The 72,089-nt window shown below is 41.5% G+C and overlaps 2 protein-coding genes across 2 annotated transcripts; both read right to left on the reverse strand.

Annotated features, from left to right (window-relative positions):
- Positions 1-2,536: 2,536 nt before the first annotated feature.
- LOC136373310 (ovostatin-like) lies at positions 2,537-31,424 on the reverse strand. Its single transcript, XM_066338207.1, is given in 37 exon segments — positions 2,537-2,694; positions 3,174-3,248; positions 4,007-4,109; positions 4,672-4,743; positions 7,083-7,173; positions 7,363-7,487; positions 7,616-7,831; positions 8,925-9,145; positions 9,698-9,863; positions 11,147-11,221; positions 11,682-11,838; positions 12,731-12,812; positions 13,300-13,476; positions 14,414-14,497; positions 14,820-14,871; positions 15,527-15,648; positions 16,255-16,381; positions 16,588-16,816; positions 17,473-17,566; positions 18,390-18,510; positions 19,087-19,257; positions 19,831-19,974; positions 20,359-20,504; positions 21,516-21,573; positions 21,786-22,010; positions 22,766-22,924; positions 23,729-23,838; positions 24,066-24,186; positions 24,792-24,812; positions 24,814-24,910; positions 25,586-25,670; positions 26,444-26,612; positions 27,371-27,391; positions 27,859-27,911; positions 28,834-28,990; positions 29,655-29,838; positions 31,360-31,424. Coding segments are annotated over 36 exon segments (4,353 nt in total). The 3' UTR covers positions 2,537-2,694; positions 3,174-3,195.
- Positions 31,425-63,007: 31,583 nt separating this feature from the next.
- Positions 63,008-70,249, reverse strand: LRRC32 (leucine rich repeat containing 32). The gene is made up of 2 exons (XM_066341218.1): positions 70,049-70,249; positions 63,008-65,444 (listed from the first exon to the last, which is right to left on the reverse strand). The coding sequence occupies exons 1-2, from the start codon at positions 70,133-70,135 to the stop codon at positions 63,504-63,506; spliced, it is 2,028 nt and encodes a 675-aa protein (XP_066197315.1). The 5' UTR covers positions 70,136-70,249; the 3' UTR covers positions 63,008-63,503.
- Positions 70,250-72,089: the final 1,840 nt, after the last annotated feature.

The raw sequence follows: 72,089 nt of genomic DNA on the forward strand, positions 1-72,089 counted from the left end.
GTTCTAAATCCATTTTTTTGTTGTTACAAAGAATTTTTCTTTCCCCTACGACATCCCAGAAATTGAACTTGTTCCAGGCACATTATGGAAGGCGTGCAAATGCTATTCAGAGCCTGCAGCTTTCTCTCCCTTTATCTGTTATTATTATCTACTTGGCAGCAAAACAATACTCTTGTGTTACCTGATATATTAATTGCACCACTTTAAGGAGGCCCCCCCAGGGAGAGCCTGTTTGATCCTTCAACCCCTGACCTTATGCCTGAAAAGTTTTTTGATTCATTCCCCTCACATAAAGGTTATTTTTGCTTTGTCTCCAGTGAAAATATATTCTGCAGCTATATATTGAACTGCCAAGCACTGTACAGAACAAGCTGGAGGATCTGTCCTTGGTGAAGACTTGTCAGTCCTTATTATCTTTTATTATCTTCCTAAAGAGCTGAGGTTTCCAAGTTGTCTTAGGGCAAAGAAGCTGGCCTCAGGCAAATAGAGAATAAGAGAAAGTCCTGATTGTCCTCTTTTGAAGAACTAGGTTTTTGTTGTTGTTGTTATTGACCCGTAAATGAACAGCACTAGGCAAAACTGTCTGCTAGAGAGCACTGTGTGGAAATGAGGGAGTGACTGGAGCATCACATCCATGTCTAGTGTCACTCATAGTTGCTCATAGCACAAGTGCATTGCTATTATACAAAACAGAGTCAGAGTCCTGGCAGCTGATACCTCTGGGAAAAACTTCCAGTGCCTGTCCTGGCACATTGCCATGGACTACAGCAAATGGGTCCCATAGGAACTGCACCTTTTTGCACACTGCAAGTGAAAGGGAAGATTGATTCATGGTAATTTTAGAGTTCCAGAGCATCTTTCTAACTACAGCAATCAAAGAAAACAGTGTGAATGCATTTGCCATTTTTGGAGATGGGATATCGTCCTTACCATTTTCTGATTGATTCACATGGTCCTACAGGCTCAGTATCTGAAGCTCCTTTCAATTGTTACATCTTTTTATCTGACTTCACATGATGCAAGCTCCATGAGAACAAAAATTGGGTCACTAGTTGCACTGCAGTTAAAAGAGATAAAGAGGTAAAAGAAGGCTGTAAAATGCAGATATTGCTAGGTACTGCTGGCATTGTTCCATCCACTCCCTCTCAGCCTAGTGTTTTGGAAATTTGTAGTAAAATTTAAATCCTGTGCTTTTGAAGGCATCTGCATTTCATATAAGTTTCCATCTGACCAGGCTTGCAGTTGGCCATTCACTGGAATGGCATTAAACAAAAGCTTTTGTTCAGCAGCAGGCTGAGTTTACACAGCTGAGGAAGGTGGATTGAAGTAGCCTGACTGACCCCTCTTGAAGCTCACACAATCTTTTTTGCTGACAGGGTTGGGAGAGCAAGGGGGAGTTTGGGGTCAGTTGGCCCCTTAACCTCTTCAGAGTCATAACTTACTTCTCAGCATGTGTCTGTCTGTAGCAAAAGCCACCACGGGTCTCATGCAAACATGAAAACATTGCTTTCAGTGTGACTTTTTGGGTCAAGGATTGTGCCCAGGGGTTGCTTCTGATGGGAAGAGAAATGCTGGAGGTAGAAACTCAATGTTTTGAGCAGAGTTGAAAGACTTGAAAGCCACTCACCTAACAATATCTTTTTTCTCAAAATATCATTATTTTTTTCACGAGGTAGAAATTTCCCCAGAACTGTCAGGGAAGAAACTATTCTTGTTTCTTGATAAACCAAGCTTATATGCAACTTAAAAAAACAGAAGAAGAAAAAAGAAAGAAGGAAAAAAGGTCAAGAGAACTCCATTCCCATATTTCTGTCCTTCCTAAGGAGAATAATCAGAAATATAGGTGGCAAATGTGCTCATAAATGTTGCTTTATGCATCAAAGTGCCGCTTCAGGCTCGCCTGCATGCACAGTGCTACGACATGAAAACCTGCTCTGTGCCTGATGCTTTCACATGCCAGGTGGTGTGTGTAGAGAAACAGGGCATGGGGGCCAGGTTCTCAAGGGTGTTGAGGCACTCAACTCACATCCGCCAGAATCTAAATTGACAAAGAGCCTTAGGTTCCTGTGTCAAATTCTTCATCTGCTTAGAGCAACTCTCTAGCTGCTTCCAAAGGTCTCCTAGGTCCTGGTGTTGCTGAACTGCTGAAATCTGCTTTTTTTTTTTGTACCTCAGTGCCACTCTCAAGCTGAACACCCTTCTGCTAGTTAGTTTCTGTTGGGTGGTTCTTAGAACAGGAGGCTGCAATTGGTATCTTCTCTAGGTCCTTCCAAAGGGACATTTATGTTCTCCCACAGCTTCCAGATTTCTTTTTCATCTTTCTGGGATCACAGTGAGCCTGATGGTCTCTGCCATAACTTCCCCCTGTCATAGAGGTTCCTGCACTGTGAGGTAGGATTGGTTTCACTTGAGCTATCTCTGGGCAAGCTTGACATCCTACTGAGCAGTGCTGCTCCTCTCCTACCATATCCTGGGCTGTTGTATTCACCATGCTCTTAGATAGGCCAAGGAATGGAGACTGGGACAAATACCATTGCCAATCAGAATATTTTATTACAAAGAGATGCTAAAATATGTAAAATATGAGATGCTAATCTGAAGAAAACATTTCTTTCTAGATGGAGGCAGAACTTGCACAAAAGTTGTCTTCTTGTGATCAGAATTCTGTCATCTGTTGATGATTCAGTTCAATTGCTGAAAAAGGTGAGGATCAAAGAAATTTATTCAGGATTTTCCTTCTGGATAGTGGAAAGACCAAAGCAAGTAAAATCTACAGAAAAAACAGCAGCACATTATTCTCTGAGATTAGGATTTCTTAAGGGGAATCTATGGCCCAGAACATATTTCAAGCATTTACCTTTACACAAATCTTCCACTGGAATATGCAATACATTTCAAAACAAGACGGATGATGAAAGTCAACAATTGCACAGTATCTCCTTTGTCAGGAAAAAGGCTTTATCTGCAGTTTCTAATCCACATTGAACCCAGTTCTTTTTGACGTGTGGGCCAGAATGGGTCATTCTGATCTACAGCAATATGGGATTTGCTTATTCCTCATTTTTCTACATGTTTTACATTGTGCTCCCAGAAAAAAACAAAACAAAACAAAACAACTCTCTTATCCTTTTCTTGTTCTACAAGTGTTTGCCTGATACTGTCTGAATCATTACCTCTTCTGGCACACATCTGATTTCAGTTGGAAGACGGGGAGCAGGGTGTGTTGTACTCTGAAAGGGCATATTCATCTGGAAAGAAGAAAGGAAGAAGATAGTTGTATGAGAGTGAGAAATCATTCTGACCCCAGTCTATCTGCACCTGTCATCAACATGCTACAAAACAGAAGACACTTGCTAAATTTTGTGGTAGACTCCCAATTGTCAAGGCACCAAGTTGTAGGGCCGCATAGTCAGAGACGAGTGCACTCTGACCACGTTTGTCAGGACACATCCTTGCTGTCACCACGCAAGATGTGGATCAGCTGGCAGAAAATGCACTCTGACTGCTGCTGCAGCTCCTTATCTGCTAGGATGCAGTTGAAGAAAGGTGGTCAGGTACTTATTTTTCTAGTTCTAGTTACCTAAACTCCTCTTTTGTTAAGTGGGACTGTCATTTCTACTTAAATATTCAAATTCCATTAAGGAAGATATGTTTGCTGCAGCCTACTATGACAATATTAAGTAAAAACATTAGCTAATGCAGTTCAGGGAAGTCAGGAACGCTGCTGTCTTTGAGTTACTGATTTTAACCATCATGTCCAAACTGTGGAAACAAAGTGGAAAGAGTCTTTTTATATTTGTTTGGTAAGACAGAAACTCTCATGTGTCACTTTCTTATCTGCTTTATGTTGAAATGAAGCAAGAAATGTAAACACAGGATGGCAGGAACAGTTTATGCTCTGCAAAACCTTTGCAGTCTAGTAATCAAAGCCAGCAGAATTGCTAAGTGGGTCTCCCCTTGTCTCTCCTTTGTCACAGGTGTTACCGAGGCCAGTTGGGTCACTTACGTGTTTCATAGTAATCATATATATGTACAGGCACTGGTTTGATGTCTGAGACAGGCAGGCTTTGCTCCACAGGGAAGGAGAAGCTGATTTCCTTCTGGGAGACCTGGAAATGGCAAAACAAGCAGATGCATCAGAACTTTTCATAACTATCCCTGAGGCTAAGGCTGAACAGATTCATTTCTGAATCAGACTGTGTGACAATGTGCCATTCTACAGTTCCCTCCAGTTTGTAGACTTGATGTCAAATCAGATAATTGTTTAAAAGCTATTGCTAAATATGTTTTGTTGCTAAAATTGAGTGCTCTTTTATTTCTTCCTGCCTATTTCCACTGCCAATTGCCCCAACCTTTTTCCCCCTTAGTGTGGTTTTCAGGATATCAGCATTCATCCTGCAAACAAAAATTCCTGTTAGTTTCTTTCCTTGCTTTCTCCTAATTAAAATTACCTTCAGTACTCCTAAGAATCTTCTCCCTAATTTTCTCCCTTTATTACTTTGATTGCAATATCTCCATTACCCCCTGTGATGTAGGATTGAGTGAAGTACCTTTACATCTTTAAGGCATGGATATCGTTAATATGCTGTTAATAAGATTTTTTTCTTTTATCTGGGAGCCTGTTTGAAACTTCCAGTTTAACAAAACTGAAAGGAAACCTCCCAAACTTACCTTCTGAAGGTAGAAGAGTATGTGGTTGTTCTTGATGTCTACACGGTCCACAACAGAATTCTCATACCGAAGCTTTAAATAAGGCAAAATACAGCAATGTCAGCACGGGAGACTTGCCGAGGAGACTTACATGTTCCACAGCAAAATGCATTTAAAGTGGCTGCCATGCTCCTTTAATCCCACCCCGCCATCTAGTCGCCAAAAAAAAGAAATGCAAGCTGAGTGTTTTTATAACCTGATGCGTGCGGAGCAGAGTGGTAAACAGTTCAACCAGTCAGCTTTGATACTTGTGACTTTCACCATCTACCTAAAAATTCTCTCATTTCAAAGGGAATTTAGAATTAATTTCTGCAGCTCAATTTGACTCACTTTCTCATCTACTGTATGTTTTAAATAAAAGTTTAAAAACATTTAGAAAAGAATGTGGACAAAATTATTTTTCTATCAAACCATACAAACCTAAAATATTCCAAACTTTAAAGAACAGCTGTTTTTCCCAAATGTATATGAAGAGGAGTAGGATGCCAAACAGAATTGCATCTCAACGGAAAAAAATCTTCCAAAGAAAATTTATCTATCGTATACAGTTTTAGCCAAAAAAAATCAGTCCTGAATGCTGAATGATTATAAATACACAAAGGTACGAGCAGACTCTACAAAGAATTTCATTCTTCTTTTTTATCTACTTGAAAATTATAACTCATGGGTTGAAGGCAACTAATCTATTGTGAACCTAAATTGTATTAGGAACCTAAACGAGGTGCTTATTGGTGTTTTCTCCAGAATTGTCATCATCATAACCAAATTTCTGGATAGCAAAGGTGGAGGATCAATGACCTCCTTTTTTTGGTTGTTTGTTAAACTGTACTGTAGAGGAAGAAATAACCCTTGCCAAAGGGAAAATAATGCAAAATTCCAAGTAAAGCAATTTAACAATGGCAGAAGTATTTCTCACACAGATTCTGTTAGGCTGTGTGATTACAGACTCGTACACACAGACACTAAGGAGCACAGAGAAACCCCAGGAACATGAGCAGAGCCACTGGGCCACTCTGACCCCGTTCACCTTGGGGCTGCCACAAGGCAGTGACCAGCCCATTGTCAGTGTGAGACCCACCAGGTGGGTCAACAGCAGAATATCCCCAGATTACCTTGCAGACTGAAGGGGACCGCTGCCTACAGACCATGGGGTTGAGTATGGGATGCTGGGACTTAAGAAGTGGTTATTACAGGGTTTTTAGGTGAAGAACAAGAAGTAACAGAGAGAGGGATAAAATCCAGTTGGAAGGAAAAAGGTGGAAAATTACTATTTTCCAGGGAGAAAGGCTCTCTATTCTGTGTGAATATGTCTGTAGGGAGAGCAAGTCACTGAAGAGAGGATCAGAGACCACAGGGACAGTGTGCCTGGAGTGCCAGCATCCTGAGTCACCAGACTTCAGGACTGTAGTGGCAAGAGTATGTATGTCAGCATGTGGTCACTAGTGATGAACTGAAATAGCAGCCACCTACTGAGTCAGGCCTAAACCTAAACGTTGGAGGCACCAGAGGATCCAAGACAGCTACCAAAGGGACCAGGGTGTCTGAGCCTATTTCTGGAGAAACAATGAAGTCTTGGAGGTAGACATTGGTCTGGAGCACGTAGTGGAGACTTACTTGCATGTCTCTGTGTGTGTGTGTCTGTTTGACACCACTGTGAAACCAGGGGACCCCAGCTCATCTGCTGCATGTTTAGGAGTGCTTATAGAGGCCCTCACCATGCATACCTGTGGGTGATGGGAACCTCACTTTCCAGGCACTGAAGTGGAGCTCAGGCCTTGAAGGAGGTACATGTCCAGGTGCCAGCAACTCAACAGATCGAGGGTCCAGAGGCAGCTGCTGGGCAAACTGAGTGCCTGAGGCCAGCTACCATAAGGAGCCACATTGTGTATTTGCATATATATGTGTGCTTGTGTATAATTATGCATTTATTTATTTCTCTTTTCTGCAAATGAGATTTTCATCTGATCAGGCAGAAAAGGGAATGGGATAAGGCCAGTTGTGCTGTCTGTGTTTGTGGAAGTGCTGTCTTTCCTGCTGACTGATCTGTGTGGCACGTATATTATATACATATGGATATATATATATGTGTAGTGTTCATGTCTGCTTTTTGGGAATATACACTGAACTTTGCTGTTGGTTGGACCTGAGGATATGAAGTCTTAGTGCTCCTGGCCTACTGGATTTGGCAACTCTTAATAGATCTGTGTTCAATGCATAAACAGCTACAAATATGAAACACAGAGTATGTGAGAGAAGGCTGTGCCCAGGGACTTTGCAGCATTCCCATGGGCTCAAATTTCCTGGTTACAGACTATGTTTATCAACTTCCTATGTTTTTAGGCTTTATCATTCACCTTGGACGAATTTTTTACCTTTTTCAGGGAAGATTCTTCAGGAACAAATCCTGAGAGCATTTGCACATCAATAATAGCCATGTTGGAGACATTGCGGTTTCCTGTGTAACTAAAATGAGAAAAGTTCTGTTAGTCTGGTCTGAAAATGGAAAGGACACCAGTGAATGACTGGCTCCCAGTAATCCTGTTTTTCTTCCTACAGCTGCAGAGCAGCACTTAACTGCCTGTATTTAGATCCTTTCTTGGATGCTTTACCAAGCTGTGAATGCAAGGGGGTAGGTCAGTAAAAGGAAGTTACCTGGCAGAGAGGACAAGGTCAAACTTTGGTGGATAGTTGCCTGTGCAAGACACGTTTGCTGTCCTTACAGACAGAGAGAATCCTGCAGCTTTTTTTGGCAAATGGATGTTGTATCTCAGGGTGGTCTGAAAGAGATAGAAAGTGTGAGATGGTCACAGTGTTAAAGGAGAACATGACATATGGAGAGGAATAAAGCATGGAAAGCCTCCTGCTTAGTTCCCAGAGGGTGGTGCTGAGTTCCCAGCTTGCTTACCTGCAGATAGACACAGCCACTGCCATTCACCTCCACACTGTAACTCCCTGGGATAGTGGGTAAGGACGCCTGCTGCAGTAAGAAGCGGTTCTTGTCATTCACCTGGAAAATCTTACTGGGGGTCTCCATGAAGTGGACTTCCACTGTATTAAGACTGTTTTTGGAGAAGGTGAGATATCCATACTGGGCTAAAGCTTGGAGAGCAACCACAGTGTCCTGAAAAGAATAACAGGATCCCAAATTAAATACCCAGGTGTAAGATGACATATGAGATTAGTGCAGCTCCTATTTCACTGATGCTTTGTCAGTACTCATAAATGCAGGGGAACTTTGAAAAGAGCCAAGGAGACAAGACACAACTTCTAGCAGAACTCATCCTGGTAGACAAAAAGCTGTCCCTGAGCCACCAGTGTGCTCTGGTGACCAGTAAGCCTATCTGTGGTGCATTAGGAAGGCTTTGTCAGCAGGTGGAGGGAGTTGATCCTGCCTCTCTACTCAGCCCTAGGGAGATCTATCTGGAGTGTTGTGACCAGTCTGGGCTCCTCAGTACAGCAGAGACACGGAGCTCCTGGAGCAGGTCCAGAGGAGCATCATGACAAGACTTATTAAGGGAGTGGATCATCTCTTACAAGGAAAGGCTGACACAACTGGATCTGTTCAGCCTTGAGAAGAGAGAGCTGAGAGGGGATCTCACAAATATCTGAAGGGAAGGTGTCCAGAGGATGGCTCCAGGCTCTTCTTGATGGTGCTAATCAATAGAAGAAGAGGGAATGGGCAGAAATGGATGCACAGGAAGTTCCACCTGAACATGAGGAAGAGATTCCTCACTGTGTGGGTGACCGTGCACCAGAACAGGCTGCCGAGAGAGGTTGTGGTGTCTCCCTCACTGGAGATGTTCAAGAACTGTCTGGACGCAACCTTGTGCCGTGTATTCTAGGATGATCCTGCTTGAGCAGGGAGATTGGACCAAATGACCCCCTGTGGTCCCTTGCAGCCTGATCCATTCTGAATTCTGTGATTCTGGAGCAATGGATTTTAATTATCACCGAAGACCTGGGATAATGTGTCAGCAGTGACTGCTGTCTATGGCTAATTTGGAACTCAGGTAAATTCTCATTGCTTAAAACCAAATTATGTGTAAAGCTGTGAAGATCATGGGGTGCCTTTGACAAGGCAACCCATGCAAGCAACAGTTATCCAGTATTATTCAAATCCTTATGCAATCAGAAGGATTTGTCAGTTTTTCAAGATTCAGCTTGCAGACTGTACTGCTGCAAGACACTTTCTTTTTACCACACTCAGTTGTTACCTGGGTGGAGGAAAAGCCACCATATGGGTTCTGTTGTTTAATAAGCCAGTACACAATGCGGGAAATATAAGATAAGTCTTCTGGAGTGTGTTTGGTTCTGTTGAGCAGAGCCAGGAGCACATAGCTGGTCGTTTCGATCTCAGCAGAAGGGGCACGGGAATAGAAGTCAGAGAAACGTTCTGCTGGTGGCTTGTTTTCTCTCTGCCAGTAAACAGATCCACCTGAAAACAGAGAAGTAGAGTGTAAAAAGCATGGGAAAAAAAAAAGTTTTTTCAGATCTTGGTGTCCTGAACTGGGTAAGTTTTACTTCTGACCTGGAAAAGAAAACAGGAAGGGATGGAAAGAGAATTAATAAAAGCAGGCTATATAAGACAAAGAGGGATTGAAATGAAGGCAATGTAGTAGAAGGATGCTAAGCCATTTGCAAACAGGAGCACATGACATTGCCAAGGAGAGTGGGTTTGTTCAGCATTACAAGAGGAAATTAATTGGAAAATTAGGTACAATCTTTCAATACCTTGGGCTGAGACATGCAGGGGACTCTCTCTCCCCCTAAATTATCTCAAAATTTCATAGATCAAGCCACAGCTCCAACTTTTGTGAAGCCAAAAGAGACAGACAGAAAAGCTCTTGGAGATAAATTCAGTAGCACAGCAGACATGAAATGGGAAGGAAGATCATTCATGGCAAAGCTGTGCATCAGGACAGCTCACATGACACAACAGGCCATTCCAGCAGCTGCACTGCCTCTACTGTGGCCATGCTGCACTTACCAGCCCTGACAGCTGCCCCATCCAGCTGCTCGAGGAAGAACTGGCGTCTGTCCTCTCTGCCAGCTAAGCCATAAACATAGGCAAGGAGGGCCTGGTTATACAGGTTGTGGACCCCACTGTTAAAAGCAGTCTCCAAACAGTTCATGCCACTCCGAACGACAGGATGCTGGTAATGCAAAACACAGTAGAGTATCAGGTACTTGGATTTGTGTCTTCACACAATACTTTTTAAATACTTCCATCATTGCTTAAGCTGCAATCTCTGACTCTTCATGCTAGAAATGTACATGATCCATGGCATATTCAAGGGCCTACAGAGTATATTCTGTAAAAAAATGCCCTTCCGGTCATGCTGCCTCCTTTCTGCATTTATTTGGAGGTAGTATGGCCAGAATAAGAGAGCACTGTTTCTTTTCCTGACTCATGAGATGACCCTACTCAAGTGAAACCTTTGTCCTTCAGTTGCTTTAACAACAAAATGTGGATCATTTTTACAGAACTATGTAAAGTATATTGAGACCTCATGACTAAGCAGGCTCTCTCAAGTGGAAATTGCTCATTTGTTAGCTATAACTACCAAGGTAACTCTTCAGACATTTTAGCCTTATCGACTATCTCTGTGAACTCTTCTTCATCTCAGACATCACCAGCACACTACTGATCATGTCATGTCTCTGCAGCTTCACTTAAACATGTGGCACCAGGTTTTGGAGCATCTCATGAAGACACTGGAAACTAAATTTATGTTGCTGTAGGACTATTTAATTCTGCACAATGTTTTCATCCTGTTGGTCTCATGTACCTTGATGATGGCCCATACCCCATGTCTGAGGGATGTTCAGAAAATCAGCATACTAGAACATGTTTGTCAGATTTGGAACAATTCTTCTCCTCCCCATTACATAAAGAACAAAGTCAGCATAAAAACAAGGTTACAAGGATATGCAGGAAATACATTACAGAGAACAGACCTTGGCTCTCATTTCCCAGTGTCTAGTACTACAAGCAGCAGCTCATTGTTTCCTTCCATTATTAAGATTTCCATAGGGAAATGGAAACACAACTTGGAACTAAATGCACAAAGTGAGTTTGTAGTCTGAGGATTTGGATAGGTTGAATTTTGGACTGGACAAATTCAGAGAAAATTCCAAAGTGGACTCTGGATGGAGTGGGCAAATTCAGTCTGGATTTTGCACCTACTTAGACTACTATTGCCTAAAACATCTGGATTCCTCAGGGGTGAATCTGTTGGCACTGGGTATGTAACTGATTTGTAACACTCATTAAATGCTTGCAGGGACTGCAGGGTTCTGAAAACGACTGTCTACAGTCAACTACTGTCCTACAATCAGTATTGGAGTTCCTCATTTTAAAGGAGCAGTGATATGAGGACTGTGACTTGTGCAGCTTGACAAACAGCTGACTGAGCTAACAGCACCAAACACCTACTGCACCAGAGTGTCCAGCCTCCAGCAACGATGCCACGACATAGGCTGTGAGGGAGTATTCAGCTTCTTCTCCACCCTGATGAAAAACAAGCAAAGAACAGGTTAGGACAAATGTCCTAGAAAGAAACAATGTATGAACTTATTCATGGTTATGTATCTGTTAGATTTGAGATCAGCAGTAATTTCTGTCTCCCTATGTGCACAGGAACACGAAAGATCAAGTTTGCACAGGATAAAACCAAAGTAATTGCACCTTCTTGACTTTCGTATGTGTGTAATAAAGCAGACAATAGCTTGTGGCTGAGCACACAATGCAGTGGTAGAAAACAAAACCCAAGACTTGTAACTCAGAAAGGTCTACTTGTTTTTACCTCATCATCAAGAGAACACATAAGAATTATGCCCTGCGTGATAGGGGAGACATGAGATAACAGTACCAGGAAGAGTAAGGGTGTGGTGTAGAGTAAGCTTGTGACTTATCCAAATAAATCCAGATGGCAGGACTGGAAGATTGCAGCTACACTTATCTCAGTTACCTTCAAAGCATTGTTGAAATGTGATCCAGCAGTTTCAAAGCAGCCGTCTGACTTCTGCTTGCTCGCCAGCCAGATCAGAGTTTGAGACTGGACGTTGTCATCGATGTAGATGTAGCGCTTGGCTTGCTCCAGTGACTTGTACACAAAGGCAGTGAGCCTGCAGGTGATCCAGAAACAGAAAGCAGGTATGGTATGAACCAGACCAAAGACATTTACCAGTGCATAGGATGTACATAGAAAATTACATAAAAATAACTTCATAATGTTTGAGGTAAAAGAAGAAAGTGTTTTCTAAATTTTAAATAAATAATCATTTACATGACACTAAAAATTGACCTGATATGTATGTCTCCATTACTGTGCTGAAACCATTATTTTAGAGCAGTGGTAAAGTACAGACACAGCTTGATGACTGATGTTAGCAATTCCTAGTCTTAGTTAATTGAATTATGAAACAAACCAGGTTAGAAGAGACCTTTGGAAGCCTGTTCAACCACCTGCTTAAACTACGGCCAAGTTCAGAGCTGTATCAGGCTGCTCAGTCTTTTGTCCAGTCTCTAGGGATAGAGATATCCACATACTCTCTGGGTATTTGTCTCAGTGCTACAACCTCCTCCTGGGAAGACTTTTATTCCTTCTACCCACCTGGAGTTGTCTCTGTAGCAACTTGAGTAAGGACAAACTCTTGTCCTTACTCTATGCAGCTCCAACAAGAGTATGACTCTGTATTTCCACAGTCGCCATCTAGGCTGCAGAAAAGTTTACCCAGGTCTCCCATTAGCTTCTTCTTCTACAGGCTAAACAAATCCAGATCCTTCAGTTTCCTGTTGAACATTATGTTCAACATCCTGTTGAACACCAGCTCCCAACGATCATAGCGTCCTTTCGTACCGTCCTCTTTGCAGTTATTAATTTCTCCTTTACTAGGAGATTCAAATTAGTTGAACTGTATTCATTTAGTCTATTAAAAATAAGAATCACTGAATACTTGGTCATTTTTCAAAGCCTAAAGATCCTACTCTAGGGAAATGGAAAGTGTCATCACTTACCATACACTCCCTTCTCTATCTCGTAACCCAAAGGAGCTGTAGGATCCATCCCGGTGTTTATATGATAGCTGTTTCTGGTAGCCTGAAAACAGAACAAATATGACACATTTTCTAAACACAGAAAAGGATTATTTCTGCTGTTTTTTCAACTGAAGCAGTAAGACTTTTGGATGTAGTATCAGTTAATATATCAGTATCTGGTGAATAATGCCAACCACTCTGAATTCCAGCTGCTTTTGCTCCTGGAAGAATGACATGCTGCTTTTGGAGTGCTCTCATTACCTGCTACTCTGCAGTTATTGTGGTACTGGAATTCCGAGATCAGTGCTCACCATGTAGAGCTGAAGAGTTCAAGGCAAACAATCACAATACTAAATCACAGAATCTCAGCTTATTCTGAGTTGGAAGAGACCAACAGTGGTCAATTCCACCGCCTAACCATGCAAAGAACCCCAAAAATCACACCATCTGCCTGACAGCATTGTCCAAAAGCTGCTTAAACTCTGTCAGGCTTGGTCCTGTGACCATTACCCTGGGGAAGAAGATGGAAGTATCTGAAAACCTCTTACCTGTGGATAAATAGCCAGTACCCCTGACTCTAATCTCTTCAGTCAGCTGCCCAGTCTTATTCAGATAATCCAGGGTGTAGATGTTGGGTGTGAACAAGGCCATGTTCTGTTCTCCACAGCCATAAGGCATATGGAGGAGGTTATCTAAGTTCCGCAGGGCTGTACCCAAAATGTCTCCTGAAGAGTGAAAAATGTGTGAAGTCAGCTCAAGTTCAGACAGGTTTTTATTACACAGCATTATACATTGGTCTATACTTTCTTATTATGAACCCAAGGGCAATGACTCATATAGAGTAATCATAGTAACCAAAGACACATCTTAGAAGAAAAGTGCTGAACTGTTCCCATTTTTCATTTCTTATCTGGAAACTGAGAATCTGAGAGAAAAAAATGAGCACCAATACTGGCTGGCATGGCTTCTGAGAAACAGCTATGAATCCTTGGAAGGGTTAGATTTCCCTGCCCTTTACAACCTGCTTCCTGTTTTTGCACGTACATGTGAAAATGTTGTGTGGGTTACGATGCTGACAGGCTGCAGAGGCTGTAATTGCACAGCACCCAAACCAACTGTGTTTAGAAAACAATCTGAGTTCAGAACCTCAAAAAATTTTCACTGAAGAGAACCCTCAAATCTTATAATAATGACTTTCAGATTAATAGAGTCAACTGGGACCTGAAACTTTTATTCTGTGGGAACTTACTGACTTACAAATTATTTTCATTATGCAAAATGGTAGATTTGAAATTATGCAATCAACAAAGTTCTGAAGATTTCTTTCCAAGAAATTAAGGTAATTTTTTTCAAAGAAGTCTGTCTTATGCTGCTTTTCATCTGAATTGGCTGTTTTACTGCACTGAATTGGATATGTTAAGGCAGTATAATCTGAAATGCAATATAAATGGAAATTATTGGACCGTTTTGTCCTCACTTGATAATTGTGAATTGTGAGCAAATTTTGCCTCTCACTGCCATTTTCCAAAGTAGAAATCTTACCTCCTAAAATCAGGAATAATTACTTCAACTTCACATAAGGTTTGTGTGTGTATACATGATGGCACTTGGTACAGCACAAGAGAAATACCATTTTGCATTTAGTCTAAGTATTAAACTTACCAATGACAGAAAAATAAGCTCTGGCTGATCCCTGCACTAGGTTTCTTGGCAAGCTGAGAGACACTTGTTCAGAAATCTTTTTGCCTGATGAGAAAATATGAAAAGAAGAATTGTTACAATTATGGTTTTTTTTTAATAAAAGTCTTGGCTGCTATAGTCTTCAGTCTGGGTAAGGAAAATACCACAGAGACTTGTCCAATGACCCAAAATTATCTGAAAATCCTGAATTTTAGCCTAGCACCCTGACCTGCATCCTAGTCACCCTAGGACACCCTGAATATCTCTTTCCTCCTCTGGAAGGGTCTCTGGTTTTGAAGGACAAGATCTACAAGACAGTGAATTATTTCCCCCTTACTCCCTGGAATGAATGAATGAATGAAGGAAGGAAGGAATGAATTTGCCTTACCTTTTGCACAGATGAGGGAGCTCTGAGTCAACTCCTTTTTAATACCTTCAGGCTGTTTGATTGCAGTGAAGTGAGAGAAAGAAAAATGCAGATCACCATGAGACCATGACATTTAGCAGTGTAAGACAGTATGAGAATATGGCTATCTAGACCATGCACTTCTCATACCCAGTCCTACCCTAGCTCCACTAGAACACCTCTTGATGCATGGCTTCCTCTATTACCAGTCCTTTCCAGAGCACCTTCCTACTCAAAGAGCAGTTTAAAAATAGGTATGTCTAGCCTCTGAGAGGGACTCTGTCCAATTAATCCTATTTAGCTGTTGCTTTATGATGCTCAAGATTAACCCTTTTCCTTTCATAGCTTCCCTCCTCCCTCCTCTCTAGTATTTGAGTCACATTCTAAAGGTGCTTAAAAGTAAGGTATGGAATCTTTTCCCTTCTGGCAACATTGGCTGTCAGGACACATGATCATGGTCCCAAGGAGGAGACAGTGGGAGAAGAACAGTGGATACTGTGACCACCACAACTCTCACTCTTATTCTGATATGGAGAAGCCTACTGTGCACAAGTAGTGTACTTCCTCCTCACTGTACCACAATCCCTCAATCTCTCCCTCCCTCCCTTCTTCCTAATTGTTTCTAACCCTCAGCCACAGGAATTCCAGTTTCCATGAGGCAGAGAGCATCTGCAGATTTCCTACTGTACCTCAACAAGTAGGGTTTGAAACAAAGTGTCGCTGTAAATGGTCTCCTCTTCTGGAAATGTGATGTTTCCAGTACCTCTGGTGTTCACTTTGGCCTCAGCAGTAATCATAAATTTCACTTCACCTGGAAAGCCACCCAACAGCCCAAGAAAATGAAGTTATCTTCAATGTCTACAGCTACCCCTAGTTTTGACTGCCTCTTCGAGGCTGATGAACTGCTGAGAAATGTGTTTCCTCTAAAGACAGCTCAGTAAAACCAAATTTCACCAAGATTCTATATCTGTTAATGGAAAGGAGTGGTTGCCTGGGGCCCTGGTATGAGGAATGAAAGAGGCATCATTCTGGCAAGAAAATGGACATTCAGTACCAATTTCCACCGCTTCTTAGCCTTGTACTGAATTTTCTCTGGCCTAGGGCAGTGTTGCAATAATTTAATTACAGGTCTTCTGCCTATATTTATACTTCAACTTTTGGAGCACTTACACATGCAAGTAATTACAGCTGCTTTTAAAAAAAGACAACGCGGACATGAAGGCAGTGCAGATTAACAGCTATAAAACTGGGAAGGAACAGTGTCTTTATTGCCCATTGAGAATCCAGTCCAAAATTATGAACAAAATTATTAGTAATTAATGGAGCTGTCCAGAAATGCCTACTTGGGATTTATTGATGCTGCCCTAAAAGGTGAGAGTAGAAAGATGAAATCAAAGTGGTAAAAAGACAAACTTACCCAGTTTTTGGGGGCTAACAGCCCAAATAAATGTTTTTCTTTCATTGGCACACACCGTCGCTGTGTTGCCCCCTGATGAAAGGATCTCTGCCTCATAGTCGCTTGACTGTGCCAGTGTGGCACTGATCTGAGACAAGGGAAGAAGGAGCAAGATTACAAATGAAAGAGAATGGCCTCAAAATCAGAGAAAAGGAGGCTGCTGAATTACTCAGTATTTATTGTATTTTGCACAGCACTGTACCCACACCCTCTCCTGAGGTTCCTCCTTCAAGAGCAAAAAGATCTCTGGGAAACAAGTAAATCACATAGGAAGTGAAAGGGAACTTGGTATACCTGCACACACTTGTTGAGGTAGTTGAAGACATTGGCTATTAAATTAAACTTTTCCCCTCGAGTGATAGAGTATGGCCGGGTGAGGTCCACAAAGAATGGTTGGAATGCTTTCAGGGAAGCAGGTGGGGAAATGCCAAAGCCAACATCATCATGCACACAGAAAGCGCTGGCTTTCCATTCTGTGATGGTGTCAGGAATGGTGTAAGAGACATCAACCTCTCCTCTGGAGCTGAAGGGAATAAAAAACACAGAATGAGAAATGATCTTTGGAATTTTTAAAGACAAGTTATTGAATAGGCTTTCTGCTTGAGTTAGAACTTCTGTTTTCATCTCACTTTCTACAAGATACTTTTCCATATATTAAGAAAGGTTATAATGTTGAAATAAAGAGAAAGGTGCTGGTTAAACTACAAGTTTAAGCACTCAAACATTCAACTTTTTAGATTTAGAAGTACCAGTTGCTGAAAAACCAGAATGCCCAACCGCACAGATTAGAATCAATAAACTTAGAGTAATGTTCTAGAACAACTTCTGAAGGCATGGTTAAGTTGGAAATATTCTCACTGTAGATACTATGACAGCCTGAAAGAAAATAAAATAAACTGAGTTTCTGCTGCTGAATTAAAAATTGGATGAAAAATAAAAAGCTCCTTCTCTCTCCTTAAAATACTTTTATTTCACTCTTAGCCCCTATTTATTTCTTCCCATCAGAAAGACAGGAAACAGGGCATGGAATATTTGTCTGCAATTGTCATTGATCAAGATGGGAAAAGTAGACCCACATCTACAAAGCAAATATATGTTCCATGGTTCCTTCCCAGAGTCCATTTTAGCTGAATGAATCAACTAAAAAAGGAAGAATGAAGTGAAAATAAACATACTTACTCAGTGTTAACCAGTTCCCAAATCCAGGTCTCGGGGAAGTATTTCCGAACACTGCTGAAACCACCAGCACTCCCACCAAGAATCCGTAACTCATCTAGAAGTGAGGGTACGATTAAAGGATAGTGTTAGAGACATCATGTGAGAAGAATCTGAACTTCTGCCAGATATGCTTCACCACCACAAATGAACACTAAGTATCACGTTTGAGCATTTTTTTTTATTTCCCATTCCCCCATATAACAGGGAAAATTCCAAGAGATAGGGGACTATGCGAAGAAACAATTTCTAATCTATTCTCTTTTCCCATGGGAAAATACTGGAGATATTAGCAATTTTACAAGACATTTCACTTCATTTCATACTCAAAGTTCTTGTCGTTGAGTTAGAAAATTCTGTTACCCATCCTCTACAGCCAGCTCTCTCTGATTTGCAAATGGGCACCAGCAGCCAGTATTGTCATCAAAGCTTGTAAATGCTTTACAATGACTTAGACTCACAGAATCGTTGAAAAAAAAATCTAGGTCGGGAGCAACCCCTGTAATTGTCTAGTCCAACTTCCTGAAGTAGGACTAACTTCAAAGTCAGTGGTCTTTTGTATTATTGCACTTATTTTATTTTACCTTTCTCCCCTTTTCTTCTCATTAAATTGTAATTCTGACTTGGAACCTCTCACTTGTTTTATTTTCAAATCACTACACTTGTCTTTTCTATATGCATCTGCACCTGAAACAAAATTGATTCTACTGCAGGGACTGCCAGAAGGAGATTATAGGATGTAAACTGGGACTCACAGGTATATTTCCCTAACCCCTGCCCCCCACCACACACACACAATATACTGGCTGTTATTTTATACAAGTATCAGTTTTAAAGGCCAGGTAGAATGCGACTGGAGATACAAAATGAACTTTTTTTACCTGAGGCGTTGAGATCGGCACCATAATAGTGAGGAGGGTGATTTTCCATATCTGATCTCTCTTCATTGCACAGAACTGGCTTCCGTAGCACAGAGTTGGTGAACACTTTCAGACCCATATCCTAAATGTGAAAAAATCCATCAAATCACACAGGGCATTCACTAGCTGCCAGTGCATATCACTAATTATTATTCCTCATCTCTCCCCTCTCTCATCCCACTTTTTCAGCCTCGAATGCCTCAGCTCCACCTCACCAAGCTGTGTGTATTTCTTATGGAGCAGTGACACCTTGTGTTCTGCAAATAGCAGTGATGGTGAGTGCGATGTTGGCCTCATGTCTTAGGGCACAGGGCCAGTGGGCAGTGGAGTGCAGTGTATTAGGGACCAAGTGGCCTGTATCACAGACACAGATCTTTACAAGAAATGCCTGGAGTCATGAGCCAAGGCCATGGTGCTGCTTTGGAAATGTCTACTGAACCATGGGCAGCAACCCAGTGACTTTCTAGCAGTGATTTTCAGACCTCCTAAATAAGTGATGAGGAAAAAAGGCAGAAATTGGGTGATCAGAGGCTTTAGGCAGCTTCAGGCATCAGCTGCTTTCTCTCAGCAGTAAGAACCTGAGAAAGCTGAATGCTAATGCAGATGAATTCTTCTGGAATCCCTACCACTTAAAGAGCCTCCCACACAGACCACATACCCTGAAAATCCTGTAGACATCTCCATCGCGACTGACATTCACAGGTTCAAAGTATAAGCCATCAGAAAATATGGTTTTGGATGGGATACACCGCTGGGGCGTGTTATCTTCCAGGTTGAGCCCATTGTAGTAATAGCCATATAAATCACCCTGCCCAAGCTGGTAGTATACCTGGAGGTGAGAATGATTAGTGTAAGCACAAGGAAGGTCTCAGGAAGATGCAAAATCACAGATATTCAAAGCTTATGGTCGTCCCTGAGCAATCTTGTAGACTTTGTTGGGCTTAACTAGTGATGCCAAACTAGAGATGAATAAGCAATTTGGACGGAACTGTACCCTCCTCTGTCTGAGCTGCAATGGTTTTGTGGTGAACTTGAACAGAAAGCATGGAGATACACTCCATGTATCACACAGCTGTCATCTACAGCTTTTGTTCTGTGCCCAAGGCCTATGTGAGCTGTAAAAATGCAATTTCGACATAATCACTCCACAGTGAGGAAATATGCTCTCAAGGGTTTACATAAGGCATATTGATGGGATATATGTTACACTGCCATGCTTCCCAAAAGCAATGTTGCACTATCAGTTTCTGTCTTCAAAGTGTACAACTGCTTAGACCTTCCTTTAACCACAGATGTCTGTTTCCAAAGGAAAAATAAAAATACCGTCAGCAGCAGAGACACCACGGGTGGGAACTGGGCTGTTCCTAGCTCAAAAGAACACAGGGCTGGGGATGTGGCTTACACTCTCGGCAGATAACTCTTGCCCAGACCGAAGGAGGACGCTCTGAATTGCTCGGAGGGCACAGTGGGAGTTGGCTGCAGCTTCCAGGTGGAGTCCAACTTTAGAGCCCGGGAAACCCTGCTCCTCAGAGAACTTCAGCTGGACCTGGAAATTAGCAGACGCAAGACAACCCCATTGAAATTAAGTGAATCGGACTGGCGCAGGGATCTGAATCTCCCCTTTCTTCGGCACTCGCTATTCTCTGTCGGACAAAGCTCCTACCGCTAGATGTCTCTTCTGGATACGTTTGTAAAAATTCACATAACCCCCCGCCCCAGCCTCCCTTCTCTCTCCACTGTGCCGGGACTTTTGTCTGAGCCTGACCATAATGTGCCAATTCCAGGGACGTCTTCTCATGACCCCACACATACCTGCACCTTTTCTATTCGTAAATGCCATTCCCAGTGCAGGGCTCTTGATTAGATAATATCCTGACCATTTTTCAGCAAACCTTGATATATCCCTTAATAAGAAAGCAAAGGTTTCCACCTTGTTTTTGAAGCATATGTCACTGTGTATCCTGGAGCTGTCAGCCACTAACTCTCCATGAGGATGCACTGTGTAGACCAGCAATCTGGCACTGGGGGCAAGCTTCTCGGTGACAGTCAGTGTGATGGAGAATGTACCTCTGGAAGCTGTGGAAGGAAGATGGATCAGGGAAGGACAAGCTAGCAAAAGAGCTTAGACAAACCTCAGCTTCGGTGGAAGGACCATGTATTTATTCATAACCTGCATGCACCTTTAAAACCCAGGGAATTGGATATTGGAGGATTCATCTCTCAGAGGCTGAGGAACAGCTCCCATCAGTAAGATAGCAGATACAAATTGGAGGATGCTCAGACCAGGGTGCTTTACAGAGAGAGGTCTATGCTGGGAAGAAGTTAAACATGGAAATCTGTACACAATTGCCATGAGAAGAGCATAACGTTGCCTTTGGGTCTCAAAACTAGAACCTCCTACACCAGAGGAGACAGAGCAGTATCCTGAGTTAAAGGAGAGTTCTCTTAACACTAAGGAATATGAAATTCTTCTCTACATGGATGTAAACTACAAGTGCATGGACAGGGAATTAAGCTTATGACCAAAGATGGTAAATATGAAACAAGTCCTATATATGGAGAGAGGCTTACTTAAGCCACCTCCTGAAGCCTGCAAATAGATCAGATTCTGCAAGGAAAGTTATTTTAACAATGAAAGAATGAAGGTCAGGATTACTGTCATTTGTGGCTATTTGGAGACTTCTGAAAGGGCAATGAATTTCAAGAGTTGACTGCTAAATATCCCTTTCAAATGGGACAACTATTATTCCAAACTTTAAAACGTTTTATTATTCTAGTTGGTGAAGACTAGGATGTCACACAATAACTGTGAGACCATAAATACTCCTTGGCATTATAAAATGATATAATAAAACAGATGAACGTTCCATTCCATGTGTTTGATCATGACAAAATGTCTTTGTATTAACAAGATAAAATTGATTATAATATGGCTAGATACTGCAGCAAAATAAAATGATCCTGTGAGCAGTAACGGGTCATGGGCTTTAGGAACTAGTGCCTGATTTAGCCACAGTTCTTTGCTTTCATCACTTGCAAAACTTACTATGCTCTGAAGTACGAGTAGTATTATGGTGTGGAACTTACCACCAGAAATGCTGACTTGCTTCTTGCCACTGAGAGTAATTTTTCCTTGTGTCATCACCTGGGCATAGAAAAATCTCATGAAAGGAGATCAAAAGCACCTTCTCCCTTCCACCATGAAATCATTGATTTTGAGTATTGTTCTGAGAAGCCTTGAAGGCCATCAGGTTGAACCATGATCCATAACCACTGTCAGATTGAGAGATTTCTGCCTTATGGAATACTTGAGAGAAGGTGAAAAAAAGGTGTTTTAGGAGTAACATCAGGACTTACTACATAGTAGAAGTTTGTGTGTGTGGCATTGCTGTAACCTTCTCTGTTCAGGACATAGTGAACATTGATGGTTCTCTGCTGGCCACAGCTGAGCTCCTCTGTCACTGGCTCAATTTTCAGAAAGCTGTTGGTCCGTGAGTAGAAACGCCGGATGAGGAATGAGTCTTTGGGCTCATTATCAACCCCCCAGATAAAGTCTTCACATTCATCTGGTGCCTGTTTGACCTATGGCACAGAAAACCATACATGTGGAATTAACAGTATGGAAAAAAAGAAAATGCAAGGCAGATGAGAGGCAAAGGCATCTTTTCTGTAAAATATTCTGTTGGGAAACTGATTTTGTGAGGCTGTTAAAGCCATGAGCAAGAACTGGTGTGAAAAGTTTGTTTCTCACCAATGCAGAGTGAGTGGCTTTCTGGACACAATTGGGCATCCAAATGCCTGTGGCACATTGCAATAGGGAGGTTATTTCAGTTTTTTTCCAGGCTTGGGACCAGTTGCATAAACTGCTGGGATTTACACTGAATTAGAATGGCATTGTTTGAAATTAGAATGGCATTTTTTCTCATCTCTTTCCATCACACCAGGACAAAGGCATGACAATTTTAGAAGACCATGTGATGATAACAGGCATGAGTTTGTGCCAGCACAAATGCAGGGAAGCAGTCAGCAGCAGTGAAAGTTGCTGGCATGCACCAAGGCTAGATGGGGAAGGCAGTGCTGTCTCTGAGGAAGTTCCTCTCACACACAGAATAGAGAGAAGGAAGATGAATGTAGAAAGAGTTTCAAAAGAGGAGGGAAAAGCAGGGAGGGACTGAAGATCACTACAACCCAAAACCACAGCTGGAGTGCAGTGTGCCTCTTCTCAGGCACTGGTGCTCGCTCATATGAGTTTCACAGAGTTTGCAGGTATTCCTTCCAAACCCTCTCTCCCATGAAGTATTCATTAATGAATTAGACTGCAGCCTGTGTTTACTTACTGTCAGCGTAAAACTGGGATCGAAGAAGTTGGATGTGTCAATGGAAAAAGTAGCAGTGCCATTTTTGTCGGTGGTATAGTTGGCCAGATAATCTCCATTGAGCTCCAGCAGGACAGGGCTGTTGGCAATGGGCTCACCATCCACACCTGTCACAGTGACCTGAACACAACGAATACCCAAGGGATTCACAAAAATACCCAAACAACAACAACAAAAGAAAATCTCTGTTCACTAGAGAATGCTCACTTAAGCACTGAGGGATGTTGCAGGGAGTAGAAATCAAGGGTGAAATGTACCGAAGAGGCAAATGCTCCTCAGTATTTTGAGGGAGAGGGAGTTCTATGACAGGAAAATTCCCATCAGTGGGAAATTCCCATCAGTGCAGAATAAATTATGTGTCACAAAGGGAGGAGAAATATTCATTGAAGAACATTGATTAACACACCCAAAACAACCAGATGCCTTTATGGCCACAGGCAATCTGTAAAGCTCAGTAGCACCTTTCAACTCCTACACATCTGTGCACACCCACAGTCTCCACTGCCTCTCAGGATGACACTGCACAGGTCATTGCCCTTTTTGTGCCTGGTTTATCCTGCATGTGTAGATTGCTAAGAAGTAGGAATGTGCTCCAACATCTATACTGATACAAGTAAACATCTCTGGGATTGCGTGATGCAACACAGGGTGAAGTCTACCTTTACTTTAGGCGTAACCATTCCTGAAGAATTTTCTTGAAGACTCCTCTTACCCACTCATATGACCTTCTACTTACTCACTTTTTAGGCATCCTCTGACTATGGCAGAAAAGAGACCCTGACTAGCCAGGTGTGATACAATATGCAGCATTATCATGGGAAACAGACAGCACATTCAGGCGACAGCCATAAATGGGACAACAAGGAGATCATCATGCTGGACCTGAGGGAATTTGGGTCTAAATGTATCCTCTCATGTACCTACCTCACCATGATAAGGAATTCCTCTCTTGTAATAGGAATCCATATTCCTGAACATCACTCGGTCGTTTTCTCGGTTGACTGAAACATAGTCATAGGCCTTCATCTGGATACCTGTGAGACACACCCAGTACAAAGGAGAGGAAACAGAAATCAAACACAGGCAGAAAGCTGTTCCTTTTGAAAAGCTGTATGGAGTGGTGATGCTCTGGAGGGAGAGCTACACAAAGAAACCATAATTGCTGCCTGTTTGCCACACAGACATTGATCCAGGGGATTCCTCTCAGGAAGATCCATGAATTAGCTTTAATCAGTAACTCCCAACATCCCCTTGGTGTTACCTGTCCCATTTTCAGTGACGGTGCTTTCTACTTTGAGGCTGGCATACATCATGGCATAGCTGCGGTACAGCTGGAATTTTTTGATGGGGATGACGGTGTTGAGGCAGCCATCCTTTCCCAGCTGAAATAGTAGCACAAAGGGGAAACCCCGTTTTTCTCAAGGTTTGCAAAATTGCTCCTCATTATGTATTAGTGAGTCTCTGAAGACATCCCTGCCTACCTTACCTTTCTTGCTCCCCTGCTCCCATCCCAGATGACTGTTTCAATATAATTTACTCTAGCACCTGGAAACTTCTCTCTTTATCCCCTCTAACCTTCTCTATGCTCATGCTCCTTCTTAAACCCATCATGCATGACCCTTGTGCCCTGTGACCACCTTGAGTCTGAGCTAGTGGACAAATGAATCATTCGTTAATATTAAGTGTTCTCAAAGACTCTCAGCAGAGATCTGCTGATTAGATTTGGTAAGAGCAGAGCCCCAGTGTTTCAGAAATTATTACAAATTTGCAGTTTCATAAGCTTCCCTCCTTCCTACTGATTCTTTCTGAGGGAAAAAACCAATCTTTCAGTGAGGTTTTTCACACTGTCTGTGAGATAGTGACAAAAACCATACCACTGAGATTGTCTCTCTGGTGCTCCCTTGGAAATTAATGAGGCCACTGAATACTATGCTACATGTTGGGTAGTAAAACTGACAGGGAAGAAAGGACTTGTTATGTATCATACCAGTCCAGTGACAGCTTCACAGGTTTTTTTTCCAGTTTTGTTTACACAGTGGACTATAAAATCTCTGTTGACACACATTAATTTGGGCATTCCCTTGCACTGGCTGGCCATAAGTATACCTAGAGGAAGAAACATGAGAATTCAATCATATGGATTTAACATGAGACCTGCAGAAGTTGTAGAGCAATGCAGACTCTAAATCCCTCCACAGGCTCTAAATCCCTCTGCAGTACCCAGAGCACAGACAGAAGAGCAGCTGGGAATCAGCCAGCCCTAGTAGAATTCCCTTCTACTATTTTTAGGCTGTTTCTGCCATTTTGTTGGAAAACCCCTGCTTCACCATGGTTTTGGTGCAGTCAGTCTTTAAGGTCTGAAGTTGGAAAGCGGTGCTGGACTCAGGATATCATTCCCTGCAGCTTTTTCTCATGAATACCTTACACAAGGCAGAACATATTTCAGAAGGACCCTATTCACCCTTTTAACTCCTGGCACGCTGCATTTGGGCAGCATCACAGCCAGCAATTTTAATGATAGACTCTCATTTTATGTAATAATAAAACACAGCAGCTAGCAAGTAGGAAGTGCTTGGTTTGGACACAAACTCTACCAGTATTAATTCTGCTATGTAGAAGGAGAATATAATGAAAATCACTGAAGGAATGAAAAGCTGAAGGAATTACCCTAAGCCACATTCTGAATCAACAGCAGGATCTCTGCTTCCCAGCACAGCACACCATCCAATGCCTGTACCATTTGATGTGCACAATTGTGTTGTCTTCAGCTCTGATACTTACGAAGCACAAACCTTCACCCTGACTTCTTCATCAAAGAAAGAAATCGTCTTTGGCCCAGTGGTTGTCACTTCAAATTTTGGCAGCACTGAGAATGTAATGTGAATATGACTGATCAGCAATTGCAATTGCACACCATACACAGGAGGGTGTGTGTGTGTGTAAGACAGCAAAAAAACCCCAAAAAAACCAAAAAACCCACAAAAAACAAACAAACAAACAAACAAAAGGGCAAAAAACCCAACAACAACAACAAAACAAACAAACAAACAAAAACAAAAAACAAAACAAAACAAAAAAAAGCCAGTTGGCAAAGATATTTTCACCAACAAGAGAGTGGAAATGGATAAAAGAAAAACCTAACTAAGAACTGGCTGTAATATATTACAAAAGAAAAAAAATAACCTTCAGTGGTAAGATGAGTAACTTCTTTAAAATTAAATAATAATCCTACTAATAACTATAACAGTCACAGCAAAACCCATGATAAATCACTTTAATCTCTTTCCTTAAAGAAAAATGAGTAATGCCAATGTCTCAAACTGGTTAAACCCTGGAGAACAAAAATTATTATGCAATCCAATTGCAGTGAAGGAGAAGGACAACAGATTGAGTGAAATAATAACATGAAATAGATTACTCTCTTCAACTTATCTTTTATTCCAGACCACCAGCAATAATGACAACATAGCTGGGAAAGGCCTGTTTCTCCTGCAACAGTCCACCCAGCTCTCTCCACGTCTTTCTTTTCCAGGCATGATGCAGAGAATTCAAAGGATTTAAACTCCGCACTAGTAGCTTTCATCTGACTTAGGCAGAGCCTCACTGCTAGCACAGGGTAGTTTGTGAGCCTTTGCTTACCATATTCCTCCACTCTGAAGGACTGGTACTCTTTTTCACCTGACTTGGTCTCCACAGTAATTTGGTAGGACCCCAGAATAGGCTCTAGGATTAGTGGAAAGGAGAGCTGGACAATTCCACGCTTTGATGTCACATCCAGCCACTGGAAGATCTTGTTTTGTTCTGGATCCTGGAAGAAAGAGTTGCAGCAAAACCTTTATCACCATTTCTTGCCTTCTTTCAAGGCTTCTCTCCTGACATATTGGTGAAATGTGTCACTGGCTCAGAGTGCTTTGGGGCTGATGACGTGTGCTTGCTTTCCATCTCCACTTGTGGATTTAACAAACCTTGGTTTATGTTTAACTAGGAATTAGCTACACTGACAGATGGGCTCAGATCATTCAGAAACAGTTCCTGATTGAGACACAGGTTGCGTCCGGGACACAGGTGCCTATCTATGACACTCAGCATAAATCTTTCTGACTCAACTGCCTTTGTAAAGCAGGAGTGTTATGCTGGCCTGTCTCAGAAAGTGCTTGGAGATGTAGTGATGTGAAATGTGGTAGAAGGTGATTCATTGTTGGCCTCTCCCCATGAGAAAGTGGCATTTCAGAAAGTCACTATTCTGATGCCTGTGTGTATGAGAATGGGGCTGTTTCACCAGCTATCTGCTGTAGTCCTCCCAAGGTAAGCCTGGACAGAACTCTTCTGTTTGAACTCCAGTGAAAGGCAGAGCAGCAACCCCACGCCATCTCTGACTAATGGCTCCAGTTCTGCTGATTTCTGCTGATGCTTGAGAGAGGATATTGCCATTGTTTAGCCTCAAATTCGTTGGCTTTAAAAGGTGTGCTCTGGATGAGTCTCCCTCAGCTGTTGACTCTATGGGAAATGATGAAGCATAGTCTTTCCAAAGGAGCCTTTGCTTTAATTTCATGGTGTATCTCTTACCTCAATGATGATTCTGGGATACTGCAGGAGGAAATAAAGGGAGAGAAAAAAAATTACCAGAACTGTAATCTAACAGTGGAGGTTGATAAACAACAGAACATAAGGAAAGCTGTGAACAGTTTTTTCTGGATAGAGAAGACTGGGCCAAGGAAACAATTTACAACTCCTGTCCGTAATTAAAGAGATAATTTTAAGAGGATAACCGGTTTGTGAATTTATCTTTTCTGCAAAAACATCTAGTGTTTTTCTACATATCTGGGACCACAAAATCTGTGTGCTGTAAGATATTTCCACAAGTGCTTTCAGAGCCTTGCCCTCTACAAAGGCAGGGAAATGATGGAGTGTGAAGGTAAGAAGGTACAGCAAATATACAAAATACAAAATATAAAAAATATCAGGAAGCTTATTCTGGGCCCTTCTTATTCAATATCTAAGTGAGAGAGTCTCGGTGAAGAGGTGCCTCTTGAAAAGTTCTGACTATAACTCACCGTCTCCTGAACAGGTCTGAACTGGCTGTCCAAAGTGACAACACGAAACATCACTGAAAAAGACACAGGATAAAAAAGAATTACAGAACTGTCAAGGTTGGAAGAAATCTCCAGGACTGTCTAGTCCACCCAGCAACCTGGTACCAAGTGTCAGATCTCCAAGTGTCACATGCAGATGCCTCGATCATTTATTTTATTAGCAATGATAAATCATTTTCAATACAAGCTTTGCCCAGGCTTCTTTGGAAAACTAAGGAGTGCTGAGAGAACATGAAAGGATTACCTTAGCCATTGAAAAAAGAAAACCAAAGTAAATGTCAGCTGAAATATCTTCAATTATTACCCACTTGGACTAAAGCAACCTCTGAAATAAATGCGATTTACTGCCTTCAATCCTTCTTGAAATCCTTCTATTCTTTGGAGCATTTCCTAAAAAAACACCTGTTTTTATAAACCAGTTCAGTGTAAAAATCATAGAGAAGGAAGGATTTGTCTTTCTTCTAAATGTAGAGTCTGTGCAGCATTGAAGTATAATTATGCTAAAGAGATAGCTAACTCCACCACAGCTAGTACTGTCATTTAAATGTTGTGATGGAATCAGTACTTTGGAATAGATCAACAGTTAAGGAGAAAGAGTTGTTGACTGGAAATGAGGTGCTCACTTCATTTTAATATTAACTTTATTAGCTCCAAACATAACCTATTATTTTCTGTATTTTTAAGGATACTTTTTAGGTGACTCTTCTCAAGTAAACCTGACAGAACCTGAAATTCTGTAAATGCAATTAACTAAGTACAAGCACATGAATTCTACTACTTTGTTGCACTGTTGTCAATTGGTTCTATTTTTTACTGACTTTGATGATCCCAAACTCAGATGAGATTTTTATTCCACAAGAGTAAGCTTCTGTCATCCCTGACACACCCTTGCCCTCAGTTTCTCACTTCTCTAGCTGACTCAAACCCTTCATCCACCTTTTTGTCCTGGCTTGTAGAGGGGTTTGTCTGTCTGGACGAAGACAGCACCGTCCACATTCTGAATCGCCACTGATCTTCTCTCAGCTAAGTCCATAGTGGCACCTCTGGCTGAGAAGGAAATGAATGCCACGGGATCAGAAGCAGCAGGAGGAACCTGGAGAGGAACAAAACCCCAGAGGAAAAGTGATAAATGAGACATGCTGAGGCTCCCTGATGCCTAGGGTTTTAGAGTGGGATACTGTCAGTTGAGCCATAAATAGCTTATGGAAAGTCATAAGAAGCCCCACCTTTGTCAGTGAGTTAATTTCTGGGAATTTATGCTGTGGAAGGCCCATAATCTGTCACCAGGTAATAAGACTTGAAGCTGTGCTCTGTCCTATACAGTTCCCTGCTTACATGCAGGTTGCCACAGCCGTATACCTTTAATTCTGACGTGTTTTCTTCTGCTGAATTCTGGAAGATCTAACCATTGGACTCTTTTTCTTGTATGTACAGATCTTGCAGAGTCATGGGAAAGGGAATAACTGCAACCCATCTGGGTTCTTTTGCTTGGTATTTTAACAGATCCATAAGGAGCATGCAACTTTCATGACAATCCAAAGCTTTTTTTCTGTTCACTATGTGAATGGAGATGGAAAGCCTTTCTTTAGCTCCCTTCTACAATCCATTGGGGTTTGTTTTTCCTATTTTGTCAGCCTTTCTAGCAGTTTATCTTATTTGAAACACTTTGTCTTCCTTTCCTCACTGACAAGGAGAGTTGCAATCAGAATTATTTCCAGCTATTACACCCGCTTCAGGAGTTTCAAAAGAGGAAATACCTTGAACTCGCTGCACTTGAAGAAGTCATTCTCTGTCATGGGCTCCTCAAAGAGAGTCTTTTGGATGCTGCCATACTCCAGGACAACGCTCAGGGACAGAGGCTCGCTGAGGTTGTGTAACTGCACACAGGCCGTCTGTGGAGCGTTGCTCCGCACAACCGATGGGACCAGCAGCACATACTGCCTGTGAGACCAGATCAGAAAGCTCAGCCACGCAGGAAAGTCAGAGCAAACAGGAGAGGAAAACACCACAGAAGTGCCATAGGTGTGAAGGAAGACATGATCCAAAGCTTGCTCACACCAATTTCAATTTCTTTCAATGGATTTTAAATAATACGCTAAGAAAGTACAAATGCCAACTTTTCAACCCCTCACAATTTTTTCTGAACTGAAGGATTGGCATCATTCCATGCAGTGTTGTTCCCAGCATGATATTGCACCTTTATTCCAGGTGTATACACAACTCCAATTACTGAAGTGGCTAAAGCACAGTTGTGTTTGTCCTCCCATGACCTAGGTGTGTACTTAAACCTCTGCAGCCTACCATAAGGAGGAGCATTACTTAGCTTCAATGACAAAAATACTAGTTTAGGGTTGCGACAATTGTTAAATTTCTCATTCTCTGGATATCTCTCAGATAAGAACTGACATAAGTCAATTCACTTAATGCACAAGAAGTGATCTTGCTTTTCCATTTTGCAGAAAATTCCAGGGAATGCTCAATCTAATCTGCAAGCTCAATTCTCTTTCCTTCTCTTTCCATGCTTTCTTGTGTTTCCTTTGTTTCTTTCTTCTACTGAACTTTTTTATTTATACTTTTTCTCTCTATAATTAGGGCAGCCTTCCTTCCCTGGAGTACTCCTCTAAAAAACATTCCTTCATATTTGCAATGTTTGTCTAAAATTCTGTTGCTGTCCACCCATTTGTTACCCAAACTACTCTTTCCAAATAATGTATTACAGAATTCACAAGTTGGTTTTGTAGCACAACATGAATCACATAATCTTTTCTTTCTAATCTGATCCTTTCCCTTTTTTTTCTCCCACAGCTTTGCCAGCTCTTGTTGCCTTTATTTTTATTTTCACTTGTCCGGTTCAGACTGCCTGAATTCAAAGATCAAAATTAAAAGTATTAAAATTAACAGTGTATTGTAGGAAGCTAAGCTGTCTTTCATAGTGTTTTCTTTTAGAATTTTTAAGAAGAGGGTTTAAGCTCTAATGTTTGTATATTTTTGAATACTGTGGCTGAAATCACCTGTATAAAGCCACGGACACTGACAGTGCTAATAGGAATACTAATTGTACTGGGTTTGCTATTCAGCATGGTCTTAGTCCCAGCCACTGTCTGGCCTCTAACACCTCCCCATACACCATGCTCTCTCTGTGCTGCTGATGCATATCAGTCCTAATTATTGGTATTACTTGTTAGTCTAGTCCTGAGTCTCCTTGCCACTTTACCCAAGCACATCACACTCAGCTGCTCAAATTCCAGGTTTCTGTCATTCACACTAGATTTCACAGCAGTTTTATAATGGAGACTACCATTCCAAACCCTCCTTCAATGTCATCTACTTCCAAGCCATCACATTTAAGGATCTATGTCTCAAATATCCTGTTATTATATAACAGTGTCCCAGAATAAACAAGCTGGTGGGAAATACAATAAAATATGTTATCATAAAGACAAAGAAGGTGTGACCACTTACGTTTCAGAAGACACTATGGGAAACCAGTACAAGGACAGAATACCGAGAAGAATGCTTGACCACATGTCTGTGCATGAAGAAGTAGAGAGACTGATCTCAAGCTGACAGCCTGTCCCTGGTTTTTAAATTGGCCTGAAAAGGTGCTCCTCCTCCACAGTGTCAATCACAGGCTAACAAAGTTATTTACATAAAATTTGCATACATTCAATTTCCTTAATACTGTGTTCTCACACTCCTTGAGCTCCCAAGCAACAGCTTTGGAAAGCTCTCATATTTCACATAGCTCTGTGATGTATTGCAAGCCAAACCGGTTCCTGTCTATATGATTGTTTCACTGAAGCTTACCTCTTTGATTACTGTGTCATTGGGTAAAGTTTCCTAAATGTTTCAACTTGTATTTGCCGCTGCTTAAGTATTTCCTTATTCTGCAAAGGTGTGCTGCAGACATATCATACAACAGAAATAATCATAACACGCTGCTTTTTCATGTCTGCATGGGAGCCAGGATGGGTGAAAATATACCAGTGCAGCTATAGCTGCATTCAGAGTGGCACTAAAGAAAACTCCTAATATGGAGTATTATGGTAATATGGATTTCTTACTGCAGACCCTAACATTTGGCAAGAAATGGTGTTGGCAAGTGGTCTACCATTTTTGCCAGCAGTCAGGACAAGTATATTTCTAGGGAAAGGAATCTGGTAACATTACTTCATTTGTTCACTCATCTGTCTGTCAGTCTACTTTTTCCCCCCTCATCCCTGCTCCCACCCATCAAATGACTTGCAAGTCTGTTAGTGAATTTTAGTAAATCTAAGAAGAAGTTTCAGAATAATTAATACATAGAATCACAAAATAATATAGATAGAAATGAACTTCCTGACATTATGCATCAAATCTCTCATTTTAAGCTGTGCTACCTTAAAAGAAGTCATGTTTTGAGTATCTGGAGGAACGGAGAGTCCACATCATCTCTGGACATCTGCTCCCATGCTCAACCATCCATGCTATGAATACTCCTTTTCCATAAATCAGAATTTCCCAAATTGTAGCTTGTGTCTGTTTTTTAGTGCCCTTTCACTGTGCACCTCCAGGAAAAATTCTGCCTCTTTCTTCTCTATAATCCCACTTTACATTGTGGAAAACTCAAATTATGTCCCCACATAGCCTCTGTTTCTCCAGGCTGAATTAAATTAGACTCTTTCCTTCTGTAGGTTTGTCCCAGACCCTGATCATCCCAGTGACCTTCCCTGGGCCTTTCTTCAGTCTGTCAATGCCCTTCTTGTACTGGATCTAGAACTTCATTGTGGTCTCCCAACCACTGAACAGAGGGGAAGAACCAGTTTCCTTGACATGTTGGCTATACTCTTAATAATACTACCAAGGAAACAAAATAATCCATAGCAGTTGGGGATTGGATTCACACCCTTACAGAGGAAATGGAAAAAAGAGCCAGCCTGAAGAAAAATAAGATAGGCCAAACAGCAACAGTAACTGCAGCCCCAGGGAGGTAACCGTCAATTTCCTTTCTACTTTGTCTTCTCAACCAAACAGATGATGAATAGGAAGATGAGTATACTCCAGCAGCAATTAGGAACATGAAAAGGAGCTGGGGGCACGGAAAAAGGTGTTGAGCAATGCAGAGAGGGCATGAAATTATTTCAGTGGTGAAGAATATGAGGAGGAAATGAAGACTACTACAGTAATGTGGTGTAGAAATTGATGTGTGCGTGTCAAAAGCCAGATTCTGCCAATTTCAGCTTTAGTGGTAAAATATGTTCTTTCGACCTTCTAGCTAATGATTCAGCCACACTTATTTATTATTAAATAATAAATTTAATAATAAATTAAATTATTCTTTCCATCAGCATAGCTGACATTTAGAACAACCTATGCCTAACCAGGTTACCCATTCATCTTTCCTAAAACCTTTACGATGACCAAGCTGGGACACAGAGGAAACTACCTCAGATGCTGCTGGAGCTATGGGAGCCCCTATTCCCACTATGTTATTAGTGAGAAATATGACACAAAACTTCCCAGAATGACATGGCCTTACAGTGACAATGCTGAGTGGCAAGTGTGTGTATGCAACAAGGACAGTCACACCGTGAAATAAGCTGATGCATTGGTTGAAATGATGTCAGAAGACAGTTAACAGTATGTCATAGATATTTGCAGCTTTGAAGTGCCTCAGATCCCATCTCTTACTTTAAGAGTACAGGTACTAACTGACAGGCAAAAAGAATTAAGGAGGGAGGAGGGAATAGCAAACCACCCCAGGGTCCTGGTGTAAATTGTTCCAGAAGCTCATCCTTTATTTATGTACAGTGTACCTTTAGCAGGATGGTAAGAGGGCTCTCCTGTTAACAAGCAGACATGGAAAAGAAAAAGTGTTTGAAAAACTGAAACCCTGGAAGAAAGTATGTCAAGAACAATTAAAAAGCACATGTTTCTCTGGAAACAAGCTATTGAAGTAATTCAGTGTAATTACTGATTCCAGAGGACCTCTTTGCATTGAAGCAATGTTGCCATAAGAACACATCAGTAGAGCCAGACAGACATGATTCTTAAGATCCCAGTGCAAAGAGGAAACTATTCCAGATGTCTTTGGTAGGAAGGAAAAAAGAAAAAAAATTCAGTTCTATGATTAAGAAACTAGGATCCAGAGAGGATAAATCTATAAGCCAGAGAGGATAAATCTACAGATAATGAATCTCACACTAAGCAGCAGCTACGAGAAAGACACACAGAAAATTCCTTGAGACTGGAAATCTTAAACCAGTCTGTGGACCTACTTTGTACTGGCATAAGGAAAGATGTAACTAGATACCACAGTCTGGTTAGGTGAAATGAGGAACAGTTTCAAGTTCAGAACCAAAGCAATGCAAATACAGATGCATGTTTGATTTTCAAAGAAGAATGATGTCACCTGCCTTCTGGACAGCAGAAAATCAATGTCTTCAACTCACATCATCCAGACTTCAGAAGGTTACTGCATTAGCTCTCTGTTATTAAGCTATTTTATATACACATACTTTCCCCCTCTCCATTCTTTCTACAGATGAGTCAAAGTGATGATTGGAGTTGAATTTAAAACACTTTTTTAACAATTTAATTTTCTTTCAAATAAAGTTGAATTTGCTAATCCATTTTATCGGACCAAATACACTTGCCTTCTTTCCTCTTTCCAGCTGGGCACAGATACAGGCCAGGACAATGTGAAGTTTTTCAGCTAAAGCTAAATCCAGTCATTTTCTGTGAGTATTTCAGTGTTTAGCATGTAGGCTGCTCTAACAGAGAATTCTGTGAAGCTGTGACTAGTCACATACAATACCCAAATTAGCTTGTATAGGCCATGTCAAATATCCCTACACTGTCCAAAAATGCCCAGCATATCTGTATGTGCAGAATCTAGGCACTGGATACAGTCACAAATCAGAAAATATTGTTCAATTAGTTGAACAATATCCACCTGGCATGCAGAATGCTGCATAATCTGAATGTGGAGCTGAGACATTCAAACTTCTTGGTCAATTTAAGGCCTAAGATTTAAGCCATGCCTGTTTTCCTTTTTGTCAGAGAATCAGCAGGAAGTTAATGAGAAACATGAGCAGCTTATAGCAGTGAAGCCTTGGATTTTCCAGAAGAGTGAGTAATATATAATTACTTGTTTCTGCTCTATGGGTTCACTTTATATTTGCGTAACACTGCATAGCAAGGACTGTAAGTACTTTCTAAGTCATGCCTCCACCTGAGGTAATATACAGAAAACCCACCCCACCCCACACAGTACAATACCTGTTTTATTGCCTGATTTCTGTACCTGAAAGAGGTGGATATGGGATCAGAGCCCCAGCTTCCATCTGACTTAGGCAAACACTCTCACAACAGTCCCAGGCTATATTTTCTCAGGAAATTATAATCTAATATATGCTTCCCCACAACACCTTCATCAAATGCACTGTGATGAAACATCCTGTTTGAAAGAGCCAACATATCTCTGAAAAGTGTTGTGCACATCTTAAAGGTTACATACTTCGGATAAATTTGCCCACACAGCCTTCTATTTTTCCAAGGCATATCCTTTTCTGCAAGCTTTTAGGTTTGCAAGTGAAAGTATTTCTCAGAATGTTCACTGGCAAGCGGCCACAGTGTGTTTGGTAGAGTATTCTGTATCATTCCATGTTGAATGGATGGAATATTTGTCAGATATTGTTCATTTTCTGTAGTAATAAAGATCAGGTAATGTTAAACATTGTAACACTGTTCCATTGAGAAGAGCAAACCATAAACTATTCAGTACCTGAAAGGTCTTTTTTGCAGAAAGACTGTTGGTAAATTACCTGCTGAGCTTTCAGCACCATATTTGTTAAATATGTTTTAGTTCTGCTTCTGAAAAATTAAGTATCACAGCCCCATTTATCATGAAATGCTTGAAATACCAACCATTTTTCTATAAAGTAATGTAATGTATACAGACATCCTTGAAAAATGCTTACTGTGTCTAAATGATGAAAATAGGAGCATGTAAATGTAGCAGGGCAGGCTAAGAAAAAGGAAGTTTAAAAAAGATCAGCAAAGACAACTAACACCAGTCATCAGTCTTTCTTCATCAATGACAGAAAAAGGAAGCCTGCAAGAGAATCCACAGGGCCATGTAATGACAAGAATAGATGAGGTCAATCCGAGTGCAGGAACAGTACAAACAATTAGTATTGTTACTTATTGGTTTAGTTAATCTAATTATTAATTAATATTACTGTATTGAAATAAACAACTTGATACAAAAAAAATTCATGTATCATAAAACAAAATACCGAAAAATCCATGATGAAGGCAATTTTTATGTAGTAGTTATGTTGCTGACATTCTGAATTAGCTCAAAAATCTTGAAAAAAATTACATAGTCAATGCTAAGATTTGATTGTTACAGACCTCTATCATAAGAAACCATGAACGTGTATTTCATTTGATAACAAAGGACAAAAGCCTTTTAAAGAGTGAGCCTTTTAAAGAGTGAAATTAATTTTTACTTTGGTAGAAAACTTTCCTGTCTTCACTGTTTTTCTTCCTCCCTTATTCATACTGTTCTGCACTTTAAGTCAACATGGGCAGACTGACTCACCAGGCTTTAAAGCACCCAGAGAGTAATGGAGTTAAAATAAAGACATCTATTTGAGACCTTCCTTTTTGAAATGTCATCATCTCAAATTCTGTGTTCTGATACAAAGAAAATGAATCATTTCACTCCAGACTGAGGTTCTGAATAATCTTCCACACCTTGTAGTTAAAGGACCTCATCTGGGTTTTGCATCTTTTTGTTTTTTAAAGAGAGAAATTCACAAGCCCCCACACTAGTCCTCTCAAAGCCCTCCCATTTATGGAATCCTCTGGTTTTACCCTTTCCAAACTCTACCAGTCAAAGCAAGAGTTTGCAATCTTTGGAAACTGAGAGTGATACCCCAAAAACATCGCTGCTTTTTCTTCTTTGAGTTGACCCAGTTCTGAGCCCCTCAGTTCAGGAAGGGCTTTGAGGTGCTGAAGAGTGCCCAGAAGAGGGAAATGGAGCTGGGGAAGGGTCTACAGGGTAAGACATATGAGGAGTGACTGAGAGCTGGGGTTATTTAGCCTGGAGCAAATGAGGCTCACAGGAGACCTCCTCACTCTCTACAGCTGCCTGAGAGAAGGTTGTAGCCACGTGCAGGTTGATCTCCTCTCCCAGGCAACCAGCAATGGGATGAGAAAAAATGGCCCAAATTGTCCCAGGGGAGATTCAGGCTGGACATCAGGAGGAATCTCTCTACAGAAAGGGTTGTTAAACACTGGAATTAACTGTTCAGGAAAGTGGTGGAGTCACCGTCCCTGGAGGCATTCCAGAAACAACTTGATGTGCACTTTATGCCATGTTCTAGTTGACAAGGTAGTGCCTGTCAGAGGTTGGACTCGATGATCTCAGAAGTGTTTTCCAGCCTTAATGATCCTGTCATCCTTGCCAACAGACATTTCACAAGATCTGCTCAGGCTGAGGCTGTGGTTGGTCCATGAGCCAGGGAAGATCTGCTCACTCTGTAACATCAGCTAGAATACAGTTGGAACAAGAACCTGTGGGCAACTCTTCCCGAGCTGCAAGGTCCTAAGAAACAAAAAGACAAGGGATGTACACCATGCAGGTAACAGGCATCTTGATCATGAAACTTCAAACTGTAAACTCTACGAAGACCAGATCACTTACTGGATAAACTGAGAACTAGTTAACATGGTCCTATGTGCTGCCAGATGATAAGCAGAATTGGCAGTTCAAAGACAGGAGAGATCTTGTATAAAGTGAGGTGACCCCTCTTTCCATACTAAGACCTAATTTTTCCACTCTTAAACAATGTATAAGTAATAGCTCCAAGACAGGCCTTGCAACTTCAAGATTTCCATTAGTACAAAGCATTTTTCAGGGATGTTATTTAATCTAACAAAGGCTTCTAGGTTTTCTTCTGGTGATGTGAAACAACTGCCACATGCAGTTTCAAGTCACATGCACCTGCTGTGTTGTCTGTTGTAATTCCGCAAGGGGCAGAACTTGATTTAAATAATGTGCAGGCGAAAGAATGCAGGAGAAGGCTTTAAGAGTGACTCTTCAGGCAGCACAAATAAGTCTTTTGTATTCCTCCTCATTTTTCCGAAGAGACAGTCCTTCTTTCAATGACCAGAGACCAAAGACTCTGCAGATCAAATCACTTTGTGTGCCCATCTCACTTTTTCCAATCAGTAAGATCACACTGCAGGTTGCTCCTTTAAGGACCTAGCATTTTCTAGGGGAATCACTTTTGGTGGTACGAAGCTCTGACAGATGTTGATGCCTTTTGGGATCATGGGAGCGATCTGTGTTTCTTTGTAGAAGATCTGTGTGGTGGCCATGCATTTGTGTGTATCTGTGGTGTGTGTGTGCATGTGCCTACTAGGAATAGCAGGAATTCCTAGTTGCACCAGGAATTTCACCTCTGCTGGCTGACCAATTCTGCCCTCCTTGACTCTCTTCTGCATTGTGTTCTTTAAAAGAGACATTTAAGGACTCAAGCACAAGAAGAGGGCTCTCTCTTCTATCTGATGAGAGAAGACATTTCAATAGAAGGGATGTTGAAGACACGATCAGAGCTTGAAAACATGTTACATTATTTGCAGACTTCTGTGTAAACTCATTATTCTGGTCTTTTCCTAGGAGGAAAAGAAAACAAGCAAAGCACCAGTATCCCAGTCTTTCTCTATTTGCCTAAGTAAATCTCAGAAATTTTTAAGCACTCCTAGCTGCTGAGTTCCTAAAAGTAAGGCCACATAGCAAAAAAAGTTCCATAAATTAACAAAGAAATGCTTTGATATATATTTTGTGTTCAGTGTTTTCCTGGAGATCCTTAAATATAACTGCATGACTGAACATGGGGAGCCCTTACACTGAAGACCATACCTCTGGAGGCAGCATATTACTAAATAGAGGCTTTACATTTTTGTATCCAAGAAACATATCAAACTTTTGCAGCAACAAGTGGAATAAGAGAATGAGTCTAGGTGTGGCCCAAACCTGCATTTTTAAATGCATATTTATTTTTTATTAAAGTGCCTTCAATTGTATAACCAAAACCCATTTCCTTCACTCATATTAGTAATTGCTCTAATTTTCTGTGTGCCTGAACCTGAAAGGAGCAAATGATCTCTCTCTTGAAACAGTGAACACTGTTCAATCAATGCTAAAAGCAAATGCTTTGAGCCACTGACACTTAATAAAAAATTGAATATACCTATAAGTGGCCTATGTCACCTTCCAGTCTGCAATCAATTTTTCTGGGTACTGGTGCTGCAGTACAAGAAGGGTACTTATACATGCTCCTATTAATGCCAGATGTATACTTACTAAAATCCTGGAGCACACTGTTGTGTTGCAGCCTTCTGACCCTAGTTCAGGCTCCATAAGAGCTAATAAAAATAGCTGTTCTCAGTGACTACAAGAACAAGCCCAGCTACATAGCCCAGGACTCTCTAGAGCAGGTGAGAAGGAGGCCCTCCAACCACAGACCAAAGCAGAGCTGGTTTGGAGGTGATTCTGCAGTAAAGTCCTCTCCAGGCCTAATGAACCACACTAACAAGGTGTGCAATATTTTCATCTTGGGATTACAGTCTGTGGATGACTACCTAGTAATTAATGAGCAATCATGCACAGCTCTTGAAATGTCCCCAGCCATCCTGGGACTGTCGGGAACTGGGAGTGGTGTCCATGGGTGTGGTGAAAATGCATAGACTAGCAAAGATGAACTACATGCATGCAGAACTGTCAATGCCAAAAGCAGCTATTGGGCCTCAGTTTTCCTTGGCATTCCCATCCAAAGACACAAAGCCGGAGTTCTGTCTCTACTCTAACACCTAACCATAGAGGTGACCACGCCCAGCAAGAAGAAGGCCAGCTAAGGCTTACACCAAAGAAGTGGTCAGATCCAAGAGCTATTGGTACTGACAGCCCATTTTCTAGTCCCACCCAAACCAGAGCTCTCTCTTTAACACGTAATCCTCACTATCACCTGAGCCTGTTGAAAAGCTACAAAGTCAACATGAATAGCCTAAATGCACCACAACACTCTGCAACTCTCCCCAAATACAGATCCAAAATTGAAAATATCTGGCGAGGACTCCCGTGGAAAGGTGCCAGAAAGATCTTACTGGCTTTTACTTTTCCCCCTGCAGCTTTTTTTTTTTTCACCCTGCTGCTGGTGCAGCAACACCAACACTAAAGGCTACATGCTTGCCCAGCCAACTCAGTGTGCCATCACACTCTCTGACTTCAACAGAGATAGAGCTCCAAAACTGAAAATGCATGGTGACTGCTCCAGCACAAAAGGTGACAGAACAGTTGTTCCTGGCCGTTTCCTTCCCCATGTAGCCTTTCAACAGTGCATCCAGATAGGAATATGAACTTGCCTAACCAGCTAAATGCATCACAACACCAAATAAGCTCAGGTACTGAAAACACTTGGTAACAACTCCAAAGCAATAGATGACAAATCAGAAAGAGCCTGCTGTAGCCAGCTGTTTCCCTGTGCATCTTACAAACTGCAGCACTGACACTGGGGCTATGCACTTCCCTCCCTAATTTAGGTGTATGATCACATTTTTTTCACTGTTTCAAATGACTGGTGGCACTGGGTGAGTTCACCCGGGATTTTAGCCTGTGTTGGTAGTGCAGTTTAACAAAAATTGTAGCAGTTTACAGGCTGCAATAGAAGAATGAAGGCAAGCAAGAGTTTTCTATACTGGCATCTTTTTGTGTGGGTACAATCCAGGGATGTTTATAGTTTTCTAGCTTAGTTGCTGGCTATTGAAAAGACAGGATTGCACATTTTAGTGAGAAGGAAAACACATGGTCCCACTGTTTCTGGTGTGGTTTACAGCCTGTGTGAGGAAAGAAAAAACATGCGGCAGCCCTTCTAGCCTGGCACCTTTTCTGTGGGAGCAGCCGCTGGACATTTTCAGTTTTGGAGCTGGAATCTGAAACGAGTGAATAATGTCGTGTCCATTGAGGTGGGAAGGAGAGCCCACAGCCCCAGAGCTGGTGGAGCAGTTTACAGGCTGCAGTGGAAGGGTGAGGGTCAGCGCTGCCTTCTGCCTGGATGCTTTCTGCGGGGTAAAGGCGTGATGTGCTCAGCGCTAGAGCTGCCCTCGGGGTCCGTAAGGGAGCATCCCGGTACGCGGAGTTTGCTGGGCGAGTGCCTCGCCCCATCTAGTGGTTACACCGAGCGGAGCAGAGAGGAAGGTAAAAACCAGCGCCAGTTTTCTGTCCTGACACTTTTCCTACAGCTCCTGAGGCTAACAGCAGCACGGGCACCGGCGACACCAAGAACGCCTGCCAAAGCCACGGTGTCCATTCCCACTCCAGCAGCTACCACGCCTGCTAGGACAGCACAGCGCTACAAGACCTTAGAGTGACTTCCCGTACCTAAAAGGGACTTTCAAGAAGGCTGAAGAGAGACTTTTCACGAGGGCAAATACTGGTGGGACAAGAGGAAATGGTCTTAAGCTGAAGGAGGGTAGGTTTAGATTACATTACATTCCTCACCTGCCCTAAACCTTCCCACTGAAGTTTTTTTAGAAAATTCTTCCAAATTTTGGGCTAAAGTTCAGAGATTAAGAAAATTATTTTGTCTGGTGCTTAAAATTACTGATAATAATAATTTCCCCATTTCAGTCCCTGCAGTCCATAATCATAGAATCAGAATCACAGAATGGTTTGGGTTGGAAGGGGCACAAAAATTGATATAGTTCCAAGCCCCTTGCCTTTGGTAGGCACGACACCCACCAGACCAGGTTGCTCAAAGCCCCATCCAACCTGGCCCTAAACACTTCCAGAGATGAAACAGACACAGATACACATGCCAGTGCCTCACCATCTTCATAGGAAAGAATTCCTTCCTAATACCTAATCTGAACTTTCCCTCTTTCAGTCTGAAGCTGATGTCCCTTGTCCTGAAATTCTCTTTCTAGAATTCCAACACTGTCACTCCATGTCCTTGTCAAAAACCCCACTCCAGCTGTCCTGGAGCCTCTTTAGCCACTCAGAGGGGTTCTAGGGTCTCCCTGGAGCTTTCCCAGACTGATTAATCCCAACTCTCTCAGCCCATCTCTAGAGCAGAGGTTTTCCAGCCTCCTCTGATCATCTTCATGTCCTCCTCTGAACTCAGTCCAGCAAGTCCATGTCCTTCTCATGATCGGAACACCAGAACTGAACATGATGTGATTCTTAGAGTATCACATCCTCTTGTACAGTTCAGACTATAGTCCTTCCCAGGATCTATGATGAGTGTTTTGGAGCAAGCTCTCTTTTCAAATCTCCTGTCCTTTGCAAAGCCTTCTTCTTTTTTCACAGATATGTTAAGAGATGGATATTATCACTGACTGCTGTGTGTTCCCTGGGGGTGCCAAGAATTATTTTTTTGTTTCCTCTCCCTGAGTGCACCTCCGTGTCTCTAACAAGTGAGCTATTGTAATTCACACAACTCAGGTTTATTCAGCATACTGTCAGACCTGAGTGCTGTCAAGCTTGTTTATTGTTTTATGTCCTTTCAGGCTTTTGTTGGAAGGTGCAAAGAGCCTCTCTTTCAGCACGTACACCTCTCTTACCAACAAAGTGCTGAGTAACATTGTCATCCTTCCTCTGTGTGACAGCTTATTAAATAAAACTCATGGTTTTGTTTCTGAAGAATTGATTTTGCCTCCATAGATGAAGCAAACCCAGACAAGCTGATGTATTTCTATAACATGTTCAACACTAAGATATGTTAGTTTGCATGGTATTTCCCAAATTTAGGTCAGCAGAGAATCAACAAAAACTCATTTGTAAAGAAAAAAAAAATTAATACAGTCTTTTAAATTTTTCCTGTTAGTCAAGGTCTCACTCTGTTTGAGTAAATGCTTCAGAGGAATTTTAGTTATCACTTCAGCTGTCCAAATCTTCTGAGTGTTGCTCTTTCTTGAAAGAGGCTGTGCTGAGATAAAATAAAGATTTATTTTTTCAAGGGATCTACAGGTCCATTCCCAAAGCTTACAAAAAGATTTGTGCAGCTCCTTGAGCTAAAATAGAAAACATTCCTCATCCCCTGCACAAGTCCTCCCATCACTTTCAGTGGTGACCTTTGTAAGGCGAATTTGGAGAAAGATGGTTCAGAGGTTTGGCAGCACATCTCTGCTGACCTTTGCTGAGATGCTGCTTGCTGTTGAGCTGTCATCACTGTGCTTGTTCCTGCTCTTGGTGTACATCAACTGCCCTGGGAGATGCTCGTGCTTAAATCTCTCCTCCACCGCTCATGTCAAAGTGCAGTTGTGCTCTTGCACAGTAAGAACATGCACAAGCCAAGTACCAGAGTTCAGCTGACAAGCTGTAACTTCCTAACCACCCACCTGAATATATACAACTGTTTGCATAAGGGCTTTCATTTAATTTTTGACCTTCTGTGCTAGTGGTAGTATTCATGCACTTACTTAACTTTGTGTGCACAAATGTCTGTTGTCAATTAGCCCACTCTGATAAATGAAGTGTAGAACATAAGGAAATGTTTGCAGAAAAAAAGTTTAGATCCTGTTTATATCTTTCATATCTCTGATGGAAAATAAGCTATTGTCTTGTGAATCAGTCTCTATGAAAAACTCATCAAATCTTTTCGCTATTGTGCAATAATATTGCTGCTGCCCTGGCAAGAGGACGCAGTCTGAGGGCTTGAGCCAGTCAGTCCTAAGTAAAATTCATTCTACAACATTTAAACCTGGGTCAAAAATGTCCTAAGTAAGGAAAAAGTGTCCAAAGTTCAGACATTGGGAAAAACTTTTGTGACATTCAAATTAGAACTTACTGATTCCGGAATTTTACCACTGCACTTGGTTTTGAACTTGTTAGAAAAATATATGTCAAGTTGACAGCATGTAGTGTAAAGCTAATATGCCATCAGATGTAGAAATGAGATGGAATAAGGGTTATATTTCCTTCTTGAACTATGCTGAAGTGCTCTTTCTAGAAATGGCAGGGATTTGTAACCCAAGAGATACCATGCAACTGGAACTGTGATCACCCATTTTCTGATGAGACTGATCTATTTTATCTTTGCTCTTTTTCAGGAGGCACACTCAACATAATGTGAAAGACAGAGAAAGAAGTAGTTTGCTGTATTAATCACTGGTTTGGCATTTTGGCGAATGGGTCAAATATTTAAATCCTTTTCCATATACACAGGAAGAAACCTTTGCCTTCTCCAAAGACTAATTCTAGGAATTGCTTAGACTTTTCTGTGCTGCACTCGTTTATCCATTCAATTTCATTGTAACAATATGGTAGAAGGTGATCTTCAATTGATTTTTAAATTCTTTCTACCTTAAAATTCAAACAAAGGTGCTTTCATCCCACTAGTTTTTTAACTACTGTCTGTCAAAACCAGATCATAACTATTCTGTTAGGAGTTTTCATTTTGACAGAGGGCATACATGGAATTTCTTGCCTGGTGCAGCTTGAGGAAGTCCACTGATTTACAGTCACATAAGATTCTGGAGAATGTTTAATCTTCAGTTCTGCATTATCATCCTGCCCTCAAACCTTCCACCTACTCAGTGCTAATCATCTTCTTGCTTAAACATCTGGTCCCTAGACAACCAGAAATTGTGCTGAAATATAAACTGTGAGGTTGCTCTTCAACCTCTCACATTATCACTCAATAACAGATACCAGAGAGACTTTACTTTGAATAAATACTGTATGCATTGCAATGCCTTTGGAAATCTTTGTTCTTTGCTAGAAAGTAGGAGATACCCAGCTGCAATATCAAAACTGTAAATATTTGAGTCTAAATTGCACAAGATGTACTTTCTATTTGAACTGCAATGGTGGGATTTGCCAGATTAAATATAAACATATTTGATGGTGATGTTTGTGTCTGAGCTCACTTTTTTATTGTTGGAGAGAAAGAGGCACTTTTAGAGACTGATAGCAGAGGACTCTGATGCAGTAATTGACCTTTATTCCTTACAATATTATAGAGACACAGGCTGGGAAGGTCTGGAAGAGGTTACCTGAGCCCCCATTCCGTCTCCTAGGGTAAATCACGTACTCCTGGACCCTCCTTTAAAAAAGCCTGTCTGAGCTTTTACTAATGAAAGGGAAAGACCAGGTGAGATGACTAATCCCTCAATAAGTGATGATTCTTTGTATCTGACACTTCATTTCAGCTTCTGCAAAGTTATGTACCTGCTATAAGTTGTTCTACTGTTGGCCACGGAGAGTGAAAAGGATCTCTGAAGAGAATCCTTTCAGCCCCAAAATATGTAAAATAATCTTAGTGATGTGACTCCGCTGGAGGTTCCTCTGTCTCTGTGGGTTATACACCAACACCTCAAATTATCTGCCCAGCTTTAAGCATGATGGAGTGAGATGGATTAATCTGACCATTGTCTGGCCAGAACCCAGAGCCCATATCTGAAAAAAAAAAAGATTTTTACAAGGTGACCCTGAAAGTGATCAGATTCCAGTCTTTATTAGTTTAAAAAATTATTTTAAAATACTTTTTAAAAAAAAAGGAAAAAAGAAAATATCCTCTACCAAAACAAAGACTTAAAATGTGTTTTCTGAACAATGTGAACCCATTGTAGTTTAGGTGGAAGAGATTATCTACATGTAAGGAAAAATACCTGCCAGTGGCAAACTAAGATCAGATCTCCTTAAATGGTTGATTTGATTCAAAACTGATATAAAAAAATCTTGCAAAGTAGAGAGCAAATGGGAAGAGCTAAATGACCAGAAGATCATCAGTCTTCTCTCCCACTTGCTATTATTATTTTTTCCATCAGAGCCTGATGGATAAAGTGCATCTTAAAAATTCAGCACTCCACTCTGATGCCAACAGGAAGAGCTTTTCTGTCATTTGCAGTGTACACCAGGATATTATCTTGACTCTCAGGATTGTAAATGCTGCTGCTGTCATATCACAGCTTTAATGGGCACTTGAAGTGACTACTTGGGTAAGCTGAATTCTGTGTTTGAAAAGCCCTTCTGAGTTCTGGTTATGTCACTAACTACGCAAAGTGCAAAGAAAGTAAATATTGTGGAAAGGGATAAGAAGACAATAATTGTGTAAATAAGGGAATTGCTTATGTGTCTAAAACAGGATTTCAGATGACCAATTGTTCAGCATTACATTATTATGCAGTTTCTTTATATCATTAACAGTGTCCCTTTGTAATCTGTATATTTTTCTAATACAAGATTCCTTTGATGATTGTCCATTTTATTATGCTTGGTGATTTTTCTAATTACCAGAGTCAGTGCATCATTATTTTTGCTGTTATTACACTCATTAATGATCTATGAAAATTTTTTCCTTTTGGACATCTTTCCCAGCACAACACAGCACATTCCTGTAATGGAAAGTATTATTTTAAGAACCAAACTAATTTTCTCAATAACTGTTTCCTGATAATTTCCCATTTTCTGTTGAAGCCCAGACATGAGTCTGTAATCTCTTTTGGTGTCAGTTCTGGAAATGCTGATACTGAACACATTCTTCAATAGCAGTGGTGCAATTATTTATACTGGATCATTTAAGACTGACTCTTAGTGTTTTTCCTGTGCTCAACCAGTTGTACTTGAGCTTAGGTGGGTGTCATGTCTTCTTCAAATCTCAAGCAATCATTTAGAAGTAAATTGGGTACTTCAAGTGTAAAATGGCACATCTTGAGACTGGAATACCAAAACTAAAGTGCAGTAAATCTGAATTCGTTCAGGAAAATATCTGCTAGGAGTAAAAATGGAGAACAGACATTCCCAAGCACAGACAATACGAGAAAAGAGAAGAGCTTATAAGGAACAATGAGTATGAGTTTTCTATTATTTATAAGGAAACAAACACAAATACAATGTTTTGGATGTCTCCTTTATGAAAGAAGCAGTAACCAAGTTTGGAAGATCCCCTCTCATTTCAGTCTTTGAAATATCGATCAAAATTGTCTGCACCACAGAGGCATCAGTCGGCTCTGCTCTGCTGATGTTTCTTGAAGGCATCTGCTTTGTATCTCGCTGGGACTACTGCAAAATTGTTTTCTGCTATAAATTTTCAGTGACTTTATTTTCCCCTGAAAATGAAAGACATTTGTGTCATCTTACTAGCCAATCGATAATTCCTGGGTCTGGCTAAGGCTGTTCAACTCTAAAGGATGACTGCTTCTGTCAAGAATAGAGCTAGTGGAGCTGTGGTCAATAAAGATTAATCCTATCATACATATCACTGGTTCAATTGCCAAACCAGAAACTAGCAGATAAGTTATATCAATTTGAAGTGAAACTTTTAAGCCATTTTCTGCTGAGGTGGTCAAATAAAACAGTTGGATTAAACTGTACAATTTGGCCTATTTAGATCAGGAACCAGCTGAAGCCAAGGCAAGGATTATGTGACATTCATGAAATGGAAGATTAGGAACAGCTCAATATCAATCCCAGGGAAAAGGAATGTCCCTGGAATAGAGAACAATGCTTCAAATACCTCCAATTCATTTCTAGTGAAGGGAGCCCCACTCCAAAATTTTGGATGTGTCCTCAGTGCTCTGTGCCATTTACTGTGCTAAGTTGGAGGGAGGACACAGGCAGGAGCATCACAATCTCTTCCCCATCAGTTAACCATGGTTAAGAGGCTCATGGGTTAAGTGCCTCTGGAATGCAAGTACAGTTCCAAGGTTTAAATATATAGGGACACAGAAACCTATTTTTCCTTCATAAGCCTCTTTCAGAGACCTCTTCTTCAGGATCATCCTTTTTTTTCCTCCTGGTGTGCACAGCATTCTGGATTCATGCTTGGATATAAGAGATAGGCATGAAGATGTTGTATCTGCCTTCCTATTCCCTTCTTTGGCATGAGATCTGGATCCCTGGACGAGGCTGTCCCATAGCAGCACCTCCATCAGTAGCATCTGGAAATCTGTCACATGAGTCATCATCAGACCTCAGTGATATCAGCAGCTTCATGCTCACTCCCTTTGATTATTCATGCAATTTTTCATGTGGAAATTTGGCAGGACATACAGCCCAAGTGAAGCCACGATTTCAAGGTAACCTGATGTATTTTTTTAGGAAAAAAAAAAAGTTCTCTTCAGTCTTGTTAGAGCCATGTGTCTATGCAGTGAGGTTTCTCAAGTCCACGAGCTGTGTGATCAAAACTCCATTCTGCGTCCTCTTCTCCCAGCTGAGTGAGATAATGCACAATGACCTTCCCCTTGATTTTGGTGAATGACACCTATGTGAGGCCACATAAGTGGTCCTGGAATCATATTGGTACATGGGATTAAGTCAGTAGGACTGAGGACCGAGGCTGTAAATTTTCTTCATCTCCATGGTAACCTGTAACAAACTGATATGCAATTCAATGGTATAGGATGTTATGTTAAAAACCTCCTATACAATAACCATGGTTGTTCCACCATAAACTACTCTCCACAGCTGGAGTTCAGGCTGATAAGCTTTTGAAATCTTTTGAAACTGCAATTTTCTATCTCAGGTGAAATGGGGTAAAAATGTTTCCCCTGGTTCCCATAATAACTTGTCAACACACTGGAGGAAAGGGATGTCATCCAAAGGGACTGAGGAAGTGGACTTTTGGGAGCCTTGTGAAATTCAACAAGGCCAAGTGCAAGGTCCTGGACTTGGGTGGGGGCAATTCCACAGCACAAGTAGAGGCTAGGTGGAGAATGGGTTGAGAGCAGCCCTGAACAGAAGGATTTAGTGGCACTGATGAATGAGAAGCATGACATGAGCCAGCAATATACATTCACAGCCCAGAAAGCCAGGAACATCCTGGCCTGCATCCAAAGCAGTGTGGCCAGCAAGCCAAGGGAGGGGGTTCTGCCCCTCTACTATGCCCTCATGAGACCCCACCTGGGGAGCTGCATCCAGCTCTGGCATTCCCAACACAAGGATGTGGACATGCTGAAGCAAGTCCAGAGGAGGAGAGGAAGATGTTCAGAGGGCTGGAGGACCTCTGCTAGAAAGATAGGCTCAGAAAGCTGGAGTTTTTCAGCCTCGAGAAAGGAAGGCTGTGGGGAGACCTTAGAGCTCCTTCCAGTGCCTAAAGGGCTGCAATAGAGCTGGAGAGGGGCTTTTGACAAAGGCGTGGAGTGACAGGACAAGGGGCAATGCCTTCATATTTAAAGAGGGAAGGTTTAGATTACAAATTCACAAGAAATTCTTTCCTGTGAAGGTGATGAGGGACTGGCACGTGTCTCTCAGAGAAGCTGTGTCTGGTACATCCCTGGAAGTGTTTAAGGACAGATTGGATGAGGCTTTGAAAAGCCTGGTCTAGAGGAAGGTGTTGAAACTAGATTGTCTTTAAGGTCTCTTTCAACTCAAAACATTCTATGATATATTTTTGTGCCTTATCAACATGGGTGCCTTCAGAGATCTTAAGCTAGTACAGTGTATGTACAAGCACTGCTCTTCCCCATTCTGCATCAATAGTGTTCTATTGTCTGGTCTGAATTTGGAGTTCCCTTTGTGCTCCTTTAACTTCCTCATTATGTTCTCAAATTTTCCATCTGACTTGGCATTTGTGCCCTGGCTAGACTCTTGCCACCCTCTGCCAACCAAAACCCCACATGGCCCTTTTTTTGGTTATACCATCAGTTAACCTTATCATGAAAAGGAACCCTTCCAACAAGCAGAACCTTTCAAGCTGAGGATGTCAGGTAACTGCTAGTTACATGTATTGGTTAGTCTTTAGGGTATTTACTTCTCTGATGTTAATTATAGATTGCTGTTTATTTCTATTGGCCTGGCTAAAGCTGCCAGTTTTCAGAAACTGAAGGTCTGAAAACAGTACAAGCAATACAAACAATACAGGGAAATGAGAAATTGACTGTGACTCACAGCTTCTACATTTAGTTTCCACCTACACTGCTACAATTAACTCCTCCAAGGCTCAGCTTCAATACTCTGCGAGGGCCCTGTAGTGACACAGTAGTGTGATGGTTTGGGCTACCTTAAAAGAAAGGGGCTTAGATATTCAGACACTGATAATTAATTTAAGTACTGTAAATAAATGAAAAATGTTGATTAGTTGTTGATTTCTACTCTTACCTAGTGATGACAGCTACTTGCTCTTCTCCAGACCTCTGCCCTCCCAGCAATAAAATTAATGTGAACTGTGATTCAAGCCAGAATTTATGGGAAAAATTAGGAACAGAGATCCTTCTATCTATCCTTCTGTCTGTAGTGAGAGCCACCTGAACAGGGAGTGAGGACACAGGAGAGGAAAGCTGTGGCTGAAGGAAGGGTGCTTAGTTTGCCTGGCAATCACTGCCAATAAAAGGGTAGAGAAAAACATGGTGAACAACAGGAAAAAGAATTAACAAAATGTCCCATGCCTTATGTCCACATGCACACCAGTCTGCACTAACTGGAACTTTTCCAGTAGAGGCTGGAGACCAAAAACTACCCCAGGGAAAGAGAGTCTCCTACTTTACATGGTCCAGGCAATTTCTCATGCCCATTTGGGCATTTTCCAGGCCACCCCAATAGGGACAAGCCTCCCACTGTGAGAAGAATGTAATATTTGGCTTGTTAAATTGACTATCACTTCTGCAGCCGATAATCAGGGAACCACTTATTTGCTAATCGTCCCAGTCAGGAGCAGGCAGCCAAAGATTCTGCTTGAATTACATTGCTGAATCAGCCAAAAAAACCCTTCTCTGTGCTGCTCTATAGCCCCCTTTCACCCCTCCCAGCCTATCTTCCCTCTCAGTACACAGAGAGTAAAGGGCTGTGGTCTGTCCCCAGGGACTGCTTAAGCTTGTCCCGTCTATCTTTGTGCTTTGCTGAGCGTAAGCACAAGATTGCAAAGAAAACAAAATCCTCTTGAGGCCAGGGTCACTCTTCCTCAGTGGGAAGGAATGGATTGCACCTAACACATTCCTTAGGCTGCAAAACTAGTTCCATCCTTACTTTCTTCTTCATCCCCAGGCACCAAATATAGTTTTCTCCGGAGCATTGCTATCCTGCCAGCACCACAGCTTTCTCCAGAACCCTAGAGGGAAATGGGGCTGCTTGTGTTGACTGATCATGAGTGACACATAGCAAGTCCTTAACCCTCACATCCCAGCTGCCCATCAGTCCAGCTGTCCTGGGTTTGTGATGTTACAGCAACCTTTGGACCATTTTGCAAACCACTTATTGTGAGGCATGCTAGCACACTGTGCCGCCCTTTCTGGGCAAGCTTCCTTACTCTTTATAAAAGCAGCACTAATCATCAGAGCAATGTATCTGGCTACAGAGTCCTTGCTGCCAGCCAGAGAGGACCAAGGGGTTGCGTAGCTAAATCCTAATTTAATAAAGTGGAGTGCTGTAGGACAGCTTCATCACCTCCTGGCTCTTCAGCCTTTGGCTTCACTTTGGGCTCCTCATTGTGGAGACGTGGTAGGGCATGAGCTGACCCTGTCTGGGGCTGTGCCCATGAAAGCTCCTTGGTGGAAGCTGTGAGCTCAGGCACACAAAGCCATCCAAATCCCAAAAAGTGCTGGCATGAGGCTGACCACCAGGATAGAGCAAATATACAGCTCTCTGTGCCTTCCAGGGAGGCCAAAGGGAGCTCCTGGCACTGCTTGTCCAGTGCCTTTTCCCCAGAAGCATTTTCCTTGGCACAGCATTTGTCTGGGGCAACCCTCCTCAAGGGGCTGTTTCCTCAATGGAGGAATGTACTCATAACCTGGTACAATGTTGGGTTATAAAGACGTGATTTATGACATTTAAGACATGATTTACTGCATGAAAGAAAAACAGTGGCACCAAGGAGGTGGGGTCTGGGGAGAGCATGATTTAATCCTATTATTATTGTATCCAAAAGCCAGTGTTACACAGGTATAGCTAAACAATGGAAAGGTGCTTTCTATCACAGCAGCCTAGGGTCCAGCTCTCTTTTGGCAGCCACAAGGGAGGGATGAAGGCAACCATCTGGACATAAGAACAATACAGGGAAGCCTTATTCCACTGAGCTTTGGACAAGTAGCAGATTGTTGATCTGGTTGCTGAACTGGAAGCATGAAGTTCAGCTTCTACTCCAGATCTAGAGAGATGGGGAATGGCTGTTACAAGAAAATTCGGTAAAGATGCATTGAGATTAGTGCAGTGCCTCTGCCTTGTGCACAACTTCATCCTTGGCCAATGCAAAATGCATTTTGTTGCAAATATAGTGTGTGAGCCGCCGATGCACACTGCAGGGTGAGAACAGTGTGCAATCCAATATTTACTGTACATGGATGCTCCAAATGGAGTCACCTTGTGCAGCTTCTCTGTGTCCTTGGAAACACGCACTCAGGTCCTCCCCATCTGTGAGAGGAACCAGGCTGTGCTCCTCTCCAAACATTTTTTGGTTGAATTTGACTGGAAGCTTTTCAGACACATTTTGATACACAGGACAGTCCTGATTCCTGCAGTCAGTGGGACTGTAAGACGGACAGGTTCTCACTTGAAGCATGTAAAAAATAATATTCCTTTTCTCTACGTGGGTTCAAAGAGTGCACTGACCTATGAGTGAATTTTATGTCTGATGAAAAATCTTCCTTAAAAGGAACTTCAGAGGTTTATAAGTTATCATTGCTGCTTTGAAGTTCTTTACATTTGCTACAAATAACACACTCCATGACATGTTGGATGAAGAAATGCTTTCAGCTATGCTTGGTGATCCAAACCCCTACATTGTAGAAATCAACAGGTTCAGAAGAACCTATTAAAAAAAGGGGGAAAAAAATCCCATGAAGACTTGACCTACTACTTTTTTGACAGGACTGTGGCGGTGTTTTTATGCCTACACTGTGAACAGTCCAGACTAGACACCATTTTCCCTTGGTCAGAGGTTTTTTGAGAACAGCTGCATTTTTGACACAGTGCCAGCCCACAATTCATGTTTGCCTGTGCCCTTTGCAGCACAGACTTTACTGGTCCCATAATATTTTGATACATTGAAAACGCTGCTGCAATTAGAGTAGTTTTGTTTCTAGTCAATAATATTATTTCTAAAAGTTTAAATGTTCTAGAAATAATAAACAAGGAAGAGAGGCCTCACTTCTTAGTGAAATATGGGTCCATGAATTCCCCTGACCTAATTTCCGCTACACTCAAATATGATAGAGTTCAAAAGTTCAGCTTGGATTTAAGTTTTGTTGAGTTTATGTTCTGTTTGAGACAGATGACCTGAAACAGATGGGAGAAGTCCAGTGAAGAACAGAGGGAGAGGAGGTCAGTGGTCAGGATGGAATATACAGAACAGCTGGGGAAGAAAAAGCAAGAAATGCATTGAAAGAATCAATGTTTTGCACAAAGCCTCACTTTTGCTGAGGTTTTCACATTGATGTCAGCAGTTTCCACCTCGTTTGTCCTCTGAGCACATTCAAAAAGTTGGTGGATCCATGGGACCTGACCCGATGTCATCAGCTGTCCCGTACACGTTGTTGGCAAAACAAAAAGTGAGCAGCAATAGCAGCAGTGCCTTCACTGGTGGGACTGAAGCTATCCTACCGAAGGGTTCCCCCAGTAAGGAACCTGCATATGGTGGTTTAATTGTTCTTGGACAATTTTCATTCATAGAACAAGAAGGATTTAGGTACTCAGGCTGCTATGAAAGCCATCCAAGATAATTAAAATTGTCTTAAAAGTCCTGATTAATTTATGTTTCAAAATCTCTAAGTCCAAACTGATGGGAAAGTATCCAAAAGATTGCAAAAAGTATGCAAAAAGCCTCTTCCAGGAGGCAGGGACTGCTGCATTCCCCAGGCTCAGGATGGATCCCAACATACATTTACATCTGTGCCACCAGTAAGACTGTAAAAATCCACCCAGCATTTGAATCACATTTTTTGTGTGTGTTTCTTCCTGCTTCCCCTCTGATTCAGATTTCCCTTTTCTGTTTATATGCTTTAATTCTCTCCCTTCCTCTGTGAACCAGCTCTCACAACCTTATTGCAAAGGTCCTGTTTTTCACACTTTTCCCAGTTGCTCCTAGATCCTCCCTGAACTCTCTCACAGTGTCTGGCTGGAAAACTTGGCCAGGTTTTGTAACCTTATTCTTGAGACTCTGTTCCTTGAGGAGCAGACCTGGGAGTTCTGCAAAGCAAGACAGCATAAGGCAGATAGGAGCAGCTGCCACAGAGTTGTGTCCTAATAAATTATCCCTAGTCAGGATGTTAATGATACTGGAAATAGTCTTAGCCTCTCCCATTTGTCAAGTACAACATGAAAATGGTTTAAACTGCTTCACAAGCAAGGAGAGGTGTAGAGAGCTGTGAGGTCTTGGCTGGTGAACAGATTGTAACTTGACCTCATTCGTTTACAGCTGAGACATTTTCAAAAACTGCACTGGTTTAGCCAGAAAAATAATTTTCATTACTTACCAATGCAGGTAGCATACTGTGGATTTATTTCTAACTTGTGGGATGTCTGAAACAGTGCAGTGGAAAATAAGAGAGGTTTGGATGTCTGTATAGAAAACTTAGCTCTGTGCTAGGCATGTCTTTTAGGCTTTATTAATGGAATAAAGCCTTTTTTTATTATTATTGGAAGAGGAAAGATAAGAAGATCTGCTTGTTTTATTTAATCCAAACAAAGCAAGATCTTTCTTTGAGATAAGACTTTATTCCCATAACAACTCTTGCACAAGACCAAAATTGCAACAAGCAAGTTGTGAAAGAAGAAATGGTAAGAAAAAACCCACTCTTTGGTCAATGAGATGCTGAAAGCATTGCTCCTCAGACAGCAGTGATTTATTTAAATGTGCACCAGTCGGGTACTCTGCTAGGAAACATCTGAAAATGCTTTGTGTGGGTGAATCCAGAGGCCTACTGAAAAGTAGTCGGAATTATGTGATGCAAACCAAATGAAGTGGCACATTCTCTGGTGCACAAACATGTGATGTCATTGCACTTTTATTGGATCTACTGGAAAGCCTCCTTAAGTCTAAGGAAGCAGGGGGCGGAAAAATAAACAAAGAGGACAACATGACATTGGGCGTTCACAGGCAGAGAGCTGTGCAAAATCTTCTTGGATGAGAGCTCATCCTGATTTCTAGTATTGGTAACTTTTTAAGAGAGTAAGCTGACATATGACTCCAGAGATCAGGTTTAGCATGTCAACCTATTAAGGCAAAACATTTGGATCCTCTGTTTATTGAACTAACTACGACTTGCTATCCAAGAGTGAGCTCAAATGGATATACACAAACAGTTGTTCAGTTGTCTTTCAGATACCCTGGGGTTTCCTTCGTGGTGGCACCTTCATTTTATCCTTCCTCAGTGATATAAATGCCTCAAAATCTGGGCTGTAGAGGGAGGCAGAACTGACCACTGGTGGTTCACATCCATAGACATTCCACATGAGACAGGGTGACTAAAAGCTGTGGTGACTTTTCTTTCACTTCTCTCATACAGCCTCATCTTCAGAGCACCATTTAGACTATGGCACAGTGTGGGTCAGTGTTCCCTGCAGGAAAGAAATTGCTTTAAGGAATACATCAGGAAATCTGGGAGGATGGTACTTCCCAACAGTCTTGTTCAGACTCTTCTCCTCACTTCTGTGGTCCCAGTGGCCAATTTGTAGTGTTCAGTTCTCCAGAGATTATTCAAATGCCCTCTAAGGAGCATTACATTCTATAAATGGAGCCAAAAAAGAGGGTAAGTTGATAGGATCCAAATAGCGTTGCCCAAGGAAGGCACCACTTGGGGAATTGTCGCTGTTAGGGACACGAAAGAACGAGCAGGCAGCAGAAAGGTCAGCAAGGAAAGCTCTCTGCACTTTATTTTTTTTACTCCATCTTATATACACTTTTACAAGAAGGCAAAAGACTGGCTACACAGGTTGCCACCTCTTCGACTCCGTTAGTGAACATCACCATCAATCATCTTTCTCCTCCCAGAGGAGAAATATATAAACAAAATAGACAAGTTCTACAAATATACACAGTCTTTTTGAAGCTGCATGAGAACAAAATGCAGACAGTGAAAAGCAGGCAAACTTGGGGTGACATGGAATAGCAAATACCCATCAGGGTAGGGAAGAGAACTGGTTTGGTCATCCAGGCATGGAGTTATCATGGCAGGTCTATTTCCAGCTGAGCTCTGTGCAGAGCTTTTCCCAGCAGTGATGCTCTGTCAATGTTTACCCACTTAGGAGATGTGATACAGGGATTCTCAATGTGACAGGCCTCTTGGGGCTTGCACAGTTATAAATGGTTTTGTGCTCTTTGTGGCATTTCTGAAAGTGCCAATGAACAGACTGAGATTTGTAGATAATTTCAATATTAAACACAGCCCTCTGCAGACTCTAGGCACCAGATGGAAGAATCAACAACTGAAGAGCAGCAGTAAAGATTTATGTTTTGGACTTAAAATGTCTAGAGAGGCAATTAAAGCACCTGGAACCTCACCTAACTGCGCATCATTCCCTCCAAACAGCTCGATTAAAGTGTGTTTGGTACAGTTCAGCAGTGCAATAACTTTCCTGATGTCTATGGTGAAACACAAGGGGCAGATTAGGGGAAACATATGGTCTTGAATCACATATGTAAGGCAAGAAACATATGCTAAAATCTGTTACAAGGAGCTTTTTCCAAGAGTAAACAACAATTAATGAAGCTGGAGGTTTGAAATTCCTCAATCCACTACTTTTGCCAGGATTTTTTGTAACATTTTCAAGTGAAAGGCAGTGGAGTCATGAAACTTGTAAGTATTATAAAAAGCACAAATTACAATGTAAGTATTCATGATGGAAGAAAGTTTTACTATAAAAAACATTTTTAAACTAAAATCTTACCTGATAGGTTTCTTCTGGAATTTCTGGTTTACTACCATTATTTTATTTTATGCTCTTCCTGCATCCCAGCACTAATTGGAGTGTAAATATATGAAAAAAATTACGTAGTTTCAACAGCCTAATATATTCTTTTTACTTTGTTTTGTTTTGTTTTATTTTGCTTTGATTTGTTTTAGTGATAGCTGAGAGGGATGTTATTTAGGATTAGCTGATAGAAACATTTCCTTATCTACTCTTGAACAAAGATAGTAAAAGCAAACAATGTTGCAATGATTTTATTACATAAGAATTTGCTTGCTGCAGTAGGAATATCTGAATTCAAAATGAAGCTTTAGCCTTAGAAAAGACACATTTCCCAACCTCACATTTTTCAGAACTTACATGGAAAATTTTGAAAATATTAATTTTACATTTTAGCTACCAAAACCAAAATTTTTTAAAAAAGAGATAAGATTATGTGAACTCAGGCTCCAGTAATCTGACCAGCTCTGCCCACATGAGACATCATCAACCACTTTTGCCAACTCTCTGGACGCTTCTGCTGTCAAGTCACCTCCACTGCATCAGTACAGGGAACAGATCCTGCTTGTAGGCTCTGCAGCTCCAAAGCTCCTCTGCTGTCTGTTCCTCATCTAAGTGCATGACCCATATCTGTTTTGCAAAGGTTTGGAAAATAATTCAGATTGGAAGAAGCCTCTGGAAAACCCAGTCCAGCTGCCTGATAAAAGCAGGGCCAACTTCGCTTTCAGAATTTCTTGTTCAGGGCTTTACCCTGAGGAGTTTTGAAAGCCTACAAGGACTTCCAGAGTTCAGCCTCTCACATTATTAAAGATTTTTCTTCAGGTTTTATGGGATCATCTCCTATTGCAGCTTGCTATGGCTGTACCTTGTCCTACAACTGAATCCTCCTGGGAGGAAATGATGCTGTCTCCCTTGTAACTGCCCATCCAGTCTCATTCTCTGGAAATATTCTGGGGGAACCTGCTCTAGCAGGGCAGTTGGAGTAGACCATCTGCAGAGGTCGCTTTCAGCCTGAACCATTTGATCCTTTGATTTGTATTCCAAAATCCTGGTTTACCTATTCTTAATACTCTTCGGCTCAGCCCATGCCACACCTCCTACCCTGTTGTCTGTGCCAGACTTTCTTCTCTTTGTTGGGTTTCCTTCCTGGAAATGGAGTTCTCTCCTTCTCTGCTCCTCTCTCTGGCACCCTGGACTCCCTTCTCCCCTCCACTTTCTGGTAAAGTTAGGAACAGCACAGAGGAATCTCCTGTGTAGTCACTTCCCAGAATGTTTCTTCACAAAGTATACTGCTTGTGAACTGGAAAATATTAGAATAACAGAATGTTTGGGGCTGGAAGAGGTTTTAAAGATCATCTAGTTCCAATTCCCCTGACAGGCAGGGATGCCACCCACTAGGCTCAGACTGCTCACTGTCCAGTCTGGCTTTCATGGATGGGGCATCTACAACTTCTTGGCAACATGTGCCAGTACCTCACCCTCTCACAGTAAAGATTTTCTCCCTCGCCTAATCCAAATCTCCCCTCTTTTAGTTTAAAACTGTTCCTCCATGTCGTGTTTAAAAAGCCCACTTAAAAGATGCTCTCTTTTTTTTGTTTGTAAGTACTGAAAGGCTGCAATGAAGTGTCCCATGTGTCTCCCAAACGTGTCTTTGAAGCAATGACTGTTAGACGTGGACAGGAGGAGGAAATCTGTGGAACTATCTTGGCTCTGCAATGCAGCAGAACTGCCATGAACAATAGCTTGGGAGAAAAGCGACTCTCCCAGTGTTACAAGAAAGGCTGTTCCCTCATTTTTGCCAAAATTTTCATTAGTATCATGTTGCATCAGCCTCCAGATGAAGGAGAAAGAGTGTTGTACAGTCTGACAGACCCTCCTCAGAAAATTCTTCTCTCTTTTTCCTCCCATTTCAGATTCATCCCATTTCCTTGTTTACTTCACAGTTGTTTGCCACCATGCATGAACTGATGTCCTCTGTTTTCATGCCTCACACACTTGTAAGTAGCCAGCATGTTATCTAACCAAGGTACTTGTGTCTCCTCCTGCTCTGCACAGCTCATCTCTGGCTACCTCTTTGCTAATCTTTTCCTATCCCTCTCTATGTGATGCTCTTCAGTTCCCAGTTACACTTCTCTGTTCCCCTTCATGAAGACATGAATTGTACTAAAACTCTCTTCTCTACTCCATTTCCCTTCCATCTTTTACTTCTATCTTCCTTCATTTCTGTTCCATTATCTGTCTTTTAGGCTCTTTTCTCACCCTTCCTCTACAAGAGATTGAGTAAGCTTTGCTGATCTTCTCTAATCTCTTGGGGAGAGGTAAGTACCTACCACTACCTGTTCCTCTAAAGTGTTTTCATTTCTTCACTTCTCAGAGGGAATCACATCACAAAACACTTTGTTTTCTCCTTTTCCCGTCACTCCCACCAAGCACTTTGATGACTTCAAACTCCTCTCATTCCTCATTCTTCTTTTGTCTTGGAAAAATCTCTTTGGACCCTCACCATTCCAGGACCCATGGCACCAAAATCTGTTCTGGCTGCATAGTTGCAGCACTGACAGGAAGCTGAAGACACTACACTTAATTTCTGTTCTTTTCTTATGTCTATTTTTCCTTTTTTCACTCAAATTTGCCCACAATAGCTGAGGATGGGAGTGAGAGTAGGAAGATTGTTAACTTGAGTTAATACGATCCTTCTGATGGCAGACTACAGGGCAGGGGAGGTGTTGACATTGCTCTTTTTCAGCTCTTCAGATGTTCCAAACAGCTCTGGCAAAACAGAAATTATCATCACAAAGCTCTAAGTGAAATAATTATATATACATCTGGACAACCTCATTTTTTTCCTGAGGATTGTATAAGACATACCAGAGAGCCTTGGTTTTGAGAGGAAATGGACACAGTTTTCTGGAAAATGTGACTTGTTTCAGGGTTGGCAAGACACAGGCTGCACACTTAGGCATCTGAAATTAATCAGTGATCACTTTTGAAAATCTTGATCAAAATGTTTCACATGGAGAGGCATGAAATAGGAATCCACAAGCAGCATCATCACAGGCTGTTTGTTATTACAGATGATCATTTAGCACAGGCTGTTCTAATTTAGGTTAAACAAAGATAATCCTGAAATTATCTATTTCTTAAACTAACCTTGTGAGTCTGTGCGTTTGCACATGTGTGCACAAACAGAATAGGTATTTGTTTATGGAAAATAATATGGCTAGAGGATACCTTGCCTGGTTTTCGTTTACATGGAGCTACAGGGGATCCAAGTTGTTGGCCAGGTTTTTTTCTCCCCAGGAAAACAAAAGGGTACAGAATGACATGGGGATTAGATAGAATAGGAAAGCAAAAGTTTCAAGCTCCCAAAATATTACTGTGTTGTATACTGACCTACTGTGGCTAGTCTAGGCCTGAGTGGAGTCCCTGCAGGGAAGTCTGTAGCTAGAGGCCCTGGTACTGTTTCATGGTACTGAGTACTTTGTAGAAAAATAAAAGGGTGCTTTGGAGGTAAAAAAAACACCCAACGGTGCTTCTGGAAACTGAGACTTACTTTCCATGGATGGCTAATATGAGTAATGACTTGCTGAGCATTTAGGGCTTCTCTGTGTTTCTAGTTTTTCTAGCATTCCTAATGTTTCCAGTACTTATATCTTCCTGATGCCAGGCACGTTTAGATTAGATGTAATGTAAAAATTCTTTTCTCAGAGGATGGTGAAACACTGGAACCAGTTGCCCCATTCCTGTAAGAGTTCAAGACCAGGTTGCAAGTCTGTTGAAAGAACTTTATGAAAAATGCAGTAAACGAGGGTGAAAATTCTTGCTTGCAAAATTCCAGTCAAGCAGCCTGTATCATGCCTACTATTCTGGTGTCAGCTGCTAGAGAGTTAATTTTCTTCTTTATTAAACCATGCCACCAAACTATTAGGAAAATGGAGCTGACTGGTGGGAAGATATGTAATGTGTGAGTAACATCTACGTTTGGTGGAGGATCATTGTTTGGGCTTCTTGAAAACGCAGTAACAGACATGAGAGACAAGACTGTCAGCTACATACTCCCTATTTTGATGCATAATATCTCCCTGTTTTTCCTCCCTGCTATTTTATTCTTAAGGGTTTTTTTCCCCTTTCTTGCTCCTCAGCCCATCTAAAGCAATATAATTGGCTGGAGCAGGGTCATGTCACTGATTATCCTGTTAACAGAAAAATCCAAACAAGCCATTCTGCATTTTACTCCTGAGGCTTATTCTTGAGAAAACTGTTTTTGATCCTGGGGAAGTCAATGGAAATCTAATTAGTCCCAGATGTGTAGTAATAACAAGCACTTCATTTTGGGAGAGCCAAACAAAAGGGAAGTGAAAACTGTTAATTAAACAGGTTTGACTCTGTCATCAGGTGATTAACCAACTCCAGTCATGCTAGTCAAGTTAATACTGGCACTAAGAATAAGATTGTCGTGCTTGACACAAAAGCCATAAACCCAGTGTGTGGCAGATTAACCTGCATCTGGGCACACAGCTCAGCTTGCCTTCACACCAAGGGAAATGCTCAGCACCTTCAACATCAGACTTGCAACTAGTTCCTGGGATTGCTGCTTGTGCAATCTACTACACTAGAGACTAGAGACTAGACTTTATTTCCCTACTTGAATAAAGGCTTGAGCAAATGATGGGCTCAAGCACGGGCTTTTGTAGATGTTGCATCAGGCCCCATTGCTGCTGAGGGTTTGTGCAAATTTGTAGAATCATGGAATCACAGAATGTTTTGGGCTGGAAAGGATTTTCAAGACCATCTAGTTCCAACCCCATTGCCAAGGGCAGGGACATCTTCTGCTAGACCAGGTTGCTCAATCAAAGCACCACCCAATCTAGTTTTGGACACTTCTGGGATGGGTCATCCGCAAGTTCTCTGAAGAACCTATTCCAAATTTTTACCTATATCTTCAGTAGATCTTCTCAGTCTCCAGTGGTTGCCCTCTAAGATATGGAACAGCTGTCCCTTCTTCAGGACTAGAAGGTAAAGGTCCAAGGTAGAGTATGAACACCATAGAAAAAATAGGAAGGTTTTTATTTGCACCTGTGGAGCATTTTAAACTGATGATTTAATATATTCACAATCCTATGCTTTTTACAAAATTCAAATATGTCTTTATTATACAAAATTCCACAGTGGAATCCACAAGCCAGTTTCTTACATAGCTGCTTTAAAAATATAATTATACACCTTTTTTTGTAGTGTGCTATTTTTTTCATTCACTAGCTTGAAGAAACAGAAGGGAAGCAGCAATTTGACTCTGAGTTATTTACCTGGACAGGTTTTGGTTTGACCTCTATTTCTGTTATATGCCTTAATGTATAGTTTGTGGCATTAACAGAAGACCTGATACAGTCCCTTCTGAAGCCATTGCACCCATCACTAGGTCAGGCTCCCACTGTTGGTGAGCTTTTCTTCACTTCAAAAGGATGAATTTTCTGTCAGGATACAGAACAAAATATATGTCAGTGTCAACTTTTAGCAACATAGCATGTTAGCTGTTTTAAACCCATCACAGAATGGGGATCTACATAACTTCTTGTAGCCCATCCTCTAGACTATAATATCCTTTTAGAGTGACACATCTGCTCTGAATAATACCACAGACTAGGTTCCTTGTGTATCATTTCACAACGGTATCTTTTTGCAGTCTAACCTTCTGTGACCTTTAAGAATAGATATATTATTCTCCTGTATTGAAATGCAACTATATGCCATGAATTTCCCCCAGTTTTCCATAGAAATGTAAGAATTTCTGTCCAATTCTAGGTGGTTGAAATTTATTCTCCAATAAATTCTCCTTTTGCAGAGTATTCACCCCAGAGATTAATTTCTTCACATTATACTCAGTTAAATATGTATTGCACGTGAGAGGCAAATTTCTCCTCTTTTAGTTAAACTGTGGACCTATGACCTTCTGAGCAGGTCTGGGTAACATCAGCAGTTGTTTCATGCTTGAGATTTCTTTTACATCCCTTGTGGGTACTAGTGCCAGAACTAATTGACCTCAACTGTCTCTCATGTCATGCCCCAGTGACTGGACATCCTAACAAATAAAATGAGATATCCAAGGAAGTTCCTAGCACATGGTCTTTGGTTTCCATGATCAGCTGTCTAAATGGTAAGCAGGAGCACAATGGACACTACTTAAAATTTCCATTTGAGTTTGTTTTGTTTTTAGCTAAATTCTCATTGTTTTGGAACTCAAGGGGAATTTTACAACCAACTCCACTGAGTAAAGATTGTTTTGACCTACTCTGGCATATCTTTGTGTGATTTAGTTTAAGAAAGGCTAGGAGCTAACCAGCTAGGTAAAAGCAAAGCTCAGACTAAATCGAAACATCTTGTGGAGGCACATAACTTTGAGAAAGTGTTTCCTAATTGGATGATGGCATCATCTGAGCTTAGTGAAAAGTCTCAGATCTCAAGACCTTAGAGGCTTTTTTCTTTTGAGCTAGTTTATATTACACATCCCTCAAAACAACAGCAGAATTTTACAGTGGCCTCTTCTAACACTGTGTAATCTTTTAAGGAGATCTGCATGTGAATGAAGCGAGTGCAAAACAGAGCAAATTCTCCTTCCAAGTCCCTGCAACCTAGACCACTACAGTGGTGCAGTTCAGGGACACTTCAAAACCATCTTAAAATCCACAGTTAAAACTCAGAGATGAGAATTTTATCCTTAATTTCTACACAGTGCCAGGGTAGCACCTGATTTCTTCAGTTTTCAAGGCATTTTGTGTTCCTATGCTTTAAACTGATGGCTAAAGTTTTGCCTTCGGAAGCAAAAAAATGAACCCACACCAATGATGATGACAGTTAAAACTAGTACAAATGTTAATATAATGAGGATGTTGATTTTCTTCACATCCTCTTTTTCACAGTCTTCTGGTCTGATGTTCTCAATGTGCATTTCTTCCCAATACCCAAAGCTCTGAACGTACTGGCACGTTAAGTGCTCTACATTGGGGATCTGGACATTTTTGTTCTGGATCATTGATGAAAGCCAGATGTTTCCACAGCAGTCGAGTGGGTTCCCAGAGAGATACAAGTTTTTAAGTGAATTTTCTAATGCTAAAATATTGCTGTCCTCTAATGTACTGAACCTATTGTTCCGTAGGTCTAGAACTTCCAGTGGAGAGCCACTATCCCACTTAGGCAGCCAGTTCAGCTGATTTTCAGAGAGGTTTAAATGCTTAAGGTGACTAAAACAAGGCAAGTCGATATTTAAATCTATCAGGCTATTGCCATGTAAATGCAAGTATTCCAGAGACTTCTCCAGTCCTGCTAGTGCTTTCAGCTCTATTTTCAGTCCAGGATTCATGGAGAGATCCAGGACAAGCAGTGGAGTCTTGTAGAAGGTGTGTGCTGGTAGGATGCTCAGCATGTTGTCAGCCAGGTACAAGTACTGCAGAGAAGGAGAATCGACAAATGACACACAACCACTTTCCTCTCCAGCAAGTCTTTGCTTAGCCAATCCTGAGTACGTGTGGCAAAGGCTGATATTATTGCTCCGTAGGTTAAGAAGTCTGAGGCTATGAAGACTGGAAAAGACGTCAAATTGCAGGGTCTGAAGGTTGTTGTTTTGAATATGAAACTCCCTCAAATTTGGCAAAGCACCAGTATTGAGGACAAGGTTCTGCAAAGCATTGTAGCTCAGGTCAAGGACAATTAGGGAGATCAATGTGCTGTCATAACTTACTGCAAATGCCTGAAGACAGTTTCTGCTGAGATTAAGGGTGTGAAGGGACAACATTGACTCAAAAAACCCATCTGGAATTGATTTGATTTCATTATAACTTAAGTCTAAATATACAAGCTGAGATAAATAGGGAGAACTCGTATTTTTGCTTCGCTTCTGATCAAGGAGACGAAAAGAAGCATCTAACCATTCATTATCCATGTAGTCCATTTTATTATACAGTGATTCAGCAGTGAGCTGGATTAAATTATTTGATAAATTCAGAGTTACCAGCTTATTTACCTGAGGGAAGACTGGAAAGTGAAGCAATTTGTTTTCACTAAGATCCAGACCTCTTAAACTATATTCATCATTTGTCTTTGTGATGCTGAAAGTCTCAATGCTATTCCTGCTAAGGTCAAGTATCTCCAACTGCCTGAGGTTGAAATCAGAGATGCAAGTAATGGAATTTGTGGAGAGATTGAGTTTGGAAAGGTTTGCTAGAGTCTCAAAAGCACCTTCTTCTATTTCCATGATAATATTTCTCTGAAGATCAATTTCCACAAGACTGGGAGATCCCTGAAACATCTTGTGTGATATCATTACAATACTGTTGTCTGCCAAGGAAAGATACCGCAGTGTTGGAGCTTGTTTAATGAAATACTCAGCCATCCCATTGTAGAGATTGTTGTGGGACAGGTCCATTATTTCCACCTTGGGCAAAAGTCCAATCCCCTCTGTCCCATTGTGAGCAAGCTCATGTAAATGATTGTTGGCTAAATTTATTTCCAGCAAACTCGTCATGTGTGCAAACACTCCGGATGTGATGAAGCTTATCTGGTTGAAGCTTAAATCCAGATACTGGAGGGAAGTGTAAAATGATAATGGCATTTCAGGGATGCTTTGAATCAGATTTCCAGACAGATCTATTTTGTTTACATTCAGATGGAGCTCATGAGGGATTTGGTGGAGGTCTTTGTTGTGGCAAAATACCTGTGAGTTTGTCTGCCAGAAAAAGAGAGAAAAGAGGTTGTCATCTGACAAATTAAAACCATTTTTGCATGATATATATAAGGAAAATAACATTCGAGATCCAGGCCGAACCTCCTCCTGAAACACTGATCCCATCACTTTATCTGTCAGATAGTCAGATAGCAAGAGCAACAATCCTAACACCTCTCTGCAGCTAACAGCAGTCTTTTCATTTTTAAGGCATCTCTGACTTACAACAGTAGTTTTTTCTTTGTATGATAGTGAAAGCTCTCCTTTTTGTACCTTTCTCCCCGACTCTTTGTAATAGTCCCAGGTGAAGGAGTTTTGCCCCTTTTCCATTGCAATCAACACCATTTCTTCATTTTATTTCTGATGTTTAATTTTCTATTTTCATTTCTGTATTAGATTTTTCAAACTCAACTTGCAAGAGTAAGAAGTACTTGAAAAAGCTTCACTCTGTTGGCAGTGTGGGTCCCAAAGCAAGGAGGTGGAAGAACATGTAAGGATCCTACGTCACAAAACCTGTCTCTCTTTCACAGTCACACCCTCAGATATTTGATCATGTTTTCCTTTAGTTTAGCTTAGTTTAGTAATGCACCTTTACCCAAAATGGGTAGTTCAATGACTGAAATATTTCTGATGTAAATTTCCAGACTTGTCCTGCTTTTACTATCCACATTTATCCTTTTGCTAAGGTAACAGTTCCCTTCCTCTTGCATGGGGAGAGTGCCCTGTGATACGGCTCTGACAAAACACACATGACACAGCACAGAAAAGACAAATTCTGTAGAACCTTCACTTGAGAGAGAAAAAAGCTGTGAGGTGCAGTGAGGGTCATATTTTTCAGGCCAATTCTCAGCAGCAAATAGAAAAAAAAAACAAACCCAATGTCAAAATCAAAGCCATCTTCCAGAAGCAAGCCTGTTTAACTGCAGCTAGGCTTCAGTCTGTGTCCAGGCCAAATTTGGAGTGTGTGTTCATAAGGAAGATCAGGAACATGAACATAATTTCATAAATATCTAGCTATATTTTGTTAATAACACGGCAGTGTGAGGAAGTGGAATGTGAAGTGCTTAGGCAGCATTTAATTTACTGGAGAAAAACTCTTATCATGAATGTATTTGGGTGTCTGGGCCATACAGTATTTGTAGAAAGATCAGAAAGGAAATAAATAAAGAAAAAAATCTGCTAAATCTTAATTTCCATGGAGAAGAAGGACCAGATTCCATGATGCAAATCTTTTCAGATAATAAAGAAACATTAAAAGTAAAAAATATTAAATCCCATCTGTTTCATGTGAACTTTGAGGTGAATGAAGTGGCATGTCTGCTTTGGAGAAGTGTGGCACTCGTCAGTCTTTTATGAATCTCTTTTGCATAATCTAAATTTTGGAGACCACAGAAAAATGTGTCAGAGAAGTCTCAGTGCTCATCTAAACTCTAGATATAGTCACACTGCTCCACAGTCCTTCCTATAATACATCTTTCCCAAAGTTCCCAAGTAAATTGACTACAAAAACTTGAGACCCTTCCCCCTTCCCAGCACCCCCTCCAATTTACTTAAATCTCCCCCAGATAAAAATATTAGGGAGAAAAAAAAATTCTAGCCTCTCCCTAACATTATTTTTTTTCCTGGAAAGCCATCATAGAATTGCTCATTTTGAGCTGCAATATGCCTAGAGTTGGGCTTAGCTCCAAGGCATGAGAAGGAAGCCTTTTTTATTTGGTTTGTGGAAGAAGCAGAAGCCAGAAGGATGAAAAAAATCCAGAGTGAAAAAGCAGCAGGTATTTTGCAGCCTAAGGCAGATGCCAGGTTTCTTCAGACATTTTGAGCCAAATCTCAACAAGTGTAGAATCCCCTTCACTCCTTCTGGGAGAAAGTATCTTAGCAAAGTTCTGATCCAACTCCTGTCAATGCCAGCCAGCTGGTTTTCACTGAAGTCAATGGGTGAGAGGTCAGTCTCAGATCACCATGTATCTTGCAGGATTTGGCCTTTAATCTGAATCCATGGAAATGTTCCAGGGGTAAAAGGGACAGATAAAATCTATACTTCCCACTGTCTGCCATTTGCTCCTATAATAATTCTCTTCCCATATTTCTTTTAAAACTATCATTTCTTTTCACTGACTATTTTGATCCTCGTCATATTTCTTATCTTCTACACCTTTATACTCCCCTACATGAATTTCATCGTCATCAGGAGTAGGAAGAAAAGATAAAATCACATCTCAGTGGGATGGACCATCTCTTTGGTGTATCTCCCCTCCTGCTACCTCTTAGCCAATAGGTTGGCAGCCTGAGACGGGAAAAGATGGTTTTTCCAGTCCCATACTCTTTCTTCATCTTTCTTGCCAGTGCTGCCATCAATTTATTTCAACTCCATTGTCAAGAAGCATTGCAGGGTGAGGAGCATTTGGTCCTTCAGTGTCTGGTCCCGTTCATGTGCTGGAAAAAAAATGATCCAAAACTCAAAAGCCGAACATCATTTGGATTCTTGCTTCAGCTCCTCACTGCCCAGCACTGGGAGGAAGTTGTCATCCACGTTTGTAAGAGCCCTACAGAAAAAACAGCTGGATCCAATTCTACACTCATGTTCTTCTTTGTCAACTCATGAATATTTGAGCCAAAGAACTTGGGCTGCAACCACTTGACACTGACCTGCACTTGTGTGGTGTCCTTGGCCATTCCTAGAAGAGCTTCCCAGGTGGGAAGTTACCTCAGTCTCAGCTACAGAATCAAACCTCAAGAGTTTGCCCAGGTACGCCACATCAGCTGACCTGTGATGACTGGTCATGCACTTGTCCTTGCACTCCCTCAATCCAAGGTAAGACAGAATTTCCTATATTCCGTTCCCTTCTGTAAATTTTTTCAAAGCTTATCCTTTGCCAGCAAACATAAATGAGCAGAAACATCTTTCTTTGTGAGGTAGAACATGCTCTACTTGAAGCCTTGCCTGTCCTTGGAAGGCAACATGAGTTAGGAAGAACCTCCTGACATTTAGCCTGTACCTTGTTGTCTTGCAAACAAGTAGATATGCTTGCTAGATTATAACTTGTATAATCAGTGCAGCTCACTCCTTTGTCAAGTGTCTGGTGGGGATTGCTTTCTTCGTAAAACCTCATCTGGAGTTCTTGTTCAATGACAGTAGTACTAGTGATGAGTCAGAGATGGGCACAAGTTTCTGACTCATGCTCTCTTCCAGGAGACTTGAGATGAAAGCATTAAATTCTGAGCCCTTGCTGTTCTAAAGGCATCACCACAGGGAAAGTGCTGTGTGAAACAGTGAGGCTGTGATGGAAAATAGTAATGCAGGACTTCAATGAACCCAGCAGCTAATCCAATAGCTCCATCTCTCTTTAAACAGTGTTTGGGTTTACAGGCACCTTTCATTGGAGCAAACATCCAGTGAAGGAAGATGATCAGCATCGACATCCTCAATGCTGAGATGCTCATTTATTTGAGAGGGGCATCCCAATCTCCGACTGAAGCTTTCTGTCAGAGCTAAACTTATCTCAGTTAACTGCTTGGAGCCTTGGGTCATTGGCCTGCTGAAACCAGTTTATGGTGAAGTGGTGGAAACAAGCACATGTTTACTTCTCAGCAGTCAGCTGGGTCTGTAACCCATCCAAAAACTGGGATGGGACAAATATGCTTGGATTATTGTGTGTCCTGCCCAGCCTTCACTTGACTGTGGTACATGGGATCCAAGCTTCATCCATCTTCCCTCTCCAGCCAATGAACTGAACTACTCAGTTACTTTCCCAAGATCATTCTATATAAACTAGGTTTTAAGTTCTTTGGAATTCAGGAAGTTGAGCAACACAGCAGGTGGGCAGGAATGCACTGAGTCCCATAAGGGAGCTGTGTACAGCTAGTAAGTACTTCTTTCTTCCTATTTTAGAAATTCTTGAAGATTTGTGCTAAGCAGCTTCAATATTTAGGGAAAAAAAAAAAAAAAAAGGATTTTTAAAAGTTACAGTCAGAAACACTTTGATAGGGAATGGAGAAAGTTCAGGTCTGAATAACATTTATGATATTGTATCAGGTGCTTGCAAAAATCCAAGGAGAAAATTTTGTACTAGAGCAAGAGGCTTTGTCAGTTCTTTTTCCTCCAGCAGAAGTCAGGTGCAACTTCCCTGGCAGCAATACTGTGTCAGGGCAGAGGAGGTCAGTCTCCCTGCTATTACAAAAGAGCTGGTATAGAGAATATTCTTTATTTAAAGAATAAAGAACTTAGGCCGGATAGAAAGGAGTTGATTTTAGGTCTAAGTCTTCTCTATCTAAGTTCCCAGAACCCCTCTATGGTCTTAGGGATATCAGGTAAAATTTCTTTTAACCAGTTCCCCTCCAGAAAAAAAAAAAACTAAGATAATGATCCTTCCTGCCTCACCCCTCCTCCACCCCTCTTATGTGCTGTCACTACAGAAAGGACATACCCTGAGGAGTACCCTCTCCCTATCCCCTCACTCTGCAAATCCCACCTCTGCCACCACAGAAAGTCTGGTCCTGGGGATTTCCCTTTTCAGAGACTATGGCTGTCTGTTCAGTGCCTGTAACAAGGAATGTCCCAGCCTCATTGCAGGTCCCAAAGGACCTGAGTGGGAATCCCTCCTTACCATTTCACAGGATGTCCCCTCTATGGGATGATAGTTAGAGGCTCCTGTGTTCACCACTGCCAGCAAGAAGATGATGATCTGTTTCATGGTTCTGAAGATAAAAACAATTACAGTTAGATTTCAGCACAGAGGAACACAGAAGTCAACACATGTGAGAGCAGGCACCAGATCATCATCGAATATGGGGATGGACACAAGCAGTGCAATAAATTAACCCACCTCAGGTAGGTTATGACCTACCTGTGTAGCTTTGCATTCCTTTGAGCCTGGTGGGAAAAGGAAGATGCAAGGCATTTAATGGGTTTGTGTGGTTCCAGATGCTGCCTAAATGATACCCAGGCCACCCACTGAAGTCCAGACACATCACGTAGAAAGAGCTCTCAAACGGAAATGGTTTCTGTTTAGATCCAACAAATTAAGCTGAGGATATTAGCCACAACAGGACACCACCCTGACTGACATTCTTTTGTCACACAGAAGACGATTTCAGATGGCTTGTGAGTTCAGGTTTGTATTTATTACTTTGTGCTGCCCTCTAGGGCTGAAGTAGCTGTCCAATTGCTTGTTTCCTCCCTTCCTTCTGCTAAATACTGCTGCTGGAAAACCCAACTTTACACAGGTCTTCCCATTGCTTTCTCCCAGAGCCACAAGCCTGAAGTGTTGCAGTGCAATTTTCCCATGGTTGAAATAATATGCCAAAGAGCTGGGCTCTCAACACCTCATTTGCTTTGCAGCGCACCCCAAAATGAGTGGCATAAATCACAGAATCATAGAATCACAGGATGGTTTGGGTTGGAAGGGACCTTTAACAATCCTTTGGCTCCAACCCCTCTGCCGTGGTCATGGACACCTTCCTGCAGACCAGGTTGGTGGTTCAGACATGAAAATGCTATGAAAAGATAACAGGGAAGGGCATGATTAGGTGTAGTGGAGAGCAAAATCCAAGTTAAGCTCTCAAGAGAGCAGTCTGTCAGTGAGATTATCACAACCCCAGACAGGTTCCCCTTGACTGGGCTCTTCTTAGACTCATTTTGACTATCTTCCCTCAAGAACATCGTGTCTTGAGCTTCCCTTGCCTGGAGCTGACTGCAGTGCTGATTTTGGCATGCTTCCTGGGCTCAAGCTCTCAATCTGCAACCCCCTTGGGGTGAGCAGGGCACTTCTGCTGAAGCTGGGGGCTTCAGTGGTGTCCAGAGGTTTAAATTCCTTTCAGTTGCTCTGTGTTTAGAGTTTGCCTTGTCAGCAGTGTGCAGTAGTGCTTGCAATGCACAAACACTTCTGCAAGACAAACCTCAAACATTTTGAGGCCTCTGAGAGAAAAATAATATATTAAAAAAAAATAGGGTATTTTGATTTAATTTAGAGATGGACTACTAACATCATGCCTGTAATGAAGAGCAACAAGCGATGACTGTCGTTTCATATTTTCTACACGTAGATGTTCAGAGCACTTCGGGAAGTTTGGATTTGCAGGGATAAAAATAGCAGAAATTTTGTTGGTTGTGCTTTTTAAAAACCCAACTCAGTTCCTCAAGCTGTTTTAGCAAGTGACCAAACAGTTGTGCCAGGTGAACTGTGAAGAAGAGCCTGGGCAGAGACAAATGCCAAACCAGGAGGGAAGGGCATGCACTGATTCTGCTGCTCAGGACTTTGCTTCATTAAAATCACAGCCAAGTCGAGTCTGCATACCAAAATAAGGACTCCTACATCTCCTCTAACCCCAACATGGCTTTTCTCCTGTATTTTGAAGCTGCTGCCTTCCTCATTTCTCACTCTGTCCTCTCTCTACTTACACCTGTATCAGGTGTTTAGCCAACAGAATTTCCCCACTGGAAATTAACATTTTAAATTAATTGGATACATGGGGTTTAGCCAGATTCCCTATTTTATTCACCTTTTCTTCTTTCTACTCCTCTCCACGGGAAAGAAAAAGAAAATAAAGTGACAATTGCATGAAATTCACCAGGCTGGAGACTTGCTGAGCGAGGGGCTGGGTGAAGGGACAGTAGGAGATGGGAAAATGAAAACAGTTATATCAGCA

The sequence above is a fragment of the Sylvia atricapilla genome, chromosome 2 (genome assembly GCF_009819655.1).
Source record: "Sylvia atricapilla isolate bSylAtr1 chromosome 2, bSylAtr1.pri, whole genome shotgun sequence".
Classification (NCBI taxonomy): Eukaryota; Metazoa; Chordata; class Aves; order Passeriformes; family Sylviidae; genus Sylvia; species Sylvia atricapilla.

Bases quoted from the DNA above. Each gene is read 5' to 3' on its own strand.
- LRRC32 (XM_066341218.1), bottom strand. From the start codon at position 70,135: ATGAAACAGATCATCATCTTCTTGCTGGCAGTGGTGAACACAGGAGCC. The intron at 65,445-70,048 runs GTAAGGAGGGAT...TTTTTCTGGCAG, and splicing joins AGGGGACATCCTGTGAAATG to ACAAACTCACAGGTATTTTG.